Here is a 72,089-nt window from a genome sequence, read left to right on the forward strand (position 1 = left end):
TGAAATGTCATGTTTTGGGAGCTTCATGATGTCTTCCTTTTTCTTATTTCCTTGGTTTTTGTGTTTGTTCTTTGGCATTGTGGATATATTCTTTGGTTTCTTCTTTTTTTTCTTGCTGTGGTGGCTTTTTTCATTATACTATGTCTAGTTTAAGTGGACTATCTGCTTTTCATAAATCTCTAGAGGCTTGTGATAGGTGTGGCCAGAGAGCACTGTTCAGTTCTTCAGGCTTAAGGGTGTGCCAAAGGTGACACACCCAGGTTTGGTGTGGTAAATCTTCTCTCCCTCTTTTTTTTTTCTTTTTATTCAGAAGGGAAGTGATTCTGCTCAGCTGAGCTCTTCTCCTTGGTAGCAATCAGTGCCTGAGCACTAGCCCCTGTTGGTACAATATTCATCTGCTCTTTCCCAAGGACCACACAAAAGATCTGTGCAGTCCTCACTGTAAGCTCAGATTCCCCTGCAATGTCTTTCACCAGGTAGCCAGTGTGGTCCATGCTTGTGGCATCTCCCACTAAGACTACTCAAGTCTCAGCCACACTGTGAGTTATACCACACACACACAGGTTTTTTTCACTGTCCCAGCTCATAAGCTCCACACATTCACTAGGTCTTAGTCTCCTGTTATTAATCCCCACCAGAGTAAGGTTTTTTCTGTTTGGCTGATTGCTGGGTGCAGCCCCAAGCTGGCACAACTGTTACATATGTCCAACATGGTGCCTGCTCTATCGGCTCCTAGGCTTTTGTAAGGTGATTGGAGAGATAGAATCATGTCCATACTGTCCCTTTTATTTTTTCTCTCCTCTAGTTAAGCTGGTGTTTTTTTTCCCCATGTGGCTTCAAGCCTTGTTCCCTTTAGGCTCTTCCTGCCACTTTTCTGCCAGTGTCTCAGGCTACTGGTTTTATCTCACCTCTCTTTCCAGTGCTGGTGCAGAGCCTCTCAACAGCTAGAGTCCCAAGCTTTGGGTACTTGTGCCCTCCACGTAGGTCCACTGTGTCCCTCTAATTACACAAGAGTTTCCTCTGGCCGGCGCCGTGGCTCAACAGGCTAATCCTCCACCTTGCGGCGCCGGCACACCGGGTTCTAGTCCCGGTCGGGGCTCCGGATTCTGTCCCGGTTGCCCCTCTTCCAGGCCAGCTCTCTGCTGTGGCCAGGTAGTGCAGTGGAGGATGGCCCAAGTGCTTGGGCCCTGCACCCCATGGGAGACCAGGAGAAGCACCTGGATCCTGCCATTGGAACAGCGTGGTGCACCGGCCGCAGCGTGCCAACCGCGGCGGCTATTGGAGGGTGAACCAATGGCAAAGGAAGACCTTTCTCTCTGTCTCTCTCTTTCACTGTCCACTCTGCCTGTCAAAAAAATAAAGAAATAAAATTTTTAAAAAAAGAGTTTCCTCTGTTGTTTTTTTCCTAATTCTTCCCTGAGACTACACTATCTTCACTTTTATTAATCTGCCTTCTCCTCGACTGTCAGTAAGCTCCCTTCTTATTATGCCATCTTGGCTCCTACTGATTTTTTAATATTGAACCATCCATGCATACCAGAGATAAATACCACTTGGTTGGGGTAAATGACTTTTCTGATGTGTTGTTGGACTTGTTTGGCTAGAGTTTTGTACAGAATTTTTGCATTTGTGTTCATGGCAAATTGGTCTGTAGTTCTCTTTCTCAGTTGCGTCTTTTTCAGGTTTAGGGATTAAGGTGATGTTGGCTTCATAGAAAGAACTTGGGAGAATTCCCTCCTTTTCAATTATTTTGAATAGCTTGAGAAGAATTGGAATTATTTCTTTAAATGTCTGGTAGAATTCAGCAGTAAAGCCATCCAGGCCTAGGTTTTTCTTTTTTTGGAGAGCCTTTATTAATGATTCAATTTCTGTCTTTGTTATGGGTCTGATTAGGTTTTCTGTGTGTTCATGGCTCAATTTCGGTTGGTTGCATATGTCTAGGAATCTATCCATTTCTTCTAGGCTTCCTAGTTTGTTGGCATACAGCTCTTTGTAGTAATTTCTTAAGATTCCTTTTATTTCTATGGTGTTTGTTACATTCCCTCTTTCATGTCTAATTTTATTAATTTGGGTCTTCTTTTTTTTGCTAGTGCAGCCAATGATGTATCAGTTTTATTTTTTCAAAAAACCATCTCTTCATTTTGCTGATATTTTGTATTTTTGTTTCAATTTTGTTAATTTCTTCTCTAATTTTAATTATTTCTTTCTCCTACTGGTTTTGGGTTTGGTTTGCTGTGGGTTTTTTTTTTTTAATCCTTGAGATGCATTGATAGCTCATTTATTTTTTGTCTTCCCAATTTCTTTATGTAGGCACCATTTGCAATGCCACAATGCTGGCCCCGGAAATGGAATTTTGAAATCCATGTATACAACAAATTTTTGAATTTCGTATGAAATATTTATGCTATTAAAATTATAAATGGATTTCAAAACACATCTTTAATTCCATTCTTCCATGAATTATCCAAAGTACAATCATATATATGTATTCTATTTTTTGCCATAATTTCAATATTGCATGCTGATCAGTGATTATAACATGCACAAAATTTGTTTTGAGGAACAACAGATTTTTTTCTTAGTACTTGAAGGTTAACTAGTAGAATCTTATTTTATAAAACTTTTTACCATGTTTGATCTGTTCATTCACAGTAAGAACATTCCACATTTATCTGTCATAGTATTGTTTTTGTAATATCAACTTGTTTTCATCAGATTAGTTCTTGTGAATATGAGACTGCTGTGAAAGTATATAAAAAATCACAGCTATTTTATCTTATTTGTGGACTGTAACTTTATGAATAAGGTATCACTCTTTTATTAAAGATTTATTTTATTTGTTTGAAAGACAGAGTTACAGAGAGAGGTAGAGACATAGAGAGAGGTCTTCCATCTGCTGGTTCACTCCCTAGATGGCTGCAACTGCTGGAGCTGAGCTGATCCAAAGCTAGGAGCCAGGAACTTCTTCTGGGTCTCCCACATGGGCACAGGGGCCCAAGCACTTGGGCCATCTTCTACTGCTTTCCCAGGCCACAGCAGAGAGCTGGATCAGAAGAGGAGCAGCCGAAACTAGAGTTGGCAACCATATGGGATGCCAGCACTTCAGGCCAGGGCTTTAAACTGCTGCACCACAGTGCCAGCCCCAGGTATCACTCTTTATACCTTTTGTCTCAGTTGAATTGAATTACATTTTATTTGAGATTTATAGCAATATAGTAGCATTTTTCTTTTTGTAGTGATCAGCTGACATAATGAATGACACAGTACTATTTGTACCAGGAAGTTCATGACTAACCAACCACTTCAGAGGGAACAAATGGTCATTGACATGCTCCACTCTGGGAAGGCACCTGTTCCACAGAGATTTGGGAAAAACTAGCCAAAATGTGCTAGACAACTCCTGATGTCATCTTTGTATTTGGTTTTAGAACCCATTTTGGCGGTGGCAAGACAATGGTCTTTGGTATGATTTATGATTCCTTGGATTATGTTAAAAAATGAAATCAAACATTGACTTGCAAGACGTAGCCTGTATGAGAAGAAAAAGACTCAACACAACAGCAACAGGAGTGTAACAACACATTGAAGAAGTTCAGGGGAACTGCCAAATCCAATGTTAGTGCTGGCAAAAAGCTGAAGGAGTAAAGATTTTGTATTGACTTTATGGTGATTTTGTGAATTTTTCATAAGAATTAATAAACTGTACAACTTTAAAAAATAAATGTATGGAGTGAACTGTGGGATACTAGTGCTTTACTCAGTTAAATGATGCAGGAGAAACTACAAAGAAGAAATGATGACAGTCTACAGTGACTACTTTGTGCTGCAAATACTTGAGTGTGGGGCAATTATTAGCTCAATCTCAGGCACAGCCATGTTCTAGCTTTTCCTTTTCCTGCACTGTTTATTCTAGCAAATTGCACTTGGATGATGAAGTCCAACCAGTGGTTGGAATACTTTTTTTCTGTAACCCAATCATCCCCTCACAGCAGCAGTGCTTTAAAGAAAGTTTTCCAGGTTCTCTGCCAAGCATACCTTGAAGGATCTCATCAAATAATAAAACTTTTATACATTTCTTGTCAAAGTTGAGTCACTGATACCATTATTCTCATAAAAATATTACTAATCTTATCTTTGAATTTTATTTTGTATTTCTTTTTTTGGCACCACACTTTTTATTTGAACCTTCAAAGAATATAAAGAGGTGATGACATCTGATGCCAAACCATGCCAGTGATAATAAAGGAACAGCAAAACAATTAACAACAAAAAGAAAATTATTAAAAAACAAATATTTCACATTTTGCAGTAGTGCTCTGACAGCATTGGCAAGTATTTCTGGCCAACTTCTTCAAAAATGAGGGATTTGAACAACTCCCTGATCTGAGCAAAGGTACTACCACATTTGCCCCTGAGAGTTTACATTCTGAGTCACTACATGTCACACTGCTCCACTCAGCAGACTTTGTAAACTTGATCTTCATAAGTAACTGTATTGTGCATGATTACAATGAGAACAGACTAAAAACACAACAGATAATGGCAGAAAAGTAAACAAAGCATCCTGTTAGGCATCAGGAGATCACTGCTGGCCAGGTCCTTCATGTTATCAGCTTCAAGAAAAACTCTGATATTCATTTCTCAGCAAACCCAATATTCAGAAGCTTACCCAGCAGGCTCAAGTCAAAGGTTTTAGAGATAGTCTTTCCCCTTTTTGCCCTATTATTTTTATTTTTATTTTTTGGTAAATATTTCAGACAAACCATGAAATCAAACTCTGCTTTATATAAAAACTGAATTTTTTTAGACTTTTATTTAATGAATATAAATTTCCAAAGTACAGCTTATGGATTACAATGGCTCCCCCATCCATAACTTCCCTCCCACCCGCAACCCTCCCCTTTCCCACTCCCTCTCCCCTTCCATTCACATCAAGATTCATTTTCAATTCTCTTTATATACAGAAGATCAGTTTAGTATATATTAAGTAAAGATTTCAACAACTTGCCCCCACATAGCAACACAAAGTGAAACATACTGTTGGAGTACTAGTTATAGCATTAAATCAAAATGTACAGCACATTAAGGACAGAGATCCTACATGATTTTTTTTAAAAAAATTGATTAATTTTCTATGCAATTTCCAATTTAACACCAAGTTTTTTATTTCATTTTCAATTATCTTTATATAAAGAAGATTGATTCAGTATATACTAAGTAAAGATTTCATCAGTTTGCACGCACACAGAAACACAAGGTGTAATAATACTGTTTCAGTACTAGTTATAGCATTACTTCACATTGGACAACACATTAAGGACAGATCCCATATGAGACGTAAGTACACAGTGACTCCTGTTGTTGATTTAACAATTTGACACTCTTGTTTATGGCGTCAGTAATCTCCCTAGACTCTAGTCATGAGTTGCCAAGGCTATGGAAGCCTTTAGGGTTAGCTGACATCAATCTTATTTCAACAGGGTCATAGTCAAAGTGGAAGTTCTCTCCTCCCTTCAGAGAAAGGTACCTCCTTCTTTGATGGCCCTGTTCTTTCCACAGGGATCTCACTCATAGAGATCTTTCATTTAGGTCTTTTTTTTTTTCAAAGTGTCTTGGCTTTCCATGCCTAAAATACTCTCATGGGCTCTTGAGCCAGATCCAAATGCCTTAAGGGCTGATTCTGAGGCCAGAGTGCTATTTAGGACATCTGCCATTCTATGAGTCTGCTGTGTCTCCCACTAAAACTGAATATTTTTAATAGTTAAATATGTATATTTAAATTTCTGTTTATAAAGACATATAGTAACAGTACTACAGAAGATTGGATTTAGTCCCTCCACCCACACAAAGATATATTAAGGCAAAGGCTCCAGGAAAGGCATGTCCATCCTGAATGTGGGCTGGAGATCGAGGTGAACACATCTGCTCCTCATGGGGTCAACAGAAGGGTTTCTCCCACACATTCACTTAGCCTCCTGCTTCCCAAAGAAGACTTTTTCAGCCATGTTGATGAACAGACCTGTGTCCACCATGCCTGGGATCATTTTGATAGCCATGTTCACTTGTTATGTTTGTGTACACAAACTTCCAGTCCAGGATAAAGTTTCTATTATCTGTCACCATAGGACCTGCCTGTGGACAGCTATTCTTAGTTGAACCCCACCCCAAACTTCTAGGTCACTGCTAGCCTCACATTTATAAATTTTCGAGGTTTAAAGTTATTTTACAGCCATATGCAATTCTAGAAATTACATGTCTGATAAGATTATTACATATAGCAATAAACATGTACTATTACAGAACAGTGATATAAACTTGTAGACAGATACATATGAAGGTGTTAAATCTCCCATCTAAGACTACAAAAGTTATCAGTCATTAATTTACATTAAAAATATAATTTATGCACACAAAATCAGAACATTTACAAGTAAAAATTTCTGTTTTATAATAATTTGAGAAATATAGCGCATCTACAACCACTGTCTAATCAAAATTTTATTTTCATTGACTCAATATTTGTTATTTACAGATTTAAAATAACATTTGATGGCAAAATGTTTATTCTGTGCAAAATAAATTGGTACAATACAGTTCTGGCTCAGAAGCTGACAGAAAAATCAATCAGATTGATGATAGAACAGCCTGGTAAGTGTTGTCAAAAAGATCTGCCCAGGGAATCACTGGTACAATGGAGAGAACAAAGGGGTCAATCCACTGAACTCTGGGCAAGGAATCCCTGGTTACATCCTAGCTCAAGGAAGTCACCAAACCATGTTTTAACTGAGTTCATCTGTACACATTGGAACAATTAAATATCGCTCATCATACAATGTCCTTGGGAAAAGCATTCATATCCGCTTCACACTCACTCTGCACCAGGTACTGTATTAAGGGTTCAGAGAAACAAAGCACATCCCATAGGGTTCCAGTATGGTTTGAGGGTAAAAGGGCTGAGGATTGTTGGATGTATCATCACTTAGCACTGACCTCTCTATCAATACATAATTTCCAAAAAGGATCAAAGATTTTAAAAGTTCCTCAGATGCATTTCAGAAGGTGAAACATCCAAAGTTTTGCTATCTTTTGTCATGGATGTTTGGAATGAGATCAGTGTGCATCAGAATTACCTGTGATGCTAAGAAGTGCACATGCACTGCCTCACCCAATGCTTACTGCTTTAGAAACCTCTAGGAGCCTGGCAGTTCTGAAGTAACTCCCTAGTCAAACTCTTTCATTTCAAAGACTGCTAACAAAAACTTGGATGATTCTTAGCAGGAACACACACATTGCCATACCACTTGTATTTTTTTTTACCATAAAACAATAAGTGTCACAAACCTTTTTAAAGTTCTCATTAAAAAGACTTCTAATCAAAACACAAGAGCAACAACAAATGGCCCACAGCAGTGCTGACTTCAGCTGACACTATGCATAATCTGTGTGCATGCATACATGTGTATCTTCTTCCAGGGAAACAAGAGTTGGGCAAGCAAATAAAGGTTATGAATCCTTGACAATATTTTCAATATTAAACAACTAGTTTTTAAAAGAAAATCCGAACACTGTTACAAATGGGGTAAATTGATACAGCTGGTTGCCTGAACAGACATTTCCAAAGGGTTAGATCACAACCATGTTTTCACTTATTACACCTGTAACATGGGCACATTTCTCATCTGGGTCAGTTGCAGCACCTCAGTAAAATGGAAGTAACAGGACTTCATTCCCAGCTAGTATTGCATGAAAGAAATCAGAAACTTATAAGTAACACAAAAACATTATCTACTTAAAATCTAGTACAAGTGCAGTCTCAAAACCCCTTCATTCATATGTAAGTTTTACATTACATCTGGAAGAATTACTTAATATTAAAAACTTAATTCTTTTGAATAAACAAGCACAATGCAGTGCTGTTTTTAAGGATTCATGATACAAATATTGTGTTACCTTAGGCACCTTGCATATAAATTAGGGAAAACAATCTTACCAGAAAATGATTTGACAGTAACATCTGTTGACTCTCTTCAGTCTCAGGATATATGGTTCACCCTGAAGTTACACAAATCTAGTTTTTTTTCCCTACTCTGCAAGGTTAGAAAAAGCAGGAAGAGAAAACAGGTGTGTTTCAAGCATTTCCTATCAAACAGAAATATTATAAGTTTATGGACAGGTTGGGTGGGGAAAGCTGATAAAAAGCTCCAATGGGAAGTGTTGAAGGAAAAAAAGTTAGTTCATCCGTCTTGGAGTCAGTACTTGTTCCTAATGTGGAAGAAAATACAGAGGGGAAATAATCTATTGGTATAGATTCTGTGACATACAAAGCATGAGGATGAAGGCAGGTGCGGCCTGCATGTCTAAGATCAAAACCTGCTGCACCTTTCCAGACAAGAGACAATCCTAATGAAGAGGGCAGAGATGTATAAGGAATACCTGTAACACAATCTCGGGTCTTCGAAGACGAAATAAAAACCAGCAGCCAGGAAATGGGGCCAGCCCAGCATTGTGGTATAGTGGGTAAAGCCCCTGCAGTGCCAGCATTCCATATGGGCCCCAGTTCAAGACCCAGCTGCTCCACTTCTGATCCAGCTCTCTGCTATGGCCTGGGAAAGCATAGAAGATGGCCCAGGTCCTTGGGCTGCTGCACCCATGTGGGAGACCTGGAAGAAGCTCCTGGCTCCTGGCTTCATGTTGGTGAAGCTCAGGCTGTTGTGCCAAACTGGGGAGTGAATCAGCAGATGGAAGACCTCTCTCTCTCTCTCTCTGCCTCTCCTTCTCTCTGTGTGTAACTCTTTCAAACAATATAAATAAATCTTTAAAAAAAAAAAAAAAAACCTCGGCATTCAGGAACTAACAAAAAGTCCCCATACCTACTTAGGACGGCAACCACTGCCGATCTCAGGCGTTCTGTTCTGTGGCAAGGCTGCACAAATCAGCACGCGGGCGAGGGTCCCCGCTTCTTTTCTCAAGGCTTCCTTAGCGCCTGAGAAATCCATGCGATGGGAGGCCCAGTAGAGGCTCCCGGAGCCCAGCAGTCCCTCCTCGCTGCCCTCGGCTCAGAGCTTGGATCACAGCCACAGTGTCTGCTAGGCTTTATGACGCTCCAAGGCCTCGGTTGGGTCACTTCCAGCCCAGGCGTACCAGGGGCCACACCGTCCGAACCCTGGCCCACACTCAGGGGCCCAGATGGACCAAGTCACTCCCATGAGCCAATGGTGTACTCACCCGCCCTTCTCCGGGGCGACACTGAGCCAGGAAGAGGAACGTTGGCCTCTTCCCTGTTACAGGGGCAGCGATGGCACCAGGGTCAGAGACGCTGACAGTTAACAGGCCTCCGTCCCTGTGACTCCAGTGGCACTCTGGGGCCGCCCTCCTCTCCAGTATCTTCCCTGCACCTGCCTACTACAAGAGTGGGGCCTCGCTGCTTGCTGCTTCCCAGTCATGGAGCCTGTCTGAAGGCTGCTTTGGCACCAAGTCCTGAGGTAAAGTTAGAAGACAGTGGGGCGAGCCTGACGCGGAGCCCAGGCAGAGGCTGAACCCGCGCCTTTTTTTGTGCTATGGGGGCGGCCATGGCAGTGCTGGGTGCTGCACAGTAGGCTGGGCCACTCTCCTCACCACCTGGAGCCTGGGGGAGTGAGGGGCGCCCTCACCGGCAGTGACTGTGTCCTCCTCAGATGCCACCATTCCCTATGCCAGCCCCTCTCGCGTAGCCATTTTTTTTTTCTCCGAGGAGACTGTTCCGCTGGGCCGGGCTTCCCTCCTGCTTCTCCACTTTCTCCTTTTGAGCCTCTCCATATTCGCTCTTTCAGTTGCTCCCCAGCTTCTTGCCCCACCAGTTCTTCCTGGCCCAACAGCCACATTGTCTGAAGGGGAGCTTGAAGATAAAGTGTTTGTAACTTCTAATTAGAAGTCTTACAAAAAAAAGTCACTGTAAGTTAAACCAATGATTATTTGTTGTCCTTGTCATTGGTAGCCTTTTTTAGATCATTAGCAAATGTATAATATTATATTATTGATTGTTTTCTATTAGTGTGCATTTTGAATGAACAATAATCGTTTAAACACATTAGACCCAGTAAGAGGGAATAGTTAAGGATAAATAACTTCTGGCACCTTCAATGATAACAAGAAGTAAGAGACATGAAATAAGCCTTCAGCACTCTCTGCTGGTGGGTCCTGGCCCCGCAGCCTGGGAGGAAGTGGGAATACAGACAAGATTTAGTTGCTCCTGTTTCACTCTCAGCTGTGGAGACAAAAGCATATCTGAGGTGTTTCACTCTCCTCACTTTTCTTCTTGTCACCGGTATATTTGCTCAAACCCTGCAGAAGGGAAAGATTTGTCTCCCAGGGACATGCTGCTGTATGGTTTAACCCTCAGTGACCTGGATCAACACCCAGAGAGGCTGCCTGACTCAGGGAAAGATCGTGGCAGGCTATGCCAGTCACTTCATTGTGATCGCTGATTTCAGGAAAGATTCAGAGTGTCAGGGATTAGTGGCATAAGGGAATCCCCATTGAGGTCATCCCAATAATTCCATGGTCTACTTTCTTACCTTAACAAGATTTGATCCTGATTGGAATTTAAGGTCAAGAATATAGGGCATAGGCACATAATGTGATTTATATGAGAATATGTTATTTTCAAATAAAAATTCTTATGATGTTAGAAACTTAAAAATATTTTTGTGGGGCTGTCGTTGTGACATAGTGGATAAAGCTACTACCTGAAATGCCAGAATCGCATATGGGCACTGGTTCATGTCCCAGCTATTATGCTTCCAATACAGCCCCCTGTTACTGACCTGGGAAAAGCAACAGAAAATGGCTCATTTGGCTATGACCCACCCATGTGGGAGACCTAGATGAAGCTCTTAGCTCTTGACTTCAGCCTGGCCTAGTGCTGGCCATAGTGTCTATCTAGGGAGTTAACCAGCAAATGGAAGAACTACCGCTTTGTCTCTCCCTCACTCTCTAACTTTCAAAACAAATAAATCTTTAAATATATATATATATGTGTGTGTGTGCCTATACATATATATATATATGTATATATATATATAAGCCTCATTTTCATATCTAAAATGCAAATATCAGAACTTGGAATTATGGTTGAATTGTTTAAAACATTAATTTCTTCATCACAAGATCACTGTCTTTGTTTTACAAAGTCAGTAACTCTTCTTACTCTTTGGTCTCTTTTTTAACTACATCTTTGATCCTCACCAAAATGTAGTACACTGACATAATTCCAGATTGTTTGAGATGTTTCTGTGTACTCTTTGCCCATTATGATCATTTTCTTCATCTTTACATCAGATTACCTTGGCATATACTAGCCTTTTGCTCTTTAGAACTAAAATTAAAGTTTCTGTTTAATCCCACACAATGTGCTCATGAGATTTTTTTTCCTAATTACCTCTGGTTATTAGAGTGTAGGTGTCCAGTTAATAGAGGAACGTTAGGAAGAAAGATCATTCCTAAGTGTTAGAATGAGCAGCACAATTACAACTCTAATGGGAAGTTAACAGTCATTGATGAAGTTCCAGCAGAGTAATCTGATTTGGCTTCACATACTTTTTTCTTTTTTCCATTTTAATTAATTAATTTTTAAAGATTTATTTATTTACTTAACAGGTAGAATTACAGACAGTGAGAGGGAGAGACACAGAGAGAGTTCTTCCATCCACTGGTTAATTCAATGGCAGGAGTTGGGCTGATCAGAAGCCAGGAACCAGGAGCTTCTTCCTGGTCTTTCACACAGGTACAGGGGCATAAGCACTTGGACCATCTGTTGCTTTCCCAGGACATAGCAGAGAGCTGGATTAGAAGAGGAGCAACTGGGACTAGAACTGCCGTCCATATGGGATGCCAGCACTGTAAGTGGAGAATTAACCTACTGCACCACAGTGCCAGTCCCTTTTAATTTATTTTTTTAAGGTAAACAGAATTCATATATACAAATTTGGGCATGCAGGGATACTTCCTACCCATGCTGTCACCCTTCCTCCTCCTTCCTTATGCTATAATTTTCATAATCTATTAAACTCATAAGATTAACCCTAAACTAAGTAAATAATTCAACAAAGAGTAAGCAGGAAATAGCACTGTTCCTCAAAAGCAGAGACAAGGCTATAAACAAATATTGAATCTCAAAATGTCATTTTTGCTCATATAAAAACTTTTTGTGTATACTATTAGTTACCATAGATCAAGGAAATAATATGGTATTTGTCTTTCTGAGACTGGCATATATCTCTAAATATAATGGTTTTAAGTTGCATCCATTTTATTGTAAAATACAGGATTTCTTTTTTCCAACTGAATAGTATTCCATAGTGTGTGTGTGTATCACATTTCCTATATCCAGTCATTGGTTGATGGACATCTGGGTTGTCTTCCACAATGGCTGTACTAGTTTACAACCCCAACAATAGTGGTTAGGGTACCCTTTTCCACACATCCTCATCAGCATTAATTTTTTTATTGATTTCTGGGTGGGGTGAGGTGAAACCTCATTTTGGTATTTATTTGCATTTTCCTGATGGCAAGTGATCCTGAGTATTTTTTCATGTGCTGACCATTTGAATTTCCTCATGTGAAAAACATCTGTTCAAGTTCTTTGCCTGTTTCTTAAGCATATAAATCTGATTTGAATTGCAGTTATTTTATTTCCTCTATGAAAACTTATCTTATAAGGAAATCAAATGCTCTGTAGACCTATTTACCTTACTTTTGTTGCAATTACTATTTCTGAGTTGCTGTAGATATATTCCAGGCAATATATGAGTGCAGTAATAATGCAACATATGAAGTAATTTATTTTTTAAAAAACACAGGTTTCATGAAATTTTACAGCCCTGCAACTTTTGCATTTTAATCTGTTGCCAAAAGACCTGTGTGTGTGTGGGGGGGGAGTGTGGATGGGTGGGGATATCTGTTTCTCTCAGAGGTTTTTAAGAGCACAGCAAGTGAATATTAGAAAGTATACACTTGGGGCCAGTGCCATGGCTCACTAGGATAATCCTCTGCCTGCGGCGCCGGCATTCCATATGGGTGCCAGGTTCTAGTACCGGTTGTTCCTCTTCCAGTCCAGCTCTCTGCTGTGGCCTGGGAAGGCAGTGGAGGATGGCCCAAGTGTGTAGGAGACAAGGAGGAAGCACCTGGATCCTGGCTTCAGATCGGTGTAGTTCCGGCTGTGGCAGCCATTTGAGGAGTGAACCAATGGAAGGAAGATCTTTTTCTCTAACTCTATCTGTTAAAAAAAAAGTATACACTTAATACAATCCTCAGTTTTTATTGCTCCTTTATATTTTCAGTATTTAAAGTTAATGAGGTTATCTTGACTCTGGAAATTTTCAAGGTCTATTAAGGATCATTTTTCTATAGTTCACTGTAAAAAGTATTTGGTTTAAGAGTTCCAGCATTGTGGGTGACTCTAATACAGCAGCATTTTCCCAAGGTTTAAAAAAATTAGATTTTATAAAAGGGATTCTTTTTAATGTCTCAGTACATTATTTTTGTTACTAACAGAAACAAGTTATACTTTTTCCTCCCTAAAATTCACTCTGATGAAAGAAATAGTTATTTTAACTCCTAACAAATGCTACATGCTCAAGACTACAGGAATTATCAGTAGGCATTTTTTATTCTCAATCTGATTTTTTGTCTGTAAAACATGTCAATTAAGCTTTTTTTTTTTTGACAGGCAGAGTGGACAGTGAGAGAGAGAGTCAGAGAGAATGGTCTTCCTTCTCCATTGGTTCACCCCCCAATGGCCGCTGCAGTTCAAAGCACTGCGCTGATCCAAAGCCAGGAGCCAGGTGCTTCTCCTGGTCTCCCATGCGGGTGCAGGGCCCAAGCACTTGGGCCATCCTCCACTGCACTCCCAGGCCACAGCAGAGAGCTGGACTGGAAGAGGAGCAACCGGGACAGAGTCCAGTGCCCCAACCAGGACTAGAATCTGGGGTGCCGGTGCCACAGGGTGAAGATTAGCCTTGTGAGCCATGGTGCCGGCCCTTTTTTTTTTTTCTTTTTAAGAAATTTTTAAAAATTTGACAGGTAGAGTTATAGACAGTGAGAGAGAGAGACAGAGAGAAAAGTCTTCCTTCCATTGGTTCACTCCCTAAATGGTTGCCACAGCTGGTGGGCTGCAGCAATCTGAAACCAGGAGCCAGGTGCTTCCTCCTGGTCTCCTAAACACTTGGGCCATCCTCCACTACACTCCTGGGCCACAGCTGGACTGGAAGAGGAGCAACGGGGACAGAATCCAGTGCCCCATCTAGAACCCGGTGTGCTGGCACTGCAGGCAGAGGATTAGCCTACTGAGCCACGGTGCCAGCCAATTAAGCTTTTAAAGACTCAGGGAGGGCAGCTGATGATTTTCTTTCTCCATGAATTCTGAGGCAGCTCTTCTGGCTTCATAGCTTCACTGTGATCTTTCTCCTCTTCTTTGGGATCTTCCATTTTCTCTTCCTCCTCACTAAGAGGCTGAGGCATAAGCTGATTACCTACAAGGATGTGCCTGTTAATTCTGTTTCACTCTCTTTCTTTTCCTTTTGGGTGGAACCTTTTGGGAAAACCTTTGGCCTGCATTTCATTGTTTATGAAATTTCTAAGTGGGATGTGAATATAAATACAAGCCAAGTCCTGCAGGTTCCTGACAGCACAGGGGGGAGTCCCACAGAAGCAGGCTTGCCATAACCATTCTTACTTGGCTGCACAAGTGGAGCAAATGAAACAGCAAGGATATTTTTACTTTCCCAAGTGTTTTGTCCCGGTCACATAATCTGTGTTAACTGATCTTCTATAGGCATGACTAGCATGCCTCCCACATTCAGTAAAATTTTCACATAGTTTTCATGGCCTTTTTGGACCCTAGCACCACAGTAAATTCGATCATACTGATAACTGTAGGACATTTCTAGAGGTGATTACCAACTACAAATGCAGGTTCACAGAACTCAAATTTATCAAAGCTATTATTTTTGACAAAGCTCTCCAGTTTTTCCTTGGCATATTCCACTACATCTGAATGAAGCTCAATCCCATGATTTATTCTAAAAGGACCTGTGGCACAGCAGTTCAGCCCAGCTCACTGTAGCAATGTGCAGGGCCAGGCTCTTAATAATTGGTGAGCTTCCTGGAAGCCAGCTGCTGCCACAATACCGCCAACTTTTAAAAATGTATTATTTTAAAATTGTGTTCACTGGGGCTGGCATTTGGCATAGCAGATAAAGCTGCTGCCTGCAGTGCTGGCTTTCCATATGGGCTCCAGTTCATGTCCTGGCTGGTCCACTTCTGATCCAGCTGTCGGCTGTGGCCTGGGAAAGCAGTCAAAGATTGCTCAAGTGCTTGGGCCCCTGCACTAGTGCAGGAGACATGGAAGAAGCTCCTGACTCCTGGCTTTGGATTGGTGCAGCTGCAGCAGCTGCAGCCATTTGGGGAATGAACCAGCAGATGGAAGACCTCTCTTTCTTGCCTCTGCCTTTCAAATAAAATAAATCTTTTCAAAAAAGTATTCATGCCAGTGCCATGGCTCACTAGGCTAATACTCTGCCTGCGGTGCCAGAACCCTGGGTTCTAGTCCTGGTTGGGGGCTGGATTCTGTCCTGGTTGCTCCTCTTCCAGTCCAGCTCTCTGCTGTGGCCCAGGAAGGCAGTGGAGTATGACCCAAGTGCTTGGGCCCTGCACCCGCATGGGAGACCAGGAGGAAGCACCTGACTCCTGGCTTTGGATCGCTGCAGCATGCCGGCCATAGCAGCCATTTGGGGGTGAACCAACAGAAGGAAGACCTTTCTCTCTGTCTCTCTCTCTCACTGTCTAACTCTGCCTGTCAAAAAAAAAAGTATTCATTTATTTTTTTTTGAAAGGGCAGAATTGTAGAGATAGAGGTAGGGAGAGAGGGAGAGGGAGAGAGGGAGAGAGGGAGAGGGAGAGAGGGAGAGAGAGGGAGAGAGAGGGAGAGAGAGGGAGAGAGAGGGAGAGAGAGGGAGAGAGAGGGAGAGAGAGGGAGAGGGGGAGAGAGAAGAGAATGAATCTTCTTTTTAGTTCCATTCCCAAGTGCCCTAAATAGCTTCAGCTGGGCCAGGCCAAAGCCAGGAGGCAGAAACTCAATCCAGGTCTCCTGTGTCTGTGGGGGGAACCCATCTAGTTGAGCCACTATCTGCTTCCTCACAAGTGAATTATCAGGAAGGCGGATTGCTATGTACACTCTAAGTGTCAGATTAACCTGATGTGCTATGATTACAATTATTTTGTGGATAAAAATAAGTGATAACAAAATGAGCCAGGCATTACTAGCAAGAATTGAATGTGTATAATTAACAGGCAAGTATTAGTATGTCCCCAATAGGTATTTATTTAAATTATAATACCTTTTCTTAATTTCTCTAGCTTTCTGACTGCCATCTATTTATTAATTTAAAGGGAAAATTTTAAGAAATGTCTTGAAAATTGCTTTCTCTACATGTTTGCTTATTGTAGGAAAAAAACTACAATAGTGAAGTCATATTGAAGTAAAAATAATACTGTTGTTTTGATTAAATTAATTATAATCAGCTGTCTCTCTTTTTTTAATTTTTTATTTCATAAATGTGGATTTACAAAGTGCAACTTTTGTATTGTTGTGGCTTCCCCCCCAACCTCCCTCCCTCCCGTGGCCCTCCCCTCTCCCACTCCCATCCCACCCTTTATTGAGTTTCATTTTCAATTACCTTCATATACTGAAGATCAACTTAGTATATACTAAGCAAGGATTTCAACAGGCTGCATTCACACAACCGCACAAGGTATAGGGTATTGTTCGATTAGTAGTGTTTTAAAGTTTCATAGTAAAACACATTAAGGACAGAGATCCTGTGTGGGGAGCATGTACCCAGTGACTCCCGTTGTTGATTTAACAATTGGCACTCTTATTTGTGATGTCAGAAATCACCCAAGACTCTTGCTATGAGCTGTCTAGGCTATGGAAGTCCCTTGAGTTCACTGACTCTGAACTTTTTTAGTCAAGGCCGTGTCACAGTGGAGGTTCCTTCCTCCCTTCAGAGAAAGGCGCCTCTCTCCTTGATGGCTGTTTCTTCTGCTGGGGTCTTGTTCACCAGGGTCTTTCATTTAGCCATCGTGTCATGGCTTTCCATGCCTGTGAGACTCTCATGGACCTTTTAGCCAGATCCGAATGTCCCAAGGGTTGATTCTGAGACAGGAGTGCTGTTTTGGGCATTTGCCATTCTATGAGTCTGCTGTGTGTCCTGCTTCCCCAGCTGTCTCTTTTAATAGAAAAGAGGAAAAACAAGCATCGTTTTAGACTCTAAAAATAGTATCGTCTACAATATATCTATATGATTTGGTAAATCTTTCACAGTTATGCTCCTGAAGTAATGCTAGGATTGTGTTGAAGCTGAGGGGGACAGACACTGGGAAGTCTTTTCCCTAATACCAGAGGGGCTTCATGCATCATTTGTGGGAGACTAAATTACCATAATGGACAACCTGGGTAAGAGATAAGGAGGGCGATTGATAATGATTATAAATAAATAACTAAATAAAATATTGTTTCCATTCAGTTAAGAATAAACCTGATTGAGTATAATAGATAATTGAACTCATGGGCTTTTCTAAATAATTTGTATTTTTCTAACAAGCTCCCCAAATTATATGATCTGGGGATAATACAGTAGTCTGAGAGTGTAACATTAACATGATCATGATCATGTGGCTTATAGTCTCCATACTCTTATCTCATGGCTACATATATGACCAACACACTGTGTTCTAGGAAGGAATAAAGAAAATGATTTTGCAGGTAAAACTTCCTCCTTTATAATCAACATTCCAACAAAAGTATCTCAATGACTTCCACTTTCATCTTAGTTATCAAGAAAATACATCACAACAGATATTTTTGCTCATGTATTGTGAATTACAGTAGCAGCTATTAAGCAAGATAAGCTAACAGATTTTATGCAAGTCTTGTTGATACACATGAAAAAATATAAGAAAATGTTCAAAGTTAGCTCTTTGTTCTTTATTCAAAAATAAAATTAAGAAAGCAAAAATGAATTGAAAAATAACAATACATTTGAAGGTATTACATGGAAAATTAACATTAAAAGCATAGGGCCTAAAAATCTGATTATGGATGGAAAATAAATTATTCAGAAACAGACAAACTGAAACAAAGCAGAAGATCAAAATAAACATTGAAAATAAAAATGATTATCCTATAGTGTGCATATTTTTAGGTAAAAATCATTTTCCTGGCTGGCGCCATGGCTCAACAGGCTAATCCTCCACCTAGTGGCGCCGGCACACTGGATTCTAGTCCCATTTGGGGTGCCGGATTCTGTCCAGGTTTCCCCTCTTCCAGGCCAGCTCTCTGCTATGGCCCGGGAGTGCAGTGGACGATGGCCCAAGTCCTTGGGCCCTGTACCCCATGGGAGACCAGGAGAAGCACCTGGCTCCTGGCTTCAGATCAGCATGGTGCACTGGCTGCTGCGTGCTGGCTGCGGTGGCCATTGGAGGGTGAACCAACAGCAAAGGAAGACCTTTCTCTTTGTCTCTCTCTCACTGTCCACTCTGCCTGTCAAAAAAAAATCATTTTCCTAATATACAGAGATGGTGAATTTGGGAGGTTGACAAGGAGTGTGGTGTGATGGGGTTGATAAGATGCTCTAAGTTTAATGAGTTAGACATTTTAATTAGAGACATCAACCTAGTGAAATACAATCTTCCTTGTTGTTCAGTTATGTGTGTATTCACCCTTAAAGGCAGTGTATGGTATCATTTCAATTTCCACTCTTTCAGAGACATTCCTCCCATCAAATAAATGAGTCTATTTTCATTGTCTGTTTCAGAATCAATAACAGTAATAAAGTTACTGGTTTCCATTGTGTTACTGTATCCAACTGATATATATTGATTATAATTCTATAAAAGCGCTTTTGTAACATTTTTAAATGTCATGCAGTGTTACATTCTAGATACCATATTTATTGTTCAAAACATATATTTCCTCTATTTATTTTTCCTGTACTTGGAGTATGAGGTCTCTGCCTGGCCCCTCCCATCGGTGGGAGGGAGCAAAATGCTGTCATGGCAGTAGGGACTGTAGCAGCCCTGTATATGGAGGGAAATGGGCTTAACATTAGCTGTGAATGAAGAGGATGGGACACCTTCTATGGCAGATATTGACGTTTCTGTGTCTACCCCAAGTGGCCCATGGTGTCTGTCCTTCCCTCCAGGCCACCTGTTCCAGCTCTTAGTGTGCGGTGGGAGAGGGACCTGCAGGCCTGAGAGACAGCATAACAGCAGAAAGCAAGGCCTAAGGGTGGAGGCCTTCTGACAGTTGGAATGGGTTGTACATTCAAATGTGAAGGAAAGTCTGGTTGAGAGGGCCCCCCAGGGCTTGCCTTCAATCTCCCCTGGCTACTCATCAGGGCTACCCCTCACCACTGAGCCTCTGAGTCTAAGGAGAGAAGGGGTTGCTGGCTGAGCCCACCTGGCTGGTTTTTTTCAGGAAGTCTGTCAACTGACACTGGTTCATTTCCAAAAATATATAATTTACTAAAAAACAGCTTGCCAAACCCATGGTAACCAAGGTGTGGTAGTTGAAATGGAGTTTCCAGCCAGCTGGGCTCATTAGCAGCTGCTCCTCTCCTCCCATCCCACCCAGGTGCAGTTGTCAGGCCAACAGGGCTGTGACTGCAGATGTCAAATCAAGGTCAGGATGATGGTTCCCCTGATGTGATCTTATGTAAAATATGACAATGACATGTGCTGAGGTCCAGGACATGGGCAGCAACTGCTATCCATATGGTATAGAAAGTTCCAAGTGCACAAAGCTGATATGTTCCTGAAAGCATTCCTCTAGCCTTGGCAAATGGTGGTGATTGGAGCAGGTACCAGATCTGGTAACAGTGTGACAGGGGATCTGTCATGCCCAGGCATAGCCACATAGTCTTTATGGAGCCAATAAGAGCAACACCAAACCAGAAGGCCAAACCATGGGCCCTCCCTGATTACAGCATGTGGAGTTTGAATGAGAGTTATATTCCATGCAAATCTTCCTCTTTGGTATCTACGATGTCCCTGCTGCCACCTGAAATCCTGTCATAGCCTTCCTCACCACCTGTCCTTGCCACATTGGACATCCTGGCACTGACCCTGCCATCCCTGCCACAATGTTACTTCCCACCACTACTTGGGTTGACCACATTCTATATCAGAGTAGCTGGGTTTGAGTCCAGGCTCTATTTCCAACTCTACTTTTGACCAGTGCATACCCTGGGAGGCAGCAGGTATGTGGTCCACATTTAGGGAAACCTAAATTCAATTCTAGATTCCTGGCTTCAGTCTACCTCGCCCCAAGTGTTGTGAGCACTTCAGAAGTGGATCAGCAGATGGAAGACTTATTCTCTCTCTCTCTCTCTCTCTCTCATATTTGGAAATGACAGGGACATAAAGGTCATTGAAATTTGAAATTTGACATATAAAAAAGCTATAGAATTTTGGCATAGAAAAACCAAAATAATGTTTTATCTGGTTTTGTCCCTATACATATTCTCTCCTTCATGTGACTATAATTTTATTTATATATATATATATATATATATATATATATATATATATATATCACATTAACACATGATATGCAGTTTTGCTACATTCCTTTTCCATTTTCTTTTTAAAATTTTATTGGTTTATTTATTTACTTGAAAGACAGTGTGACATAGAGGGAGAGATAGAGAGAGAAATCATCCTTATTTTTGTCAATTTAAATAATTATGGGATAGATTTTCTGTATGTGGGATCATTGCATCAAAACATAATGAACAGATAGTTTCCTAAAAATCTTCATGTTCACTTCCACAGAAGCTGTGACAATTTGAATTCCACACAGAAATCTGTGAGGGAGCTAATTCCTCATGAAAACATTTTCAATTTGGGGGACTTTTGCTCATGCGTTAGGTGACAAGTGTATATCTCTATAGTTTTCCAAAAATACCAAATTTATGCACCATTTAGTTTATGCCTTATTTTTAGCACTTGTGTAAATATAATTTATGATAATGAAATGTATCCCTTCAAAGTACAATGTTGGGTGAGTTTTAATAAATATAAACATTAGTGTAACCACCACACTTGAGATTTCTAATAATTCCATCATTCCAGAAAGCTCCCTTTGGATTCACTCCCTCAAATAGCCCTTATCTAAGACAACCATCTTACCACATTTTCTCCAGGATGGTGTTTTTAACATTTTTCAATGATGAGAATATCTGTGGTTCTATAAATTTACTCTAGGTGATACAAAATTTTAATCCCTAATTAATGACCCTTATGAATAGATCTTCGGTGAAATTCTTGTAAAAATATTTGTGTGTATTTTTTTTCTTTTCTCTTGGGAAAATACATAGAAGTGCAGTTGGTAACTCATGGAATACGTGTTTTAATTGTGTAAATTTGTCAAGCCACCAAATGTTGTTCCATTTATATTCTGAACAGCAATATATGAAAGTTTCAGTGATTCCACATCCTAACCAATGTTTGGTATCCTCAGTCTTCTTAAATTTAGTCAGTCTGCTGGTATTTAGTGATATGTGAAAGTGTTTTAATTTGAACTTCCATTAATAGGACTTATGTTGAGTTTCTTTTCTTGACACTAGTAGGCATACACAAAGCTCCTTTAAAACATCTTTTGAAGTATTTTTCATGTATCATAGGACTTACTGTTTTATTATTATTGAATTATTAGAGTTCTTCATATGTCTGATTTATAAAAGTTTGGCTTGGCTGTGGGCATTTCATGTAGCAAGTAAGATGCTGCTTGGGATACTTACATTCATATCCAAATGCCTGCTTGCAACTTTTGGCTGCACTTTGGATCCTACTATCCGTACAGGAGCTTGGAATGAGACCAGGGCTATGATTTTTAATTAGGCACTGTGAGGCTGTTACAATCATTTGGGGAATGAAGCAGCATAGGGAAGATCTTCTTCTGTCACTGTATCTCCCTCTCCACTCCTCTCTTTTTAAAAAGATTTATTTATTTTTTTGGAAGGCAGAATTACAGAGAAGCAGAGACAGAGGCAGAGACAGAGAAATCTCCCATCTGTTGGTTCATTCCCCAAATGGCCACAAAGGCTGGAGCTGGGCCAATCTGAAGCCCAGAGCCAGGAGATTTTTCTGGCTCACTCACATGGGTGCAGGGGCCCAAGGCCCTTCCACTGCTTTCCCAGGTCATAGCAGAGAGCTGGATCAGAACTGAAGCAGCCAGGACTTGAACTGGAGCCCATATGGGATGCCAGCACTGCAGGGGTTGGCTTTACCCTCTACATCACACTGCTGGCCCCTCCATTTCTCTTTCTATATCTTTCTCTCTGTGTGTATCTCTCTCTGCTTTTCAAATCAAATGAATATAAATACATAATTCAAATCTTGGTGAATTTATTCCCCAAGTAAGTGGCTTCCATGTAATAGTCATGTATTACAATGAGAATACATTTTGGGAAGTTCATCATTAGGCAATTTTGTTACTGATGAACATCACAAAACATATCTACACAAGTCAAGATCTATGCCATTACTTGTCAATATAATCTTATGGGATAACTTGGGGTTCTGTGTGGTATGTCATTCACTGAAGCTTTAACTAACCTTTAACACTTTGATTACATGAGTGCATTAGTTGAATATCATCAAATGAAATCAGGTCAGTTTTTGGACTCTAGTAGTCACATATTTGAAAAACAGAGTTCCAGAGAGAGAAGGAGACACCCTCCACAAACACACAGGAGAGAGAGAGAAAGAGAGAGAGAGAGAGAGAGAGAGAGAGAGAGAGACATCTTCCACATGCTGATTTACTCCCCAAGTGGCCACAACAGCCAGGGCTGGACCAGGCTGAAGCCAGGGGTCAGGAGGTTCTTCTGGGTCTCTCATGTGGATGCAGAGGCCCAAGCACTTGGGCCATATTCCACAGCTATCCTAAGTGCATTAGCAGAGAGCTGGATTGGAAGTGGAGCAGCCAGAACATGAACTGGCACCCTTATGGGATGTCAGCACCACAGGCAGCAGCTTTATGCACTATGCCAAAATGTCATTCTCCCATTTTAACTCTTGGTATGAGGTAGTTGAAAATCACAATATTTGATCTTTCTTAAAATTAGCTTTACTGTTTTATGTCCTTTTCATTTTAAAGTATGTTTTTCATTTAGAAGGTGGTTTTTCATGAGGATACACACACACACACAGAGTTGTTGGAATTGTGATGGCATTTCTTCATATTTTAAAATAAATTTGGGGAAATTCATGTCTCAAATTACTGAATTTTCTTAGCTTTATTTGTCTGAAAGTCAGGGTGACAGAGGGAAAAATAGAAATGAATCTTCTATCTGTAGTTTTAATCTCCAAATACTTGTAATAGACAGAGCTATGTGAAGCCAAAAACAAAACAAAGATAAAAACAAAACAAAACTCAAAAACACAATAATCTATCTAGGTCTGCCACATGAGTAGCAGGGGCCCAAGCACTCAGTATATCATTTCTGTCCCCCAGACACAGTAGTCAGATGTGGAGGTGGGATTTGATCAGAAGTAGACTAATATGGGACATTAGCACCCCAAATGGCAACTTAACCCACTGCATGACAATGACCACACCGACATTGAGTTTTATAGTCAATGCAGGTATTATGACTTTCCACTTCATTTGGATCTTCTTTATATACTATCATGAATATTTTGTTTTTCATAGCATGGGGTATTACATAATATTTGTTATTTGTTCCCAAGTAGAGAAAGTTTTCCACTGCTGGTTCATTCCCCAAATGGCCACAATGGCCAGAGCTGGGCCAATCCAAAGCCAAAAGCCTGGAACTTCTTCTGGATCTTCCATGTGGATACAGTGGCCCATGGACTTAGGGCATCATCTACTGCTTTCCCAAGGAATAGCAGAGAGCTGGATCAGAAATGGGACAGCTGGGACTTAAACTGGCACCCATATGGGATACTAGTACTGCAGGCAGTGGCTTTACCTGCTATGCCACAGTGTCGTCCCCAAATATATCTTATGGTGAAAATACCCTAAGTTCTTTCTATTAATTTTCATTTGTTTTAAAATTTCTTATGGTAAACAAATTTCATTTATTTCATAAATGCAGATTTAGGAGCATAGTATCTAAATAAACATTTAACATTTACTTAAAATAAAATAAGCATTATCATTATGTATTGTCACTCTACTGTGCAATGCAACAACAGAACTTTCATCCCCAATGTGTAGTGTAGGATTTTACTATCACTTGTACCATTTACATTTTCCTATCCTCTCTCACCATAGTCGCTTCAGACTCTGGTAACTATCCAAATACCCCAACTTCTGAGATCAGCTTTATTATATTTCACATATGAGTAGAATTTTGTGACTTATTTTTCTGTTCCTACCATACTACCTAGATCCCCCTAGTAACAGGTGTGTTTCCTAATAGGGCTTCAGACTCTGCCAACTCCCACATACTTTCCCATGATGGCCCCTGGAGTATGCTGGGAAAACTGGGAGGCACCTGCTGCAACTCTGATGGAAGTCTCATTCAAGAGGTGACAGTGACAATGAGTTTTGTACATTGAGCATGAATCAGCAAGGCCCTGCTAGAGTGGTAGAACATACACACCCACAGGATACTCATGGACTTATTCACATGCACAGTGGCACAACCATGAACTACACAGGGGAATGAAGTCCAGGGTGGGGAGAGCAAGAAACAGCTGGAGTACAGCAGGAGCTAGTTTTTCAACCTACAGAAAACTGACCAGTCTCTTGCTGCCTCTGCAGGGCCAGAAGAGAACAGGAGGAGAGTAGGACTTGGAGAGATGGGGCTGCTCTTTGTGACAGGGATGTCTGCCACTCTGAGTCAGGGTCCTCCTAGTGTGCAGATATCCTAGGTACTCTCAACATCAGCCTTAGTGTTGGGCACATGAGTGTCAGGAAAAGTAAGAGTGATCCACCCCTTAACCCCTCACCTGCATCAAGAAAAGTGTCCCTGTTCTTCATACAGATTGTACAGCTCAAGATCCCAGGCAGGCTGTGCTCAGTTACACTCTCCCCTTTCCACCATTCCAGGAGGACTCCCTGGAGCCCAATGTTGACAGCACGAGAGATGGGGCAGTACTAGAGCAGAAGGCATCAGATTGGATCAGCAGGGCTTGTGTGAAGACTCTTATGTGGAGGAGGTTTTACCATTGTATTACTCAGTTCTTATTGAAGGAATGGAAACAGAGTATGGGAACCTTAGGAAGATGTAGTAGGTTTGTGTGGGGACTCATTGCAAAAATTTTGATTCAAAATTAAAAGGGCTTAAAAAACTGTTACAAAATATAATTGCATTGGGGGAAGGAGGATGGGTTTGAGGTAGAGGCTTGCAGGAACCTGGGACTTTGTATAGCAAGTGTAGAAAGGAACTGGTATAGCTGGTCACATGGAATACCTACCGCAGATCTTACTTTTTGCCCGTTTCCTAGAGAGACCCCAAGATCTATCCCTGGAGATTTTGGTTATTTAGTGTGTTGAGGAGGCTGACTTTGGCCCTAGTATCTGTGGAGTGTACCATTGTGACAGGGCTGGTTCCATGATGTCACTGTTGCCTAGCACCCCTCTATGTTCTACTGCAGTTAGAGGCTTACTGACTTGGAGTTTTTTTTTTAATTTAGGAAGCTCATTCATCACAGGAGAACACAGGTGGCTGGGACCTGCTTTCTTCATTTCCTGCTGAGTTGGGGACAGTCCCTACAAGGTATGTGGCCCTGACTTCTCCTGGCTAATGAGGAAGGTGATATTTGCTGTACCCCCAGTGGTGTCCACTGTATACTGCATATGAATATAGTTGTTTCTGACCCTGTGGGATGGGTGCAAATTTCCCTTTGATATGGATCTGTGGAGGGACATGAATCCCTAGGGAGCCATTATAGTCAACAGTGATCTCAGAGCTGTGGGTGCACCAGACTCAGAGACTTCATGACCTATAATGTGATGGGAATGGCCCTTTATGATGGAAAATGTGGCTGCTGGAGGATACTCATAACCCAATCTGTGTGAGGAGCAGTCTTCCTGTGTGTCAAAGAAGTTGGACAAATACTCTAAGTCTGATGCTCCCTCTGTCCCTGTACTTCAAAGAAGTCACCTTTCTGGAAACTAGACTCCAGGTGTCATACACCTGTCTGTGGACCTGAATCTTGCTTTGATGAAATGGACAAGAGCTCTGTGAAGGGTAGTTCCCTGCAGTTATCCAGTATTGTTTTATGAAAATGTTTTTGTCTTGTAGCTTCTTGCAGATATGGGCCCTGAAGGTGTAGTAGGCAAATGGGTGAGCAGACACCATGGCCAAGGATGAGCAGTTACAGACCTGGATACTCCACAAAGGAGGAAGAATCCAACCTTGTTCTGTGCCTGTGGTCACAGGGCCCTGGGATCCCTCAGGACAGACAGGCTGCCCTGCTGCCCCTAGACTCCAAGTGCCTCTGGTCATTCACCTGAGTCTCCTTGTTGGTTGCAGCATTACAAAGGAGGGAAGCAGGTGGGGCTTAGGGAGGAGAAGGATGTGAGCTGCTGCCTAGTCATAGATGGGTTGGGGTTCCTGCAGTGAGTCATTGGTCTGCATCTCATCCTTGTTGTGAGACCATTTTTAGAAAAACCTGCCTTGAGATAAGACAGGTCTCCATAGGGTTGGGACCCTGTTTCTGGCTGCCATCACAGTGCTCATCCTGGTGAACATTAGATTAGAGCTGACTGACCCGGTGAGTGATCCAGGGTAACTGGCAGGGATGGAGCTGGATGTGAGGTAGTTGTGGTTTATGCAGTGCTGAGGCCTCTTCTGCACAAGGGGAGGGCCATTCTGAGGTCTCACTCTGTGCCTGATTGAGCTTGCCTTTTTCTGCACCATTATATAGGTTGTGTCCCAGGGTTAAAGACATCTATTCCTTAATTGTGGCCAATGGTCAGAAAGGAGCCAGTGGGTCCCTGAGTCTCAGGGGGTCAGGCTAAAATCTCTTAAAGAAGGCCCAAGGGGAGCCACCATCTTAGAAAAAATACGATCCAGAAAATAAGAATTTCAGGGTAGGCCTTGTAAGTGTGCTTAAGACGCAAACAAACATGAAACTGTTCTTCCTATCTGAGACTACAGTCAAATTATGCAGATTTCCAAAGTCTGGTGTAGTCGATGGAATCATTACAATGTAAGATGGAGGTGTCTTCTAACTTGATGTAGGCTTATGGGCAGCTTTGGTTTTTTTTCCTTGATGGATATGCAGAGATGTGCCTGTGTTATGTTCCTACTTATCTCAAAATCTTCAGTAAGTTCTTGGTAATTGTAAAACTTGCTCTGAGGTGTTTTGTGGGAAGTTAGAAAGTCAACTATAACAGTTTAGTTGGCTGGGAGAGCAATGCAACTTCCTATCTGAGACAGACTGTGGTCATCCTGAAAACCATCCAGCACAGTTTGAAGGCCAACTCTATACTCATGAGGGAAACTGTGGGCACTGAGGTGGCAATGTCTTAGGGTTCTGTGTCTCAACTCAATGTTGTAAAGGAGAAAAAGCAAGAATCAGAAAGATTCCTGGGAAACTCAGATCTAGCTGAGGTAACCAGCAAGAGGGGCTAAATTCCAGCAATTGTAGTGGACGATATTGACAAGTAATGGTTCAAAGATCATAATAAATAAGAAAAGCTATATTTTAGCAGATATGGGGTGCACAATAACCTATGAGTCTTTCTAGTTTAATGACTAGATGTGTTGACATGTCTTCGGATATGTAAGTTTTTATCACTTGAACTAATGGTTCCATAAAACATAGACACTGTTAAGAATTCAATAAAAATGCTAATATACATGTGCATATTTCCAACCTGAAGTAATTTTTCCCATTTGTTCTCAAGCCTCATAGTGAGCATCAAGATAAAATTGCCTCAAATACACAAATATCAAACAAACTTGAATTTATTTGTTTTAAATCTTAAGTTGTTATCTAATTTTTATTTTCTTGAAAGGCACATACAGATACAGAGAAATAGTCGTTCATTTCTCCAAATGTCCACAATAACAAGTGCTAAGTCAGATAAATCATGAGAGAGGAATTCAATGAGTCCTCTCATGAAAGTGAAGGACCCTTATGGGGGAGAGGGACAAGAAACTAGGCCTGGGCAAATATCAGGGGCTTCTTAAGAGGTTAGATGTTCCCCAGAGTCTAGCGGGCAGGACATTCTCTGGGAAGGAAAAGTCAATCCCCTTCAGAGAACCTCTAGGCATGCCCAGAGCAGAACTGCCCCTCCCCTCCGGGAAACCTCTGGGCGCACCCAGAGCAGAGCTGCCCCTCCCCTTCGGAGAGTCTCTAGGCGCGCACTTATGATGTCACTGCGACCGGCCAATCCTGTAACACCTCAGCACTCTCCCTCAGCATTCTCCGGTATGCTAATTGTCCCTCCGAACCAGCCAATCCCGTGCCACCTCTGCATTTTCCACCAGCACTCTCCACCAGCATTCTTCGCCAGCATTCTCCCATATGCTAATGGTCCCTCTGAACTGACCAATCCTACGCATGCGCATTAGGAATATGCTAATTCGTTGCCTATATAACCTGTGTGAAACTGCTGCTCAGGGCTCCTCACTACCTGAGGTGGGGGCCCGTTTGCGCAAACGTTCAATAAAAACCTCGTGCTTTTTGCATCAACTGGTCTGGAGTCTGGATCTTTGGGCGTCCTCCCGAGCAAGTGGGCATCTCTGCAACTGAGAGGTCCAACAAAAGGAGCAAGGAGCCATTCACTTGAGTTATCATTTGCTGCATCCCAGAGTGTACAGCAGCACAAACCAGAAGTAGTTGGGATATAAACCCAGGCATTCATGTATCAGATGAAGGAACACCAAATAGTGATTTAACATCTGTGCCAAACATCCACTCAATGGTGAGCAAATTGACATAAAAATATAAGGCCATCCTATAATAGCATACTGGGATGTTATAGAAGATCAGGCAAGATTAGCCAGAGCTGGCCCAGATCAGCAACACTGTCCACCAGACCTCCAGTACAAAATTCACACCTAAAATAATTATTTTTAAATTTCATGGCACCAGGTAATGTCATTTCAAGCAATTAAGATTGCCAGCTTTATCAAATAAAAAGTGCAGAATGTTTGGTCTAATTGGATACATACAGTACATTGAAATACCATACATTTTGAATACCATAGTGGGCAAATTCCCAACATTATCATTTTAGTCTGATATAATGAATATACACTGGAGTAACATTAATAACTTTGAGAATTAATTTTCTTTCCTTTTTTTGAAAGGCAGAGTGGACAGTGAGAGAGAGAGAGAGAGGGAGAAAGGTCTTCCTTTACCATTGGTTCACCCTCCAATGGCCGCTGTGGCCAGTGCACTGTGGCCAGTGCACTGTGGCTGGCGCACCGTGCTGATCCGAAGCCAGAAGCCAGGTGCTTCTCCTGGTCTCTCATGCGGGTGCAGGGCCCAAGCACTTGGGCCATCCTCCACTGCACACTTGGGCCACAGCAGGGAGCTGGACTGGAAGAGGGGCAACCGGGATAGAATCTGGCACCCCAACTGGAACTAGAACCTGGTGTGTGGGCACCACAGGTGGAGGATTAGCCTACTGAGCCGTGGTGCCAGCCAATTTTCTTTTTTAAAGATTTATTTATATATTTGAAAGTCAGTGTTATACAGAGAAAAAAGGAGAAGCAGAGAGAGAGAGAGAGAGAGAGAGAGAGAGAGAGAGAGAGGAAATTCACTCCTTACTGAAGCTGTTTATTGAGCCAATAGGGCTGGTGAGCACTTTACTCAGAAAGCAGCCCAGTACAGGCAAGACTCCCACAATATTAGCAGGAAGCCCTTGCAGACAGATACTGCCCAAACCACACTGAAGCCCCTGTCCCCATCTCACGTGCAGAGCACCCCAATTTCATCTGGGATACCCTCTTCCTTTCTATACTGCAATTGTCAAGCATGACTCAAGGTATCCTGCTGCTAACTGGCTTAACTAATCTTCAAGTTGATCAGAAAAACTCTGGTTAAAAACCAAGGAAAAATGTGGCCAAGTTACCTCATCCAGGCTGCTCATTCAAGCAGCTCCCAGAACAGGCATTGGTTCACTCCCCAATTGGCTGCAATGGCCAGAGCTGGGATGATTTGATGCCAGGAGCCAGGAGCTTCATCCAGGTATTCCCACACAGGTGCAGTGGCCCAAGGACTTGGGCCATTTTTTTGCTTTCCTAGGCCATAGCAGAGAGCTGCATTGGAAGTAGAGCAGCTGTGACTTGAACTAGCACCAATGTGGGATGCTGGCACTGCAGGCACTGGCTTTATCTGCTACACCACAACACCAACCTTGAGAATTAATTTTTAAATTTGATTTTGTGGAAGCATATAATATCATTTTCATGTCATAATTGACTTTTTCAATCTTTAACATTATGCTACATATCTTGATCAACATCTTTTTTTCTTACAAAAAGAGCTTTATTATATGTTTTTATTCTTTGCTTCAATACTGCATATCATGATTTCACTTATTCTCACACTGGAAGAATGTTTACCAACATTTATTTACCAAAATTTATATATTTATTTGAAAGACAGAGTTACACAGAGAGAGGGGAGGAGAGAGAGAGAGAAAGAGTGAGAGAGAGAGAGAGAGCGAGAGAGATCTTCCATCCACTGGTTCACTCCCCAGTTGGCTGCAACAGCTGGTGCTGTGCTGATCCGAAGCCAGGATCCAGGAGCTTCTTTTGGGTCTCCCACTTGGGTGCAGGGGTCCAAGGACTTGGGCCATCTTCTACTGCTTTCCCACTCCATAGCAGAGAGCTGGATTGGAAGTGGAGCAGCCAGGTCTCAAACTGGCACCCATATGGGGTGCTGGCACTGCAGGCAAGGGCATTAACCCACTGTGCCACAGCGCTGGCCCCCAAAATTTATTTTTTTTTCAAGTTTTAAACTTCATTTCAAAGACAGTCATGACAAACATCTAAATAATTATACACTTCAAATCAAAATTTATTTTGCCAGGGATTCCAAGGTAGCAGAATAGAGAAAGATCAGACTACACTAGGCTAGAAGAAAATAATAAAAAAGGTAAAGAAAGTGCATTTTCAGGAGTGAGTTGGAGGGAAAACTGCAGTGAAGATTCTGTGGAAGGAGGAGAGACATTGTGGATCTGTATGGAAGGTGCAGATGTGCAGCAATGTGCACAGACACACCACATAACCCCAGAAGCCAAGAGCTGGAGAAAGTACCAGCTTTGGAGGGTGAGGTGTGATAAGACTGCAGCATCCTGTAACACTGGTGATATAGTCAGAATGAGAGCCTAGTAGACTACACTTTGAATCTGGCCAGGAGACCTGAGGGGAACAGGGTGCATGCTCACCCAGGAAAAAAAGGGGCATAATTCTTTCTACCTATCTATCTCCCTCACACACACAACAGTGCCTGGAAACCAACTGAAAGAGGGTGGGTGCCATTTTGCATATAAGTACTTAGCAGCTATAGCAGCTCTTGTGCACTTGCCCAGAAACTAGCAAGGACAGATGCCATCTTGGCAGCTCCATGCAATGGGGGCAGATAAGGTGCCATGCTGACATTAGCAACAGTTGAAGAGACTCTTGTATGTGCCCAGTAACTGGTGGGAAGAAGGGGTGATTTTGAAATGAGTAAGGCTGCAGCCAGTGTGTATTGTGCACATGTGGGATCCAAGGATTTTACCAGAGGGAAAAAAATCCATGTTTCCCACTGTCTTTAAGTCTGCTGGTTTGATGGGGGCTGGGCACCCATGTACAACTGTGAGGTGCCCCCAGCTTCTCAATGTATTGCTGCCATGAGGTTCAAACCGTCTATGCAGTATACTCACATGCAGCTGGCTCTGGGAACATCTCTGCCTCTCTGTGAATGGGGCCAGGCTAGTGGGGCAGAGTGGATCCTATATACAACATGACTGTGATTGTGCCTTGTGGGATAACACTATGGGAACTCTGTGACTGAGAGAGTACAGGGTGTTGCTGGTTTTCTGGGTAATTACTGTTTATATCTCCAGACACTCTGAGCTCCCTAATTAAGGTGGGACATTTCAGCAGGATCTGTGCTCATCCTTTGTGCAATTCATATACCAGCATAGGTGAAAGTTACACCCACTGGGGCCTAACACTCAGGCATTGGACACCTTAGAAGAGCAGAGGGAAAGGTGTGATGATGCCAACATAGGTGGTCATTCCCTCCTTTCTGTTGACAATTAAGAAGACATACCATGTCCAAAATGGGTGTGACCCTGTATACTCACTATATCCTGGAGCACAGACTAGAGCCCCCAGGACACACTCAGCTCAAGCATCTGGGTAGTCACTGAAAGAGCAGATGCTCCACTAAGCCACAGAGGCATAGTTCAAAAATAATCCATCAAAGGAAAAATCCAATAAATGTTTCCACAAATGCCTAAAAATAAATGCAGAAATTCAAGATAAAGAAAAAAGAAAACAACATAATTCCACCAAAGGAATGCAAACACTTCAATATTAGACTTTGAAGATGAAGAGGTTGATGAAATACCTGAAATGTAATTCAAAAAATTAATCAAAGTGGCCGGCTCCGTGGCTTAACAGGCTAATCCTCCGCCTTGTGGGGCCGGCACACCGGGTTCTAGTCCCGGTTGGGGCGCCGGATTCTATCCTGGTTGCCCCTCTTCCAGGCCAGCTCTCTGCTATGGCCCGGGAAGGCAGTGGAGGATGGCCCAAGTGCTTGGGCCCTGCACCCGCATAGGAGACCAGGAGAAGCACCTGGCTCCTGGCTTCGGATCAGCATGATGTGCCGGCCACAGTGGCCATTGGAGGGTGAACCAACGGCAAAAAGGAAGACCTTCCTCTCTGTCTCTCTCTCTCTCACTATCCACTCTGCCTGTCAAAAAAAAATTAAAGGATTAAGAAGCAATGAGAAGGCCAGTACCATGGCTTAACAGGCTTATCCTTTGCCTTGCGGCACCAGCACACCGGGTTCTAGTCATGGTCGGGGTGCTGGATTCTATCCCAGTTGCTCCTCTTCCAGGCCAGCTCTCTGCTATGGCCCGGGAAGGCAGTGGAGGATGGCCCAAGTCCTTTGGCCCTGCACCCGCATGGGAGACCAGGAGAAGCACCTGGCTCCTGGCTTCAGATCAGCGAGATGTGCCGGCCACAGTGGCCATTGGAGGGTGAACCAACGGCAAAAAGGAAGACCTTTCTCTCTGTCTCTCTCTCTCACTGTCCACTCTGCCTGTTTAAAAAAAAAAAGAAGCAATGAGAAAAAATTCAAAAATGAAAGAAATTCATAAATGACATGAAAGAAAACTTGTTCCATACAGTTGAAATTTTTAGAGAATCCAAAATAAATTATTAGAAATGAAAAGTTAAATGTGTCAAATAAAAAGGCATTGGAAAGTCCTAACAACAGACTGGTTGAGGCGGAAGAAAGAATATCTGAGCTAGAACACAATCACTGGGAATTTTTCAGTAAGAACAACAAAAAAAAAAGAAGAAGAAATGAGAAAAATTTAAAACAGTGTTGGAAACTGTTGGTATACTATCAAAGGACCCAGCATATGGGTCTTAGGAGTTCCTGAAGGTGTGGAAAGAGAAAATGGATTAGAAAACATATTCAGTGAAATAATTACAAAAAACTTCCCTAATTTGGAAAAAAAAAAAGAGAAGTCAAAGTACACGAGGCACACAGAACTCCTTATAGCCAAGACAAGAAAAGTCTTCATCACAACACATTACAATCAAATTTTCAACAATAAAACACAAAGAAAAGATTCTAAAATGAGCATAAAATACCAAATTGCTCTCACAGGGTCTACAACTGCACTCACATCTGAATTCTCATCAGAAACTCTGCAGGCTAGGAGAGAATGGAGAGACATAATACAAGTCTTTGAAAAAACAGTCAACCCCACATACTGTACCATGTAAAGCTATCATTTATGAATTAAGGTGAAATAAAGAGCTTCCATAACAAACAGAAATTGAGTGTCACCACTCGCTTACCCTTACAAAAGTTCCTTAAGAATGTGCTACACACAGAAACACAGAAAGTTAGACTTCATTATGAAAGAATGTGAAGGCAGTAAAAGTACAAAAGAATTATAAAGCAAACAATATGAATATATATAGAAAAAAATGACAGGGCCAAGCCATTACTTGTTGATCATAACCTTGATGTAAATGGCCTGAACTCTCCAGTTAAAAGATACAGACTTGTTGAATGGATTGAAAATCGAGACCTGTCTATTTGCTGCCTACAAGAAACACACCTCAACAGCAAGGAGAAATGCAAATTGAAAGTGAAAGAATGGGAAAAGTTATTCCACACCAATGGAAAGCAAAAAAGGGGCTGGCACCATGGCTCACTTGGTTAATCCTCTGCCTGTGGTGCTAGCATCCCATATGGGCACTGGGTTCTAGTCCTGGTTGCTCCTCTTCCAGTCTAGCTCTCTGCTGTGGCCCAAGGGGGCACTAGAGGATGGCCCAAGTGCTTGGGCCCCTGCACTCACTTGGGAGACCAAGAGAAGGCACCTGGCTCCTGGTTTCTTATTGGTGCAGCACCAGTGGCCATTTGGAGAGTGAACCAATGGAAGGAAAACCTTTCTCTCTGTCTCTCTCTCTCACTGTCTATAACTCTACCTGTCAAATAAATTAACAACAACAACAACAACAACAAAAAAAAACAAGTGTAGTCATCCTAATATCAGACAACATAGACTTTAACCAAAATATTGTTAAAAGATTCAAAGAAGGGCACTATGTGGAGATTAAGTGATCAATTCAACATAAGATGAGACAATAATAAATGTTTAAAATCCAATGCCAGGGCATTTGGTTATTTACAAGAAATATTAACAGATCTAATGGGAGACATAGATTCCAATACAATAGTAATGAGAGACATCAACACTGATTTTCCTCAATGGACAGATCAACTAGACAGAAAATCAACAAAGAAACAACAGAGCTAATTGATATTATGGATTAAGTAAACCTACATGATATTGACAGAGCTTTTCATTCCACAGTTGTAAGACACATTATTTTCATCATTGTATGGAACATTCTATATTATAGACCATATGCTAGGCCATAAAGCAAGTCTTAGAAATCTTAAAAAATCTGAATCATGCCATGCATCTTCTCTGACCATAATGGAATTAAACAGGAAATTAACAACTCAAGAATTTATAAAACATATGCAAACACATGGAGACTGAAGAACATGTGTCTGAATGAATAGTGGGTCATAGAAGAAATAGAAATAAAAAAAAGTTCTGGAAATGAATGAAGATAACACACAACACATCAAAACTTATAGAATACAGCCAAAGTAGTGTAGGAGGGAAGTTTATAACAATTGAATGCCTACATCAAAAAATTGGAAAGGCACCAAATAAACAAACTTTCAATACATCTAAGGTGTGGGGTTTCAAAAATGAATGAGACAGAACACAGACATTTTCACATACAGAGTGCTCCCCAGATCGCTCTGGCCAGCACTTTTTATTAGAGGATACCAGCAAGCCTACAAGCTAGCAAGCACATAGGCACAGTGGTGTACAACTTTAGGTGGGAAAGGAATCCAGTCTGGTGATCCATGACAGAGAACAGAGCAGTGGTGTAAATCTTCAAAGACAGGTCCATTCAAATACTTGGAAGTCTACAAATTCTGGAAAACATGCCAGGTACCAATTAATGTCCATTAGCCCCCTGCTGTCTCTGCTGCCACATTCCTTTGAGGGTAAGTGTGCCCATTCTGCAGCCTCTTTTGGTGGATATCAGAAACTGTGGCTATGCCTCTAACTTCAGGGGAGTGTGCTCACTTAGGCAGCATCCTCTACTTCCCCCTTTTCTTTATTTTAAGCATAGATCTAGATTAGGTATGCATGAGATGATGCATGTATCAAACACAGGATGAGGACCATAATAACTGGTACCACAAAGTGCAGCAGCCAATGCAGCCAGAATCCCAATTGCCACCATTCAGGCTTAATATTTAGATGAGAAATTTCATTTCTGATGTTATCAATTTCCTTTTGAATTAAATTAGAATTATCTGTGATGTTGAAACAACACAATCCTGGAAATTATTGTCATCCAATTTGATGTTTAAGTGGTAAATAATCAATAGCAGCACAATTTTTTAATTTAATGAATTCATTTTTACATAGATACAACTTTAGCAGAACAGTGGTTCTTTCCCCCTAACCCTCCATCCCCCTCCCATCCCACCTCCCATTCCCTCTCCCATCTCCTTCCTCATTATGGATCATTTTTAGTAGGACTTTATATACAGAGGACCAACTCTATGCTAATCATAGATTTCAACAACTTGCCCCCATGCCAACACACAACATGTAGGGTACAGTTTAGGGAGAGAATTTGCAGTTGATTCTCAAATTACAATTCAATAGGGACAGAGGTCCTACCTGGGGAGCAAGTGCACAGTGACTACTGTTGTTCCTTTAACAATTAACACTCTTTTTATGATGTCAGTGATCATCTGATGCCCTTGTCATGGGCTGCCAGGGCTATGGAAGCCTTTTGTGACCATAGACGCCATTGGTATTTGGACACGGCCATAAGCAAAGAGGATGTTCTCTTCTTCCTTCAGAGAACAGTGTCTCCTTTGATGACCTTTTCTTTCCTCTGAGGTCTCACAGAGATCCTCCGTGTAGGATTTTTTTTGTCAGAGTTTTGTCTTTCCATGCCTGAAATGCTCTTGCAGGCCTTTCAGCTTGACCAGGAAGCCTTAAGGGTTGATTCTGAGGTCAGAATGTTATTTACTGCAAAAGTCATTCTAGGAGTCTGCTGTATGAACTGCTTCCCATGTTGGTCCTTCCTTCCTTTTTAATTCTATTTTTTACCAGGTACTTGATGTTATTTATATTATCACTTTTAAACTTAGACTGGTCTATCTGTTGCAGCATAATTTTGTAAAACACCTTCATGAATTTGAATTAACTCTAAATGCAGCGATGGCCTTAGCAGTTTTTTTTTTTTTAAATAGGCAAGCTCTTCTAGGAAGATGGGTGATAACAATTCCAAAAACAGGATAACAACACAGGGTTTCCTACAGGTATCTTTACTTCAGGAGTAACAGTTGTTAAACAATAAGAGCCAACAGGGAGAGAAAAGCATAACATAATGATTAACAAGATCAAAGTAGAACTGTATGTAAGTTGAGCAAAAATAGTGGTAAATAAAGTCTCAGGAGTTTCTATGTGTTTCTGTTGTGCAGAAGCAATCAGCAATCAATGACTTCATATCTCCCCAGGTGGTCGATTTGTCTTGGGGGACTTGCAATGAAGTGGCTTTGTTTTTGATTCTTTGAAAGAGGGTGAAACAGTGGCACTGAGTTTTTGTCTTCTTTTGCTGTAAAGGAGGAATTGTATCCTGTAACTGCTGGTGCCAACTCATGGTGTCTGTAGGTCAGACACAGTGGGCTGGAATCCACACAGGACCTGTAAAGGCATAAAACAGAAACAAACCCTCTTCCCCATGTTTTGAGTGGTTTAGAGCCCTTTGAGTTAGGATGGGGGGGGCTACTTATAAACTAACATTCATGGTTCTTCATGAGCTGGATGGGAATGCTTTTGTGATAGGGTTTCAGAATCAAGAGAGGTAGAATTGAATTTTGAAAAATAAGTTAAATTATTAAGTGTAAATAAAAGAATGGTCATTTTATGATTAATCTCCCCAGGGGTGTTTCCCCCTTTTCTTTTGTTTTTAAAGAAGGGTTTTAAGCATATGATGGGCGTGCTCAACAATGACTTGACCTGCAGGATTATGGGAATGCCATGAGTAAGTTTAATATCTTATAATTGACAAAAATGATTGAATGCAGAAGAGGTATAGGTGGGCCCACTATCAGTCTTTAATTGAATAAGTTTGTCCATGACAACCATGATTTTTCATTTGGAGAAATAGTTTCTTTATAGCAGAGATAAAAGGAAATTTTTATATATATTTTATATAATTCATATATTCTTTTTGCCACATTACAAACTTATACACTTTAAAAAAACAGAAGTAGGGGGCACAAGTAACAAATCTTAGATTATGGATAATGCTTTACTTGTCAAGATAAAACTAATGTAAATGGTTTATACCATCATCCTTCCTCCAAATAGATTTTTATAAACAAATGTCTGGGCTTGATTTATTAAAAAAAATTGAACACAATGACATAGCAAGTAGATTCTCCTTTAAGTGGAGTTGTCCAAATGTAACCTGAATGGGTATTAATAATAACATTGAAGGACTTCTGAAAATTTACCTGCTAAAAAACTAGGATCTTAGGGAACTCTAGTAAAACAGTTCCTGGAAATTGGGCCGAAACCATAAGTCACGGGCAGGCAGCTGCGGTGGTTTGAGATAAGGGCGCCAGATAAAGGCATGGGAAGCACCCTTATCTGTGGGTCCCGGCAGAGGCAAAAGTATGCAAGGTATTTTCTGCACGCCCCCGCCCTACTTGCTTGGGAAACTGCCCGAACTGCCCCCTTCCTTAGCCCCTTACCCAGTAACCATTAACATATCCAATGAAATTGTAACACGACTAAATATGCTAATGTTGTGGTTTTAAGCTTTAAATACCCTGGAAAACTGATGTTCGGGGCCGCTCTCTCTGCACTACACTAGAGAGTGCTGCTGAGTCGGCCCATTTGCAAATGAAATAAACTTCCTCTTGTTATTACATCGGTTGGAGTGGAGATCGTGTTTCTGGGGTCCGGTCAATTTGTGGGACGCCTGCTTAAGGGGTCTTACATTTCTTGGGGGCTCGTCTGGGATTTGGAACCCCAGATCCACCCTCCATCTCCCAACCGGAGGTAAGTCTTTTCTGTTCCGTGTATTTTTGTGTGTTTTGTTGTTTGTACGGGCGATAGAGCGTCCGGGCGATAGAGCGCCGAAAGAGTGGGAAGCCAGTAGTAGGCAAGGACAGACGTGTCCGGACCCCTGGCTTCAGCCGTGGGGGGACGCCCCCAACGGTGTATTGGGGGGAAGGGAAGGACTTTGTCTCCCTCCTCCCCCGGGGAAAGGCTGATAGAGTGGCCGACCCCATCTGAAGTTTTGTTTCAGTTTTGTTTCGTCCGGGAAAGGCTGATAGAGCGGCCGACCCCATCTGAAGTTTTTGTTTCAGTTTTGTTCCGTTCGTTTGTCGTGCGCAGTGTCTCTGTTTTGTGATTGTGTTCTGTGTTACGGTTTACTTGCCTTTTGTCGTTAACATGGGACAAGGACTAACTTTGAGCCTCGGCTGGACTGCGCGCTCAGCTCTCTGCGTCTTTGCTGGGCCGCCCGCCTGGCCTGGTCGGGTGTGGCCTCTCCGCTCGAGCCTCCCTCCTTCCTCCTCCCCCGAGTCTCTCAGGCTCTGTCTGGAGAGGTGCCCATCCATCCTTACAGATGTCCCTTCCTAGTAAACCTTGCTGTTTTGCCTCCCGCTGCTCTCTGTCTCACGCCTGAATTCTTTCTTGCGCGAAGACAAGAACCCTGCAATTTTGAGAAGACATCGGAGGTCAGTATTCCTTCCCTCAAGCGGGACCGGATCTGTGGAAGTGACCGTTGAGTGTCCGGCACCCCACAGCTCTCCGAGAACGCGGAGTCCCCCCGGCCACGGCTTAGCTACGGCCGAAACTCCAGAGGGATTGTAAGGAACGGGAGGGCGATTAGGAAGGGCAGTTGCCTGAGAGCGTGGAGACCCCCTGAGCTCGCTTTGGCTACCCGGCGGCCGGACCGCGACCCCAGGATCAGGTCTCTCTCTTGGAGGGACGCCTGGTCATGCTGCCTACTGCTACGCGAGCAGGGCTTAGCTTCGGTCGAGGCTAATATTGGCCCTCCAGGTAAACTCAGACAACTAGGTAGTGGGAACACTTGAGCGATAGGAGATTTCGAACCCCGCTCAGCCCCCAGACACCAGGGCCTTTCCCTGTGCTCTCCTCCAGCTGAGATTCCTAGGGGAAGGTGAGGGCAGTCGCTCACATCTGGTCCACCTAGGGAAAGGCTGTTACCAGTTAACCCTTTCCAACCTGGTAGAAGGCTGTCCGTCTTTACAGCTTATGGTAGCTTTGGTGCATTTTAAAGTTTTTGTGAGCTATTACTGTTGCTAGGCTTTGATTGTCTGAGGACTAAATCTGGAAAGGAGCTAAAGTTAACTATCTGTTTTAATTGACTGAGTGTTTGCAGTAGTCCTGATTGATCTGGCTTTGGCTAAATTATAGGAGGTTCCCAGCACTCTTGGTGAAATGGCGCACCTACCCAACCCCACGGCCAGTCCTGCCAGGCCCCGGTGTGCGCAGTTTTCCCTGTAAATGGGGGACCACAGCCTTTCTCTGCACTCTATTCCAGTCCACGTGGCCTGCTGCACCCAGGCAGGCTTAGCCAGATATCTCTATGGAAAGCGCCCCTCCAGGGCTGCTTTTCTTTTTTTTCCTCTTCTGGAGGAATTTCCAATTCAATACTACTGCTGGCCTTACCTAAGGGAGCCAGAACCTTAAGCCATTAACCCTTTCCAACCTGATGGGTTTTTCTCTTTGTAGTTAATGGAAGCCTAAGCAATGGTTCATATGCTAATGTCTAGTTCTTTTCTGTACTGCTGTCCCTGACTTATCTGATGAGAGTGTTCCTTCACGTGCCTTGAAGGTTTCGCATTTTTCTATTGCCATTATGAGTCTTGATTGGGAAAACTGCAACGCAAAGTTGTTTATGTTGTTTATCTGTTTTCAGTGTTTGAGTGATTACCCAACTGATCAGAAATATACTAATTGTTGGCTAAACCGCTTGACTCTGACAGCTTAAATTCTAAACCGAGTCTTCCAACTTTGGGCTTCCAGTCGGATCCCTGGAACTCTCAAAGGATGAGACTCTAAAATTTGTTAAAGTAACAACTGCTTGAGTCAATTCAAATTATGTAAAATGTATTAAAATGTTGTAAATGGTGTCAGACCTATGCTGTATTCATGTTTTTGCTTTCCAGCTAAAGTGGTCTTATAAAAATAAGAGTAAATTTGTGTGTATACAAGCCTTTATGTTGTTAACATTGGTTCAAAAAATTAAGTTAATGCCAAAGCCCTTTGGTTTGCTTGGTAGCTCACTTACTCGGTTTTACACATGTCTTTGATATGCTTTAAACATGTTTCTCTTAACGATGAAGATCTTTTCAAAGTTGTGTCCATGTTTGCTGTCCAGGAGGAGTTATTCTTATGTTACTTAAAAGCATGAAAATGTAATTTTGACTTTTAATTTAAATAATGGTGTGGTATTCAGTAATAACTCAGTGTCTTAAGCCATCTAGGCATCAATGCTAAGCAAAATGTGGAAAAATGTATTGTACTTTTCACATCTTAAATTCAATAAGAGAGACTGTTTAAGTTTGTTAGCATGTATTCTCATAGGTTGTCTATACATAACAATTCAAGACTATGTAAAAGTAACTACAGGTGTAAAGTTTCAGAAGGTGTGAGCAAGTCATAAAAGGTTTTAAAAGGTTTACAACTTTAAAATTGTTTAAGTTGAGTGCTAATGCCAAAATTACATTGACCTAAAGTTAAAGTCTAATCTTCTGTTACAACAATAAGGTTTTTAAAAAAATTGTGCACTAATGTTAGTAAATATCTGGAAATGGTCTAAGTCGTAAATCTTAAAATTTGTTTTTGCAAAAACTGTAATGTCTATTTTAACAGTGTCTGCTTAATCGGTTGCTCTGTCATTTCTAGAGTTAGGTCCTGTAAGCTCTTTTTGACTCTGTTAAATAGTTCTAAATTATGTAAACCCTTATGTTTAAGGTTTTTATTTCTGGTTTATTCGACAAACAAGAGAAAAAATTCATGTTCTGCCAAAGTAATCTATTGTGTACTCTACTGTCTCTGTTAAGTTCAGATTGATAAAAAGCATTGTTAAGTATTATGATCAGATCTGGTTTAAAAGTGTAAAAATCACCCTGACTAATAAATGGCTATCATTTCAGGATGTTAAGGAATTCTATTTTGACCAGATAAACGTGTTTCTTTCTAGCTGCTCCAGTCTCTGGCTCAGAAGCCAGATCCTTTAAAGAGGGACTGATGAAGTCTCCGTCCAGCTAATGCTGAACAACCAGGCATTGATAGTTCAAGTATTACTAGTTCAAATGTGGATCAAATGGGAGGTCTAGCCAAAAGGGAGAGAGTGTTCCAAAAGAGACTTGGAGACGATGGGAGATGGTTATGCGGCAGGTGTTAGAGAACCAGGTTCCAGGAGTCCAAGAAAACTCTAGTGTCCACAGGCTACACGGTGAAAGCCCGGAAGCCCAGGAAGTCAGTCTGGAGACCCGACTCAGCTGCCTCACTTCTCCTCTTTTCTCTTCCAGAAGGGAAGTTACTACAGTTCTGCAGGACTCTCCACTGTGATGTACGGTTTGATCCCCAGAACTTATGTAAAAAATGGTTGACCTTTTCTGTAATGACGCCTGGCCACAGTATGGAGGACCAAACAGCATAGCCAGAATAAGAGGTTAAACTATAAAATAATGTGACAGCTAGATTAATTTTTTGGTGTATGCGGTAAATGGGCAGAACTCCCCTTTTAAACCAAACTGAGGGATAGATAGGAAATTGCACTGATGACCTCAAAGTATGCAAGCAGGTCACCACAGTTGATCTTACCTAAAAGGTCATAGTTCTCCTCATGGGCACGGTCTTAACTCGCAGAAAAATACTAAGTGTCAAAATTTGCCCATGACCGTAGTTTTTTTAGTTCACCCTAATATTAAAGAAATCAGGGTTGGGTTGAGCACCCCCTTGACTGACATAGAGGCTGCCTCCTTGGTCTACTTTATTAGAGACCAGGAGAACGAGGAGCAAGCTAGCAGCAGGAGCGATATAAGGATAGACAACAGGCCAATCAATGGCTTTCTGCACGGTGACCAGCCATCAAGGAGACCCAGCAAGGCCAGTGCACCCCAAACAGCACCTGTTGCTGATATAAGGAGCCAGGGCATTGGGCAAGCAGCTGTCAAGACAGAAACTGCCTTCTGTCAGCTCTGCCAAGAGCATGGCCACTGGACACGGAACTGCCCTGGGTGTCGAAGGACTCCTGGTTCAGAACTGCAGACCTTGTGGCCCCGAGCTAAAAAGCCTTTGGCTCTGCCCAGCCTCTGCCCAGCTTCCAGCTCCAGCCACTGCTATTGAGGGGATGGCCTAGAGTCAGTGAAACGCAAGTTGCCTATTTCTATCAGCCTCCTATTAAAGCTCTCCTCCTAGTCCAGCCAGGTAATGCAAGTCAACAGGGTGCCTCCCTTAAAGGAGATTCACATCTCTTGCAATTCTCTTCCAGCACCCCCTGGATAGGTCTGGGCCTCACACACCCAGCCAGGCCTTAAACGTCTATCCAATAGTATTAAGCTTAGAGAAAGTCCTCCCTGCCAGTTCCTAAAAACAGGACTTTCAGTAACAGCTAACTCAGTCCTGCACCTATTCGGACAGGTCCTCACTGAGGACTTAAAGGGACTGTCTCTTGAGGGGGGTGCACAATAATCCATAATGTAAATAATTAAATGTAAATAATTTGTAGTCTGTCTCCTTTCCCAGTCTGAGACTCTAGTCTAGAGTCTTAACTTCCTAGCAAAACTAGCTACTAGGTATCTGGAGGAAAACAAAGCATTGCTAGTCCATTATAGTGTTAATTATTTAACCCTATCCTCTCCCCTGGGGAGAGAAAACCAGCCCCAGAGAGGATATGGGCCATGCAGCAAATTCATGCCAGTTCCAGGGGAAAGTGGTCCCCTCCACTCCTGTACTGAGGCTATAGACTTGATCTGTGCCAACAGAAGGGACCTAAAAGACAGCCCCCTGACTAATGCAAATAAAGTTTGGTTCATAGATGGAAGCAGCTTTGTCAGACAGGACCTGCTTCTCAGGGTATGCAACAGTTACAGCATGGCACGTTATTGGAACATGCTCTGCCCCCAGGAACTTTTGCTCAGCTAGCAGAACTGATTGCCTTAACCAGAGCTCTAGATCACACAAGGGATTTGTAAGGCATCTTCACTCTGCATGAAAACCTTAGTCTTCTGGTAAGGTAAAAAGAGCCAACCAGGCTCTATAAAAAACATCAAGTATAAAAATGTGTGCTTGGTAAGAAAGGTTTAGAAGGAAAAAGTGTTGTTGGTAAGAAGGGCTAAAAAAAAAGAGAGCTTTTTAAATAAAAAAAGGACATGATTTGTAAAAATGACTTTATCCTGATGGCTAGTTTACTCTAGACTAAAATAAAAATAATAAAATGTTTAAAGTAAGTTAAAGAGGGTGTGTGGAAGTCACAAAAGGTTATAAAAAGAAAAAGTGTTAAACATACTAACTACTGCTCCAGGGGGTATCTGTGCCATGCTCCAGGAAGAATGTTGTTTCTGGGTCAGACTGGACAGGTACAAACCCAAATTTGTACTTTTCCTGGACAATTCCAAACAGCTCCAGGACCAGGCCAAGCAGGGCTGGGATTTCTGGCCTGACATCTGGTCATGGAAATCTTGGCTATTTCCTCTCCTTGCCCCAATAACTTCTGTAATCTTGCTGCTTCTCTTTGGACTGTGTGTTTTTAATGCCCTTGTTCGTTTTGTCTCTAGCAGACTAAGAGCTGTTAAACTCCAAATTGTCGTCAGATAAGGCTTCCAGCCCATCCCACTGGACGACCTGAGCAGCCCCATGGACCGAGCAGCACAGTCTTTCTAAGGCTACTGTCACACACCATAAGACAAATAGCAAGAGGAAATACCCAAATCTCCCTCGACGCCCACATGCCAGCTTTGAAGAAGTTACAGAAGACAGAACTCCATCCATAATCCCAAAAATTTTGGGTATTCCTCTTGAGGGGAAATGTTAGGTAGGAAGTCAGTCATGAGCTTATGTGTGTGTGACAGGCCTAAAGAGAAGACAACTATATGCATCTGCATCTCAAACACCCTGCTCCCTTCCTTTGTTTCAGACCTTCAACAGAGGATATAACAGAGACAGGGGTTAGGGGTGATCCCTAAAATTTTAAGATTAAAATTGGTCAAAAACAAAAAGGGGGGAATGAAGGACTTCTGAAAATTTACCTGCTAAAAAACTAGGATCTTAGGGAACTCTAGTAAAACAGTTCCTGGAAATTGGGCCGAAACCATAAGTCACGGGCAGGCAGCTGCGGTGGTTTGAGATAAGGGCGCCAGATAAAGGCATGGGAAGCACCCTTATCTGTGGGTCCCGGCAGAGGCAAAAGTATGCAAGGTATTTTCTGCACGCCCCCGCCCTACTTGCTTGGGAAACTGCCTGAACTGCCCCCTTCCTTAGCCCCTTACCCAGTAACCATTAACATATCCAATGAAATTGTAACACGACTAAATATGCTAATGTTGTGGTTTTAAGCTTTAAATACCCTGGAAAACTGATGTTCGGGGCCGCTCTCTCTGCACTACACTAGAGAGTGCTGCTGAGTCGGCCCATTTGCAAATGAAATAAACTTCCTCTTGTTATTACATCGGTTGGAGTGGAGATCGTGTTTCTGGGGTCCGGTCAATTTGTGGGACGCCTGCTTAAGGGGTCTTACAACATGTCAATAAGAGAAGGATTTTGATAAAGGACAATGAGTTATGTCCATTTGTCAAAGCTCATTGGCATGATGGCCTTGAGGGTTGAAAGCAGCAAAAGGAAAATAATGAGGAGTTTGATCACATTGGGAACAATTACAGATTGTTTCAGGAACATCAGGAAGAGGAATTTTAAACTGTTTATGGAGAGATTTAGCTGATTAATGAAAAATTCATGACTGAAGAGGATCAATAAATAGGACACTGACATGTGAAGCTTCATCCACATGTCTGTTGCCTTCTGAAAGAAAACCTGGTAAAGAGGAGTGACTGTGAATATAGCAGCATGCAAAGGGATTGGCATAGCAGAGTGTAAGGTTAATAAAAAATGACTAAGTAAATTAAGATCATTGGTAGTGTTATGGGAAAACAGCAGCAAAGAAATTATTACCCTAGATTTTTGTCTCACATGGAAGAAGAATTTCCAAGCTGATAAGGTAAAGGGAAAAGCAATATTTAAAGGTTTAAAAGCAAGATTTACTAGAGTCAAAGACCTCCAGCCAGAATGGCATGAAAGGGAACTGTAAGAAAAGCAAAACCCAAGAGATTCCATGGCACCCGCACCTGAGGTTTTTTAAGTACAATTTCTTAAGTACAATTTTAAAGGAAAAAAACTTGACAGATTGGCATTCAGCTAAGAGGCAGGGACAAAACCCATCAAAAGACCCAATTTGCAATCCTTTTCTTATCTGGCTTGCTTATGTTAAAAAAAAATCACAAGGGTAGGATGACTAATTTGTTTTCACAATAAACTGGGAGCTCAGGAGCTCACTACTTGCCTGCTATTCTCATGGTAAATTTGTGAGATTCTAAAGACTGGGCAGGCAGGCACTTCTGACCTTGCTAAGGACAACTTTTTGGAGAAAGGAAGCATTTTACACCCCCAATTCCATTCCGACTACCCTGATTGCCTATTAACCCATCTGACTTCTCACAGCCTGACTAATTTGAGCATGTGGTAAATGAAACAATAAATTATAATATATCAAGAATCAGCAATAAGATTAAAGGGTTGATCTTTAAAGAACCCTAAGGCCAAAATAACTGCTTTTATTTAGATCTCCTGGGTTTTAATTTGGGAGGTCATCCATTCTACCTTGCTGAGGGAACAGGGGGATATTACTTCCTTTTGCAACAGGACAACAAGGTTAATGAAAGGCATCCCAGGATTTCTTTGGACCTGGAGAACAGTCATGTGGGTCCTTTCTTGAACAATGAGCACTTCTTTGCCAGGACCTTTACATATGTTTGGAAATATCTCTTAAATATATAACACAGTGTAGCTTGCTTAGCCAGCAAACTTGAGCACACACATATGAAGCATTTTTAGTTTCTTTCTACCAATAGATTTAAAACATCTTACAAAGAGATTTAGGTCACATGAATCAAATGTGTCTTTGATTTAATTTTAGCAGTTTAAATTTATGAGCAATCTTTCATTTATAGGCTAATTAAGACAGAGCTCTAACTAAATTTTCCTATGTAGGTGTACAATATATACACACATATAACACAACATACAAGACAGAACAATGAAGCAGTTTTGTTAATAGTTTCCTAAAATCTTTAGCTGTTTTTTATTATCATCAACCATTTTTAATTTTTTTTAATTTTTTTAAAAAATTTTTGACAGGCAGAGTGGACAGTGAGAGAGAGAGAGACAGAGAGAAAAGTCTTCAATTGCTGTTGGTTCACTCTCCAATGGCTGCCACAGCCAGCGTGCTGCAGCTGGCACACTGCACTGATCCGAAGGCAGGAGCCAGGTGCTTATTGTAGTCTCCCATGGGGTGCAGGGCCCAAGCACTTGGGCCATCCTCCACTGCATTCCTGGGCCATAGCAGAGAGCTGGCCTGGAAGAGGGGTAACCAGGACAGAATCCAGCGCCCCAACCAGGACTAGAACCCTGTGTGCCGGCACCGCAGGCGGAGGATTAGCCTATTGAGTAGTGGCGCCGGCCTATCAACAACCATTTAGAATTACATGCTGCTCTTAATAACCTAAATTAACCAAACTTTGGTGAAGTTGGAACCTGTAGTACGTGATTGGCTTTATCTGTTTACAGAACTGTTCCAGAGTATTGAACACAATAGAGGTCAGGGAAAAAGACATCCTTTTAAACCTAAAATGACACATTTAAACATAGAACCAACAAGGTTTTAGTTTCATGACCAGCAGATATGGTATATAAAACTGTGGATGACAAAAATTTTAAATAGCCATGTTTAAAATTACAAACCTATTAACCAACAAGAGGTGCTTGCTTACTCCATACAATATCTTTTAAAAAAATCACTTGTAGGATTTTGTAAGAGAAATAACCCTTTTAGGCCTCTGGGCCTTCCTCATTAAAATAACCATCATATCTAGTAACACAAGATCATTAGACTTTAATCTTTAGACATTTGTATTGGTAGCATTTTATATTATAAAGACTTAAAATTTAGCACCACTTCATATCTTGATAGTACTTCTAATACAACCCAAATAGCCTGATGATTTGGTGTCTCTACAAGATGAGAGACATGTCCTTTGATATTTCCAGGGGCCTATCTGGAAATACCAAAGTCCAAAATTTTTGGAACTGAATTTTTGAATGCCTGCCAAGGATGCCAAAAAGGCTCAAAATCCAAAACATCGGGTCAAAATAGGATCCCTTTACATCATGACATCATATAGATAAAATTTGATCATTGTTATAAGGTGATTATATGCATTTGAGAATAAGCATATATTTTAAACAAAGCATAACCCAAATAAAAACTCAGCTGTTTTAAACAATTACAACCTAGCAGAGACATTAAGATAACATAATAGGTTAAGTTAACACAACATCTGCATCTCTTTGGTTGTTCCAAAAGTGATAAATAAAACCTTAAATTTAAGAGCTGGTATATTGAATCAAATCCCATAATTTGGATGTCTTAACAGGGTCAGAACTAGGGAAGAGAGAATAGCTTACTGGAGCTGGCTAGAAAACTGAGCAGAGTCACTGATTAAACAAAGCTATCAAAAGGAGATGCTGCAGGTTTTTAAATAGATTTTTAGCAATATTTTGGAATATTTACTAACACATGCATTGTAAAGTCTTCATTGCTGTAACAGAGGATCAGATTTTAGTTCTATGTCAAATAGATGAATAGATTTACATTTTGAAATAACCCTCTAGGATTCTCCACATTAAGACAACACTTTTTTTTTTTTTAAAGAACTTTAAAATGTGCCTGTTGGGTCACATTCATTGAATAAAGTTATTAAAAAGTTGGAAATGTGTTCCCTTTGAATACTAATGAAGATAATTATGACATTTAACATAAGTGAGTCAAATTCAGTATTTTACAAAATTAAAAAATATTTTAAAAAGTCTGAAACTTAAAAGAAAGATGACAATTATTTCTAACCATGTTTGAAGGGTGCAGCATGCTGTGGTAGGAAGGCTGTGGTCTTGTTGAAGTCCCTGCATTTTCTTGTGAGATAAAAGGTCTACGGCCCAGTAAATTATTACTAAAAGTTCCAACATGAGATGGCTCCAGAGGAGGCCACGTGGTAAAAGTGCTTGGTAAAGACAGTCTCTGTTGTTTCTCTAGGTATCGTTCAGCTAACTTCTCATAGTGCACATTGAATTAAGACAACACTTTTTAAAATATGGTAATACATCAAATTTCAAGCCTAGTTATTTCCAAGTGGTGTTGAACTATTTTCATATGGACAATTTAGGAAAACATGTTAGCAAGCCCAAGTGGTTTTTCTATATAGACACATTCATCTCATTAGCGTTACCCAATTTTACATTTAGCACTTAATACCTAAATGACTTATGATGCTGATATTATATTATATTATATTGTATTATGTCTCTATCTGAACTTAATCAAAATCAAAACTGCATTTATCTATAACTAGTACTGATTACCCATTGCTGTTTTCATCTAGTACTGATTGATTACCCATTTCTTTAGCACTGGAAACCTGTTAAAATATATATTGCAAAATAAGTTTGACATGTTACAAAGCAATAATTTTGAAGGCAGCAATTCTGCTGGATTCAAAGAGAGAGATTTTCTCAGTATTCAGTTACAAGGTGGGGACAACCTGTGACAGTAACTATAGGGTTAAATTGAAAAATCTTTCTCATCTGTGTCTGTATTTGGGAGCAGCAAGTTGACATATGAGCCTGAAGAGCCATGGGAGCCCAGGGTGGGCCTGCTGGAGCGGGCACTGCCATCATGCCTCATGGTGGCCTGGGGCTGCAGTGCATGTCTGAACCACCAGAATGCAGGTGGCCGTGGTGTGGGTGAACACCACCACCGCCGTGAACGAGGTGCCTTCCCCGCTGTGGAGTTCTTGCATTGGCAGAAGCCAATACAGGTCTCAGGCAGGTCTGTGCGAACATGCTCTACAGTGCAAGCACACCCAAGCCCCACCTTCCCCATCCCTGCCCACAGCCTGGGCAGAGGGCAGAGACGAATTAGTGTAGGAGGAGGAGCAGAGCAAAAAGGCTTGGGCAGCCATTTCTCACCATGTTGCTGGGTCCCCTTTCCACATGGGGAGCTTGTGGCTATGGCAGATGGAAATCTTTGGGGCCAGTCACGGGCGTAATCTGTGCAACGAGACATGATTTCCTCTCTCCTGGCAGAGACGCCCAGAAGCCTGTGCGGTGGGGGGAGGGGGAATCTCTATAATGAGATGTATAGGAGTTTCACCTAGCAGGAGGGAGGGTTTCGGGGGCCCGACCAGTGAGCAAAAGAGGACCCTGCTCTTCACCTACCTTACATATTCGGGTCCCTGTTCAGGTCACCAACTGTAGCTTGTCCTGCAAAGCCATACCATTGTGGAAGAGTAGGGCAGCAGTGTCTTTTCCCACAAAGAACACCAGAGACAAGTTTTGGGGAACACGTCCATTTATTAACAGCCACATATGCTTTTTAAAGAGCAGGGAGAAGGAACATAACTAACTCAGGGGAACACTGACTATAGGGCAGAACTGATACTGATACCAGTATGCCTTTCCACTCAGCTTTTCTGGGAGGCCTAAAGGGCCAGGGCCACACCTGGGATCAGTTTACCTGATTGGCAGAAAGTGAGGGTGGGGAGAAATGTGCCTGGGCTCAGGCTAACTGCTGGGATAACCCAGAGAGATCTATTTTCAACTGACTTTATACACATGTGATTAACTCTATGTTAAGTAAAGAGTTTGACAAATGGTATGAAGAAGAGAAAAAAAAACTGTTCCTCAGCAGTCAAGACAAGGGATGTTCAAGTCGTTGCTTCTCAAAGTGTCAATTTCACTTCTACATATTTCCTTTTAGGTGTTCTATTATTTATCACAGATCAGGGAGAACATATGGTATTTGACCCTTTCAGATTGGCTTATTTCATGAAGATGTTTTCCAGATTGATTCATTTTGTTGCAAATGACTGGATTTCATTTTTTTTACCACTGTGTAGTATTTCATAGAGTACCTATGAATATATAACCTATATATTATATAGGTTTATATGCATATAATATATATAGGTTTGTATATATAATATTATTATATATTATTATGTATGATATAATATATAATAATAATTATATAAGCTATAATTTCTTTATCCAGTCTTTAGTTGACCAGCATTTAGGTTGATTTAATGTCTTAGCTATTGTGAATTAAACTGCAATAAACATGGAGGTGCAGATAACTATTTTTTTGCTGATTTCATTTCCCTTTGATAAATTCCCAGGAGTGGGATGGAAGGGTTATATGGTAGGTCTATATTCAGATTTCTGAGGTATCTCCAAATTGTCTTCCATTTTGGTTGTATCAGTTTACATTCCCATCATCAGTGGATTAGGGTATCTTTTTACCCACATCCTCACCAGCATTTGTTCTTTGTTGATTTCTGTATGAAAGCCACCCTAACTGGGGTGAGGTCAAACTGATTGTGGTTTTAATTTGCATTTCCCTGATGCCAGTAATCTTGAACACATTTTCATGTGTATGTTGGCTATTTGGATTTCCTCTTTTGAAAAATGTCTGTTTAAGTTTTTTGCCCATTTCTTTTTTTAAAGATTTCTTTATTTATCAGGTTTGGCACTGTGATGTAGCAGGTAAAGCTGCTGCCTACAGTGCTGGCATCCCATATGGGCACCGGTTCAAGTCCTAGCTGCTCTACTTCTGATTCAGCTCTCTTCTATAGACTGGGAAAGCAGTAGATGATCCAAGTCCTTGGGCCCCTGCACTCACATGGGAGACCCAGAAGAAGCTCCTGACTCCTGGTTTCAGTTCAGAACAACTCCAGCCATTGCAGCCAACTGGGGAGTGAACCAATGGATGGAGAGCTTCTCTCTCTCTGCCTCTCCTTCTTTCTCTATGTAACTCTCTCAAATAACATAAATAATTCTTTAAAAAATTTCTTTACTTGAAAGAGTTACATAGAGAAGGAGAGGCAGAGAGAGAAGGAGAGGTCTTCCATCTGGTGGTTCACTACCCAATTGGCATCAACAGCCGGGACTATGTTGATCTGAAGCCAGGAACTATGGGCTTCCTCCAGGTCTTCTCACGTGAGTGCAGAGGCTCAAGGAATTTGGCCAACTTCTACTGCTTTCCTAGGTCAATCCAGAGAGCTGGGTTGTATTTCCTAGGTCCAATCCAGAGAGCTGGATTGGAATCAAGCAGCCAGGACTTGAACTGGAGTTCAAATGGGATGCTGACACTGCAGGCGGTATCTTTACCCACTACACCACAGTGCTGGCCCCATTTGCCCATTTCTTAACTGGGTTGTTTATTTTGTTGTTATGGGGTTTCTTGATCTCTACGTATTCTGGTTATTAATTCTTTATCAATTGTATTGTTTGCAAATAATTTCTCCCAATCTGTTGATTTTCTCTTCACTTTCCTGAGTGTTTCTTTTGCTGTATGGAAGCTTCTCAATTTGATGTAATCCTATTTGTTAATTTTGGCTTTGATTGCCTGTTCCTCTGGGGTCTTTTCCAAGAACTCTTTGCCTGTGCCAATATATTGCAGTTTTTCCCCAATGTTTTCTAATAATTTGGTGGTATCAGGTCATAGATTTAGGTCTTTAATCCATTTTGAATGGAATTTTGTCTAAGGTAGGGGTCCTGCTTCATACTCTGGCATGTGGAAATCCAATTTTCACAGCACCGTTTGTTAAAGAGGCTGTCCTACTCCAGGGATTGGTTTTAGCTTTTTGGTCAAATATAAGTTGGTTGTAGATGCTTGGATTGATTTCTAGCATTTCTATTCTGTTCCATTGTTCTATCCATCTGTTTTTCTACCAGTACCAGGCTTTTTTGAATATAACTGCCTTGCAGTATGTCTTGAAATCTGGTATTGTGATGCTTTTGGCTTTGTTTATATTGTCTAATATTGCTTTAGCTATTTGAGATCTCCTGTATTTCCATATAAATTTCAGCTTCATTTTTTTCCTAGATCTGAGGAGAATGTCTCTGTTATGTTGATTGATATCACATTGAATGTAAATTGCTTTTAGAAGAATGGATATTTTGATGATACTAATTCTTTCAATTCATGAACATGGAAGATTTTTCCATTTTTATTGTACCTTCTATTTCTTTCTTTAATGTTTTGTAATTCTCATCATAGTGATCTTTGACATTCTTGGTTAAATTTATTCCAAGGTATTTGATTATTTTTGTAGCTATTGTGAAAGGGATTGATCTTAGAAATTCTTTCTCAACTGTAACATTGTCTGTGTATACCCAGGATGTTTATTTTTGTTTTGCTGTTGTTTTCTCTTTAAATTTCCCCTGAGACTGCACTCCTTCCACTTTTTTTTTACAGGCAGAGTGGACAGTGAGAGAGAGAAACAGAGAGAAAGGTCTTCCTTTGCTGTTGGTTCACCCTCCAATGGTTGCTGCAGCCAGCGCACTGCGGCCGGTGCACTGCGCTGATCTGATGGCAAGAGCCAGGTGCTTATCCTGGTCTCCCATTGGGTGCAGGGCCCAAGTACTTGGGCCATCCTCCACTGCACTCCCAGGCCACAGCAGAGAGCTGGCCTGGAAGAGGGGCAACTGGGACAGAATCTGGTGCCCTGACCAGGACTAAAACCCAGTGTGCCGGCACCGCAAGGCAGAGGATTAGCCTATTGAGCTGCAGCACTGGCCCACTTTTTTAAAACTATCTTCTACTAGAGTAAAGCAGCAAGCTCCCTCCCTACTCTGTCACCCAGAGTAATCACATTGCTTTTATGATCCTCAAATTAACCTGTATTTATTGTATTTTTTAATTTAATAAGTCAGGCAGAAATGAGAGTTTCATTGTGATCAAATAAGAGTGCATCAAACAATTAGACAAAAAGCTTGTCATTGTGGTCTGGTATCGTGACATAACACATAATATTGTTACCTGCAACACTGGTATAACACATGGGTGCTGGTTTGTGTCCTTCCTGTTCCACTTCAGATAGATCCCTGCTGATAGACTGAGAAAAGCACAATCTTCTGAATAGTACAGATGAAATCAGAAGAAAAATGATCCCACTACAAGACAGGCCTGAACAATGCCTCCTCTGCAGTTATGTGCTCCAGTAGATGCTATGAGAAGGCATTGTGGCCTGCATGCCCTGTGGGCCATACATTTTCTGTAGGCTGAAGAGAGCTAACTTATACTTGGTACCTCCTATGTGCAAAGAAGTTCAGACATCTCTGACTTGCCACTCTACTTAATTAGCTTCACCTGCAGCTCTGGGCTCTCCTGTTTTAATTGGGTGCCTGGATACCCAACACATTCTGTGTCTACCTCCATCTTTGGAGACATATTTGTACATGGGAGGGTGAATACCTTCTGTGTAGCATGAAAATAGCCATGGATGCATATGGGCATGTGTGAGCACCTTTGTGTACCAGGCACACATTTGTGCATGTAATTTCTATGTGTAAAAACATTTTGTACCAGGCACATGTCTGTGCATTCACATGTACACAGCAGTACCTTCTGTATACCAGGCACACATCCATGAATGCACATGTGCTTGTGTGAACACCTTTGTATATGAGGCATACATCTGTGTGCTCATGTGCAGGTGTGAGCACATTTGTGTACCAGGCTCACATCAGTGCATGTGCATGTCTGTGTGCCAATACATTTGTGTACCAGGCACATGTATGCATGCATGCACATGTATGTGTGTGTATGTTAGCACCTTTGTGTACTTGGCACATATCCATGCATGCACATGTGCTTTTGTGAACATTTCCATGTACCAGGCACACATCTATGCATATAAGTTTGCCTATAAGAACCCCTATGTGTGCCAAGTGTCTTTACATGCAGCAGCCTCCCAACCTCCCTCTGAGGGTGATACTACTATTTTTTCCATTTTTAGATGAGCAAAAAGAAGAGAGTAAGCCACCTTGACTAAGATCCCTCAGCTGCAGTGAGGAACCCAACACTTCATTGTCCAAGCACTTAAGCCCAAGTACTTGAGCCCCAGTGTAGACCACTCTACTCACATAGTAAGTGACATATCAAATAGCCCTTGCCCCCAACTCATCTGTATCCCCAACACTGATATCTAAACTCTCAGGAAAGAATTCCCTCTTGTTAACTATGTCACTTTCATCAGTGACAAATATTTGTCAAAATGAGAAATAAATTGACAAGTTTTCTCATCAGCCATTTTGTTCAGTTCACAAAAGTTTGATTACTGCCTCACTTCACTCAGGAAACCTCTGGCCCAACAATCTCTCATGACTCCTGCCTGCCCAAATGAGAGCTTCACCCAAGTGCTGATTCCACAAGTTGCCTGCAGCATCAGACCTCACCCTCCTGCCTATTCAGGCCCTTTTCACTCTTGACTTTTACTGTTGCCAGTCTGTTCTCACCACATAAGGTCAAGAGGCTGTCTCCTAACACAAGACCATAGAGCACAGATTCTGAACTTTCTCCCACTGTCCATGGGCCACACCACACTTCTTAAAACCTAAACTTCTTTCATGATATCCCTCTCTTCTCATTATAAACAAGATGAAGTCCAAATTCTTGGCTCTGAATCCTAGCCACCTTCACTCAGTCCCACTCACTTTCCTTCCAAACATCCTTCCCTCAGCTTAGCTCCACACTTGGCTGTGCCCTGGACAATGCTACTGCCTCTCTGACTTCTGCTAGCATCCAACACAGGCCTCCACTCCCTTAAACCATTCCCTGCAAGGGATTTCTCAGGCATCTCAGATCTTGTACTCACTCTTTTGCACATGAATTTAATTCTTATAAAGTATGTGTTGAATTATTTAATAACTTCAATTGCTTTCTAAAGTAATTGAGATCATTCTAGGTTTTATTATCTTTGTGTAAACTTGCATATAATTGTTATTGCCATTTTGTAGCATTTAATGTAGTTTTAAGATAATAACTTCACAATACATATTTGCAATTCAAAATTCAGGAGGAAGGCATTGTCATATTCACTTTTTATATAAGACACATGAGCTCATGAGGTCTGCACCATGATGCAATAGGTTAATCCTCTGCCTGCAGTGCTGGTGTCGCATATGGCACTGGTTCTAGTCCTGGCTGCTCTTTTTCCAATCCAGCTCTCTGCTGTGGCCTGGAAAATCAGTAGAAGTTGGTCCAAGTCCTTGGGCCCCTGCACCCATGTGGGAGACTGGGAAGAAGCACCTGGCTCCTGGCTTGGATTGGCAGAGTTCTGGCCATTGCGGCCATTTGGGGAGTGAACCAATGGAAGGAAGACCTTTCTCTCTGTCTCTTCATCTCACTGTCTATAACTCTACCTCTCAAAGTAAATAAATAAAATCTTTAAAACTAGACACATGAGCTTTCAAAGAGGTTAAGTTACTATCCAAGATCACACAGCTAGTAGATTGTAAACCCAGGAATTGAACATCAAAGACAGTGTTAAGATGGAAATTTATAGCAACCAGTGGCTACATCAAGAAACTTGAAAGACATCAAATAAATGATCTAAAGATGTATCTCAAGGACCCAGAAAAACAAGAACACACCAAATCCATACTTGGAGGAAAGAAATAATTAAAATTAGAGAAGAAATAAACAAAATTGAGGCCAAAAATATAGAAAAGATCAGTGAAATGAAGAGCTGCTTTTTGGAAAAAATAAAAAATATTTACCATTGGCCCAACTAACCCAAGAAAAGGAAGAAAACCCATATTGAAAATTGGGGATGAAAAAAGAGATGTTATAATGAATATCACATATAAAAAAAGAATCATCAGGGCCAGCACTGTGGCATAGAAGGTAAAGCTGCAGTGCCGGCATCTGATATGGGTGCTGGTAAGAGAGTGATAAAATAATATCACTTATGAACATAGATGAAAAATTCTCAACAAAATACTAGGTAATTGACACATCAGAAAGATCACTCATCCAGACCAACTGGGATTTATCTCTGGTATGTAGGGATGGTTCAATATACACAAATCAATAACTGTAATACATCACATTAACAAATTGAAGAATCAAAGCTATATGATTATCTCAGTAGATGCAGAGAAAGCATTTGATAAAATACAACATCCCCCAAATAACTGGAAGTTATATGAGGGCAGAAGCCATTTTCTCCCTATCATGTCTTACATCACCCCTCATTCCATCCCAACATCAATGGTGGTTGTTCAGTATATATGCTCTCTAATATGTACCATAGCAAGTAAATTAAATGTGTTCCTAAAATTTATTGAAATTTTCCTGCATACTTGCTTCCATTTTAAGCACTTTAGAAAGATTAACTCCTCTATTTCTCACATAAATCTTAAGAATTATAGAATTTTATTATCCACATTTTACACATGAGAAAACAGATTAAGTAAGCTGGTTAAGGAAGAGGAAACTAACAGAGCCAGAATAAAATCCCAGGTGGCTGAGTCCATGTTCCATGCTACTACTCAACATTGGCTCTGAAGGGGCCTATTTACTGAGCTTTGTAACTGTGTGGCCACTGCATTTACCCAGAACTAGCTCTCTAAAGAGAAGTGAAATGTAAGCAGTGATTTCTGGCCTTCAGTCTCTCCACATTGCAACTGTTTCTGCAATGTCCTCACCACATTTTCTCCAAAGACATCCAGAAATTATCAAGTTTCTTTGCCCATCACACATATATGTAATCATATAAAATTATATGAATATTTATTTAGAATAAAGTATAAAAGTCTTAGAATGGAAAGAGAGAGAAGCAACATGGCGGAATAGGAAGGGAGCACACTGATAGTCCGGGAAGAGACAGTTTAATAAAAGTGGAGATACTGCAGGTTCAAGGAACAGTAGGGGAAGAAACAGCAGAGGAAACTATACTGGAACTAGTGATTCACAGTGAACCTGCGTGGAGAGCATGGGAGCCCAAGTTCAGGACACCAGTGGCAGACTCAACACACCAGCACTGGAACGTGAGGTGAGCCGAACCTCAATAGCCCGAGACACTGGTGGGCAAGTGGAAAAAGGAGACTAGAGGGAATGAGGCTTGAAACTCCTTGGGGAAAAGCTCACCAGGCTAACTAGAAGAGAGACAGAGAGACAAAAAAAGTGACCGATATGGACATGAGTTTCTCTCTCTCTGCTCACCTCTCAAAGGCATGCAAGACAAAGAGCAGGCGCCATTTTGGACATATGTCATAAGCAAGGCAACCTCAGGTCTGCACCGGCCCTGAGCCTAGCAGGAACACCTGACTCTGGGGGGGTGAAATAACAGGAGATTAGGATCTAAGTTGGCAACCCAGTGGGAGACTGCAGGAGAATTGGAGCCCACACTGAGGGCAGCACAGATTCCCTGTGTGGTCCTTGGGAAAGAGCTTCTGATCTCTGGCTCCTGTGGGTATATCATTCACCTGCTAACTACCTCCAATTCCACTCAGCTGTGTGGAATTACTTCCCTATTGAATCAAAAAAAGAAAGAAAGAAAGAAAGAAAGAAAGAAAGAAAGAAAGAAAGAAAGAAAGAAAGAAAGAAAGAAAGAAAGAAAGAGATTTACCACGCCTAACCTGGGAGTGTCACCTTTGGCACACCCTCAACCCTGAGGAACCAAACAGAGCTCTCAGGCCACACTCATCTCAAGCCTCTAAGGCTCCACCAAAAGCAGACAGTCTACCTAATCTAGAGCCATAGTATAACAAGAAAAAACACCACAGTGAAGAAATCAAATATCCCCAACATGCCAAACAACAAACACAAAAACTGAGGTAACAAGAACAAGGAAGACACTATGATGCCCCCAAATGAAAAAGACACCCCAATTCAAGATTATGAAGATGATGAGAAAGAACAAATGCAAGAAGCAGATCTCAAAAAATTGATAAGAACATTAAGAAATTCTCAAAAACAAATTCTTGAGCTACAGAAATCCTTAATGGACGAGATAGAACATCTCTCTCGTGAAAATGAAATATTAAGGAGGAATCAAAATGAAATGAAACAACTAGTAGAATGAGAAACTGTGATAGTGATGAGAAATCATAATGAAATGAAGAATTCAATAGGTCAAATGACAAACACATTGGAGAGCCTTAAAAACAGAATGGGCGAAGCAGAAGAGAGAATATCGGAATTAGAAGACAGAGAACAGGAAAAGAAACAGGCAAACCAAAGAAAAGAAGAGGAAATTAGAAACCTAAAAAATATTGTCAGGAATCTACGGGATACTATTAAAAAACCCAACATTTGGGTTCTAGGAGTTCCTGAAGGCATGGAGAGAGAGAAAGGATTAGAAGGCCTTCTCAGTGAGATACTAGCAGAAAATTTCCCAGGTTTGGAGGACAGAGGCATGTTAGTACATGAAGCGTATAGAACTACTAATAAACATGACCAAAACAGATCCTCACCACGATATGTTGTAATCAAACTCACCACAGTGAAACATAAAGAAATGATTCTAAAATGTGCAGAGAGAAATGTCAGATTACTCTCAGAGGATCTCCAATTAAACTCACAGCAGACTTCTCATCAGAAACCCTACAAGCTAGAAGGGAATGGTGAGACATAGCCCAGGTACTAAGAGAGAAAAACTGCCAGCCCAGAATATTATATCCTGCAAAGCTCTCATTTATGAATGAAGATGAAATAAAGACTTTTCATAGCAAACAGAAATTGAAAGAATTTGTTGCCACTCGTCCTGCCCTGCAAAAGATGCTTAAAGATGTGTTACACACAGAAACACAGAAACATGGTCACCAATATGAAAGAAGGTAAAGGAAGGAAACCTCACAGCAAAAGATCACAGGAAGCTCAATTTCTCTTTGACATAGAATTAAAATCTGATGCTCTGTTAAAGCAATGTGTTAAAGTAATCTATTATGTTCTCGTGATGTCTGTTAAATTCTAATTGTTCAAAAACAGCTGAATTTTTATTAAGAGCTAAGGGTTATTTAAATATGTGCTTATTTTCAAAGATTTGAATAATCACCTTGTAACAATGATCAAATTTGGTCTATGTTATGTCATGATTTTAAGGAATCTTATTTCAACCAGATATTTCGGATTTGGAGCCTTCTTGGCATTCTTGAGAGGCATTCAAAAAATCAAAGTTTCAAACAATCTGGTCTCTAAAATTTCCAGTAAATCCTGGACTTTGGTTTTTCCAGTTTGGGCCCAACTGAAAAAATCAAAGGACCTATGTCTCTCATCTTATAGAGACACCAACTAATCAGGCTATTTGGATTATATTAGAAGTACTTTCAAGATGTGACATGGTACTAAATTTTAAGTTTCTATAATGGAAAATGCTATTAATACAAATGTTTGAGAATTAAAAAGTCTAATGATCTTATGTTACTAGACATGATAGTTATCTTAATGAGAAAGCCCCAGAGGCCTAAAAGGTTAAATACTTGTAAAATCCTACAGGTGCTTTCAAAAATACTGTGAAGTAAGCAAGTGCCTCTTGTTGGTTGATGAGTTTATAATTTTAAACATGGCGACTTAAAGTCTTTTGTCATCCACAGTTATATATGATTTGCTGCTCATGAAACTAAAGTGTCGTTGGTTCTGTGTTTAGCTGTCCTCCTATAGGTTCCTATGGACTTTTTCTAGCCAATTCTATTGTATTCAGTACTTTGGGATGGCTCTGTAAACAGATGAAGCCAATAATGTATTAACAGTACCAACTGAGAGAAAGTATGGTTAACTGAGGGTACTAAAAACAAAAAGCAATTCAAATCAATTGGCAATTTACAAAAAGAGATAAAGACTTTAAAAGCTAGTATTAAAATTGCTATATTAGTCTATTATGTTATGTTATATGTGTGTACATATTGTATGTCCACATCGGGAAATTTTATTAAGAGTTTTATTTTAAATGGCTTATAGATAAGATTGTCCATAAATTTAAGCTGCTAAAATTAATCAAAGATACATTTTAATTCATGTGACCTGAATCTCTGTATCATATGTTTTAAACTTGTTGGTAGAAAGAAACTAAAAACATTTTATATGTTTGTGCTTAAGTTTACTGGTTAAACAAACTACACCATGTTAGATATTTAAGAGTTGTTTCCAAATACATGATTCTTAAAATTTATAGAAGGCATTGGACCTTCTGGTAAATGTTTTCTTAAGTTGTTATCTAATGGTTGAAATGGTTTGCTAAGTATTCTGTGATATTGCTATTGTCAGCAAGCAATCTAGGACTTGCTCCCTCATTTCTCTATTCTAAGCCCAACTTGTTCTTTCATTTCTCTATTCTCTTCAAGGTAGGAAACTAATTCTATTATGAAGGAATCTGTAGGATGCACAATTTAATCTTTAGACCTTATGAAAAAGATGGCTAACATTTTTCTGTAATAGAATATCCAAAATAAGAGCTTAAATTATAATTTCATAGCTAGATTTACTTCGCCATCAGCAAAGTAAACAGTAAGCAGAAAAAAACCTCCCTTTCAGACCAAAGGGAAAGAAAGTTTTAAAGTGAGAATATAATTTTCCTCATGGGCATTGTCTACCTTAGAAAAACTACTTCAGAACATGCCTGTGACTATAGGCTTGTAGTTTAGGCCACCAAAGATTAGAGATTGGACTTGGGCACTCCCTTGACTTGTATCCTCTGGTCTGCTTGAACAAAAACCAGGAGGAAAAGAAAGCTAGGCTTCAGAAGCAATGGGTGGCAGGCCTATTAATGGCTGATCTGTACAGTGATCTGCCCTCAAGGAGACCCAACAGACCAGTCTACTGCAGTGGCTTTCAATGTGGTAAGCCTGAGCTTCAGCAGAAGTCAGCTTGTGAAGAGCCCTGGCAGCTCTGCCAAGAGTTGGATCACTGGAAATGGACCTGCCCTGGAGTTGAAGGATGCCCAGGTCAGAGCCACAGATCTTATTGGCTCTAAGCTGAAAAGCCCTTCACTCAGCCCAACTTCCAAAGTGACCACTGCAGCTGAGGGGACGGCCAAGTAGGGTCAGCAACATTGCAGGCAGAACTGTAAATTTCTTGTTAGAGATGCCACCTGCCTTTACCTGGCCAGCTCTCCTCCCAGGCCAGCCAAGTAATGAAAGTCAACAGAGTGCCTTCCCCTAGGAGGTTCACACCTCCCTTAGGATGTACCCCATGTGAAGAGATAGATAGGTCTGGGCCTCTTAACTTACAAGGCCTAAAGCCCAACACATTATTATCAAGCCCCTTCTGTCAGGTTCTATTTGCCTCTCAATCAGAAAACTTGATTGTAGCTTAGACAGCACCTTTCTTAGCTCCTCTACTAATGACTCTGTCCTTTGTTCTAGACCCTGTCTAGCGCACTTGGGCCTCATTCCTTTGTAATAATAACCTCTACTCTACCTCCAATGGCTCTACTCCCAACCTGTGTGTACTGATGGTCCTCTTCCCCACTTAATGCTGTATAATTGTTCAGACCTGGTTAATGCCACTCTTAGGATCATTGGTTACTATCCTCATCCTGTTTTTTATGACCTTGTCTAAATGTGATAAGAGTTGGCAAACTTAGAAGGCTTCCATAGCCTTGGCAACCCATGACAAGAGCCTAGGGTGGTTACTGGCGCCATAAACCTGAGTGTCAATTTGTTGGGTCAACAACAGGAGCCACTGTGAACTTGCTCCTCATGTGGGATCTCTGTCCTTAATGTGCTGTACATTTTTATTTAATGCTATAACTAGTACTCAAATAGTATTTTTCGCTTTGTGTTGCTATGTGCATGCAAACTGTTGAAATCTTTACTTAATATATACTAAATTGATCTTCTGTATATAAAGAGAATTGAAAATGAGTCTTGATGTGAATGGAAGAGGAGAAGGAGCAGGAGAGGGGAGGGTTGTGGGTGGGAGGGAAGTTATGGGAGGGGGAAGCCATTGTAATCCATAAGGTGTACATTGGAAATTTATATTCATTAAATAAAAGTTTAAAAAAAGTCTTAGAATGACTCAAAATGTGACATTATCAGGAAATGTGCATTTTGACAAGGCTTACACATTTAAATAAAATTATTGAGTCTCACAAGGAAATATGAGACATCAATCAATGTATAGGGTGAATTTGGGAAGAGGCTCTAAGGCTTTCCCAGCATCCATGGAACTGCCTAAGTGGGAAATTGTCATCTCTGCCAAGTGTGTAAGACAGCTCTATTTATTGTCCAACATGAGTCACGCCACTTTGCCTTCCTTCTGTGAGTCAGAGTGTTTCTCTACAACCCATTCTGTCAGCTACCTTGAACTTCACTATTCTTGTGTCATCACAAAAAACTATTGAGGACATAGACCAAAATGGGAAGAGCTGAAGTTCAAACACTCCAGTTCTAATGAAAGTTGGTACTGTGGATTCTATTGGTCATGATATCTGGCTGGCATCAGTGTTACTACTTCATAGAAATTCACCATGGTCCTTCAATCCATGGAACTGAACGTATCGGGATTCCTCCCACTTCATTCCCCCAGGATAACAGTAGCAACTACCGGCAGTCAATTATGAACCAAGCACTGTTCTATCTCCTTTACATATATCTTATTTAATTTACCCCCAAATTCTAATTATTCCCATCTCACATAGGTAGAAAATAAGGCATAGGTTAATTAAGTAATGAACTCAATTACAAGCTGAAAACTACAGAGGAAATTTTGGTTTTTGAATATGGTTGTCTGACTCCAGAGCCCATTCTTTCAGCTATCCAATGACACATACTCATATATTGATATTTAATTATAATGCTTGTAGTCTGTTGTTTTAGGTATCATACACTACTTGGCACAGAGTGACATATCTGAAGACTTTGTCATCTTCCTTTTTTAATATTTGTTTTATTTATTTGAAAGGTGAAGAGAGATGGAGAGATAGAACTCTTTCATCCACAGATTCACTCCCCAAAGGCCAGAGCTGGGCAAGACTGAAGCCAAGATTCATGAGTTTCTTCCAGGACTCCCACATGGGTGTAGGAGACCAAAGTCTTCCACATGGGTGCTGCTTTTTTAGGTGCATTAGCAGAAAGTTAGATTGGAACTGGAGCAGCTGGGATTTGAATCATTGGTCATATGGGATGTTGACATTGCAGGTGGCAGCTTAACCCAATAGGCCACAATGCTGACCCCTCCTCATCTTCTGACATGCTGTCAACATCTCTGCAGGGCAACTTCCTTTCCTGGTGATGGATGGGATAAGAGAGCTCAAATTTTTCGTTTTGTTGATGCATGGAATCTTTGTGCACACTTTTATTTAAGATTTTTATTTATTTCTTTGAAAGTCAGAGTTATGTAGGGAGAGAGAGACAGAGGTCTTCCATCTGCTTATTCTCTCCCCAGATGGTCACAATGTCCAGGGTGGGGCTAGGCTGAAGACAGGAGCCAAGAGCTTCATCCAGGTCTCTCACATGGGTTCCAAGGGCACAAACACTTGGGCCATCTTCCACTGCTTTCCCAGACCATTTTCAGGGAGTTATATTGGAAGTGAAGCAGCAAGGACATGAACAGGCACCAATATGGGATGTCAAGATTTTAGGCGGCAACTTACCTGCTGTACCACAATGTCACCCCACACATTGTATTTTTTAAGTGTTTTATAGATGTTTCCAAACATGTACAAAGATAGACTAAAACCTCTATGAGAACACCACCCAGCTGCAGCAATGCTAAATACACACACATAAAACACACACACACAATTATTCTACAACACTGATCCTATCAAATGTGGCCTCTTTCCACTGGTTGGCCACAGAGTCCTCCCAACAGGAACATACTGATCTATAAAGGATGAAAAATGTGCAAGTTTACAACATTTATTTTGATATATGTTTAACCAAACCTAGTCATTGAGTCTCTATAGGTAACTAAAATTTTATATTAACTAAAGATCATTTTATTGGGCATTTACTATGAATTAAATGCACATGTAGATCCTAGAAACAGAGCAATGCCAAGATGCCAGCCCTAGAAAAACTCCCATCCTCTGGTACTTTCTTTAGTCTACCAAGACAATTCAGAATACCATGCATAATTCTGGCTGCTTTGCTACCTATGGCGGGTAGCAAATAGGCGGGTTTTTAAAGTATATTTGTTAATTTGAAAGGCAGAGTTAAGGGGGGGACACTCTCATACACTGATTTACTCCCTCAAATGACTACAACAGCTGGGGCTGGGCCAGGACAGTGCCAGGAGCCTGGAGCTCCATCTGGGTCTCCCACATGGGAGGCACATGGGCCATCCTCTGTTGCCTTCTCAGGCACATTAGTAGGAGTAGGATTGGAAGTGGAGCAGTTGAGAAATGAACTGGGAACTCTGATATGGGATGCCAGTGCCTTAGACTGTGGCTTAATACATTGGACCACAGCATTGGCCCCATGTGTCATGGTTTTAAATCTCTTTCTCTGAATTACACAAGATAGAGTGCAGTGGAGGATGGCCCAAGTACTTGGTCTCTGCACCCCATGGGAGACCAGGAGAAACACTTGGCTCCTGCCTTCAGATCAGCGCAGTGCACCGGCCGCAGCACAACAGCTGCAGTGGCCATTGCGGGGTGAACCAATGGCAAAAGGAAGACCTTTCTGTCTGTCTCTCTCTCTCTCACTGTCCACTCTGCCTGTCAAAAACAAACAAACAAACAAAAAAAACCCCAAAAAAACCACAATTCTTTACAGAGAATATAGCATTGTCAAGATGCTAGAAAAAATTTGTAAAACTTTATGAGTACAAATTTTACTAGAGATCAAAATCCACAACACTTCGAAAATCAAATTCCAAAAACACAAATATAAATTTCCAAAATCCAATATAACAAATGTAAAATAGGAAAACTCCAAGTTAAACCAAGAAAGTTGAATCCTAATCTGAAGACTACTAACCAATAAAAGTTACAGGAGTAAAACTTCAATTATAGAAACAAAATATTCCAAACAATTTAAGGAATAAAAAACCATGCCTATATTTCCCATATGTACTGAAACATAAATAAGCAGAGAACATTTTCAGATTTTTTTTTTTTTTTGACAGGCAGAGTGGACAGTGAGAGAGAGAGACAGAGAGAAAGGTCTTCCTTTTGCCGTTGGTTCACCCTCCAATGGCCGCCGCGGTAGCGCGCTGCGGCCGGCGCACCGCGCTGTTCCGATGGCAGGAGCCAGGTGCTTCTCCTGGTCTCCCATGGGGTGCAGGACCCAAGGACTTGGGCCATCCTCCACTGCACTCCCTAGCCACAGCAGAGAGCTGGCCTGGAAGAGGGGCAACCGGGACAGGATCGGTGCCCCAACCGGGACTAGAACCCGGTGTGCCGGCGCCGCAAGGCGGAGGATTAGCCTGTTGAGCCACGGCGCCGGCCCATTTTCAGATTTTTTTAGAAAGTCAGCATTACATTGATCATGATGCAAGTTGACCAGAACCTGAAATATGAATTAAGCATAAGCCTCTCTTTCTTAAACAGATGCAAATATCCTTAGTATTTTTATAATAAATAAAACCACATATGAAAATATAATGAATAAAACGTACTACATAAGGCCGGTGCTGTGGCTCACTAGGCTAATCCTCTGCCTTGTGGCGCTGGCATACCAGGTTCTAGTCCCGGTCGGGGCACCGATCCTGTCCCGGTTGCCCCTTTTCCAGGCCAGCTCTCTGCTGTGGCCAGGGAGTGCAGTGGAGGATGGCCCAAGTGCTTGGGCCCTGCACCCCATGGGAGACCAGGATAAGCACCTGGCTCCTGCCATCGGATCAGCGTGGTGCGCCTGTCGCAGCACGCCAACCGCGGCGGCCATTGGAGGGTGAACCAATGGCAAAGGAAGACCTTTCTCTCTGTCTCTCTCTCACTGCCCACTCTGGCTGTCAAAAATAAAAAAAAAAATTTTAAAAAAGTACCACATAAGAAAAAACGCAAAAGGTGGTTAACATTTCTAAATGAGCCATATATATTTTCTAGGTAGGTGAAAAAACTCGAGAGAAACACATGGCCATTTAGATTAAATGTTGAGAAGCATTTAGAAATTAGCATGTAATTAAAAATCTGCTAGTGGCATAGTAAAAAATCAGTGGCTTTCTTATTTGGATTAATATTGTTTAAAAAGATTCTATAACAAACAACACAATTAATACAGGATCATTGATAGCTTCTTCCCTGTAAGTAAACCTAGACCAGGATGCTTCCACTGTCTCCAACTTCTTACTGGGGAGTAGTCAAGGGAAGGGGAAAGAGAAAAAATAAAAATAAGGAGTAAAGATCAATTTCTAAACAATAAATTGCCAATAAATTGGAGATATTTATTTAGAGAGAATCCATAAAATCTAAAAACAGATACAATTGAAAATGATTTTAATGAGACTGTGGGAAAGATTAATATTTTTAAAATCTACTAGATTACCATGTACCAGCAAGAAACAAATAAAAAATATTAAAGGTCAATAGGCAGAGTGGAAAACAAATATTGACAGAAGAAAAGGAAAAAAAGATTAAATCATGTGATGTCTTTAAGCATTCTTCAAATCAACATCAAAAAGTATTACAAAAGACCCATCAGAAAAATGAGCAGAAATATGAGGAAAAAGAAAGGCCCAGAAGCTGATAAACAGACCTGAAGCATGTTACTTACCACAAGCTCTAGGCAGGACCCGCCAAGGAGAAGGCCTGGGTGACACTGGGTGTCCCTGTGAGCAGCAGGAGTGCAGAGGTGAGAGGCCCTCCAGCTGATCCCATCCAGCACCACCTGAGGTTGCAGGTCCATGCTCTGGGGGAATGCTGATCGGCTCTTCTTCTGTGAAGCTGCTTCGCTCAAGGCCATGCAAGCTGTCCATTCAGGCATGGTGACGTCCATGAAAAGTCATCCCGCGGGGTCTTGACATCACAATCTGAGGTGGAGCGTGGAGAGGGAGAGGTCTCTGCTGCCGCGAGGCTCCCGAGGCTCGCAAGGGAAGTCGGACTCTGCGGCTCTCCACCTTTGCTCAACCGAGATGCTGGACATCTAGGGAGCCGAGAGCCGACATGGTGAGTGTGTGGACCGCAGTGTACAGAGTGGGAAGGCAGAGCCGAAGGCCAGGAGGATAAGCGCCTCCAGAATCTGTGGGCGCTGGTACACGGCCTCACTCAGTCCTCTCAGATCCATGGGTTGGGGGCTGCACCAGCACCCGCTACCCCCGACGCCCTGCTCCTTCCCTGCTAACGAGACTTCTCGGACCCAGGAGCCATAGATGAGTAGCTGTGTGGCAGCAGCTCTGCGTCACCCCAGATTTTGCTGTGAGGACGGGGGTGCTCACTAGGGAGAATGTGGGCTCTGGGTATGGGGTTCATGTGGAGCAGGAGCTGTCATTTATGCAGCCCTTGGTTCCTCCTTCTTTCCCCATGGGGACCTGGTTCTCCCAAGTTTTCTAAACACGTTGGTTTCAGGGTCTCTTCCAGGATGCTGACCTCTTCGCACAGCTTTTTCTAGGAGGTATCACTTTAGTTCTCTTAACAACAACACAGCAACATGGATTGGGTAAGGAAACAACAAACGTTTTTATTTATCCAGGTTTTAGAAGGGCAGAAGGACCCTGTAATTTGGGAATTATCATCTTAACCCTTACAGGCTCCCCTGACAGGCTGCCATCTGTATTGTCACTTTCAAAATAGAAATTTTGGCTACTCAAATTTATGTGTGTTTAAAAAAAAATATTTCCGTTCCATGAAAGTCTTCCAAATCCCAAAGATATGTCTAGTTTATTAAGTTATTTTGGATTTATATTTTAATAAAGGAGTCAGTTTCTTTTTGCTTGTTTTAATTTTTACAAGATTGACAAAATTTGTGTATATTCAAGATATGAAACCTAATGTTTTGATATGTGAGGGGACTTTTAAAAGTTATGGACAATTTACATTATCTTTATCAACATTTTTTCATAAACTTTTTGGAGTCCTCTTGTACCTATACATCATGAAATGATTAGCAATTAACAATTTAATACATCCATCACCTTACATTGTTGTGTTTTTAAAAGAATACCTAAGACATTTGTAAGTAGTGAGTATATAACAGTGTAATCATCTAGTTATTGTGCTGAATATGAAGATCTTGAGTTAATTTTATCTCATACCTGCAAATGTGTGTTCAGCTAGCATTTTCCCATTTCCTTCACTCTTAGCCCCGACAACCACCATTCTGTTCTGTGATTAAGTGTGACTTTCTTAGATAACACATATGAGTGAGATTGTGTGGCATTTATCTTTCTGTGCATTATTTAATAGCCTAATGTCCACATTTTTGTTTAATAGCCTAATGTTCACATTTTTGGATCCATATTTTGACAAAATGACAGGATTTCCATTTTAAGATTGACTATGATTCTTATGTGTGTGTGTATCACATTTTCTTTATTCATCTGTTGACAATGTTGTTTCTATATCTTGTTTTTGTAGATAGTGCTGACATGAAAGTGTAGATAAAGATGTCTATTTGAGATACTAATTTGATTTCCTTTGGATACATATGTAGTAGTGAGATTGCTTTGTCATATGTTCTATATTTAACTGTGACTGAAGATCTACATAATGTTTTCTGTATTGATGTATCAATTTACATTCTCACCAACAATTTATTCCCTTTTTTCCACATCCAACAACCCTTTTTTCCACATCTAGTCCAATGTTATCTTTACTTTTGGATAATAGTCATTTTTAACATATATGAGGTGATAACCATTATGGTCTTGATTAGCAATGTAGTCTAGCAGTTGTTGAGCCCCTTTTCAGTTATCTGTTGGCTACTTGTGTATCTTCAGCAGAAAAACTGAACAATCCTTTGTGTGTTTTTATTGTAATATTTGCTTTTGAGTTGCCTGTGTTCATTATATTACTCCCTTAATCAGACTGAGGTTTTGCAATATTTTTTTCCATTTCTTGTTTTATCTGTTCAGTTTTTCCTTTAGTATGCAGAATGTTTTTTAGATTTTTTTGTAGTCTAATCTTTGCTTTTGTCACCTGTGCTTTTAGTGTCACATCTGAACAGTCATTGTTGAGAATAATGTCAATGAATTTGCTTCCATTTGTAAGGAGTTTTAAATTCTCAGGTCTTCTTTGTAAGCCTTCAACTCATTTTAAGTTGAAATTCATGGCTGGTGTAATATATTATATATCAATTTTTGTCATGTGGATGTTCAATTTGCCTCTACTTCAGATGTGGTCATTGAGCACTGAGTGGCCACTTGGTAACTGTGGTGTCACTTGCTGGACCCAACACCCACCATGATATGCCTCTAGCTGGGCAGGAAGCAGGCAGAAACTGTCAGATCCCAGTTTTTCCCTAATCTACCCATCCCCCAGATGCATTCTGCTGTGTTTTACTGCTCTTCCCTGTCTGCATGAAGAGACCTCAGAAGTGAGCATACACAGAGAGACACATGTGAAGCAGTGTGGAATGTTGGGGAGAAGCAGGGACTATCTAGTAAAGGGGCTGGATCCAGGAGGCTCTGTCTCATTTCTCTGAAAGCCTTGGATATATGGAAGCACTTCAGAAATTCATGGAGGGATTTACATTTGGCATTGTGTTACAACCCTGCTTAGTATGCCCACATCCCATATTGGAATACTTCCAATTACAACTTTCTGCTAATATGCACTTTTAGAGGGAGTGATAGCTGAAGTATGTGGATTCCTGTAACCCACATGAGAGACTCATATCATCTGGGAAGCACAGTTGACGGGGTCCTCAGTGCAGAGTGGTTGGACATAAGGTATTATTTTGCTGCAGTGTGTATTCGTGAACATAGCAAATTCCATCATGAATTTCTTTATGTCAAACAGTGATGCCTAAGTAGAGGCATTTGGCAACTGCCATCTCCACGGGAAAGGGGCTCAACTGGAATAGTCCCAGTCTTACCACATGGATGTAGGAGGTTTTCTTAAACTTTGAAAATTCATTTTATTCACATTAAAGGCACAGCGATCTCTCATCCACTCTTCTTTCTCCAACTGTTCACAGTATTTGAGATTGAGTGAGGCTGTGATGTGAAAACGTCAGGTTTTGTGATGTGGAGATCCCAGAACTCAGTATGGACGATAGGAACCTAAGGTACCTCCTAAGGTACACTTTAGTAGGAAGCTGGATTGGAAGTGTAGTGGAACTCAAACCCACACACTCTAATATAGGATGTGGGTCTCCAAAGAGCCATCTTACATGCTGTTCCCCAATGCTCACCCCTCTATTATTTTAAGAGGACTCCTACCACAGGCCAAAGCAACTCTCTTGGCCCTGATGGCCATAGTCCCTGAAGTTAAGCTATGCAGACCCTCAACACCCCAGAAAATACCCAAACACAACCACCCAATGAAGTGTTCACAGCAGCAGCTTCATACTGTGCTTTCTTGCCACCCAAAACTATGCAACTAGCATTGTACCACCAGGAGCTTTCTCCCTGAAATCTCTTCATCCATTTTTCCATATGATGGTACCCAATCTGGCCATTCACATCAAAGTGATCACTACTGGATGCTGTTCTGAAGGGGTACCCCAAGTTGGCTCATTTCAGGTAAACCTCATGTGTTGCTCCAGACACCCCTTGGCACTGATGTGGCTCCCCTGGCACAGTCATTCATACACCCCACAGGCTCCCCTGTAGGTGACAATCACCCATTTACTAGACTCATAGCATAGATAATTGTGACCTTATTGGGAACTGAATCAGGCATCACTTCATCAGTGTGGTGATGCAACCCTGCTGGGTCATTGGCAAAGAGGATGACAAGCCCTTAGGAAACTTGCATGGTCAACATATTAAGGCATGACTCTTCCTTTTACTATGGACCCCCATGTTGCTCCTCCCCACCTCTCATTTACCATTTCTGATTCTTGCTTGGCATGAACAGTCTGGAACATCTCTTCTCCACCAAGCCTAATGCTTTGTACTGATGGGGTATGCCCATTAGGAGCCTGCACAGTTCAAGCCCCTCTACAGCATCACCACTCAATCAGGCCATGATAGGAATTGCCTCAGTTAATCACCATACATTGAAAGCATGTGTTTTGAAATTTGTCTCTGTAACTCATCAGTCTTGCCCCTTGTCAAAGCTGGAGAAAA

At 41.3% G+C, this 72,089-nt stretch overlaps 2 pseudogenes; one reads left to right on the forward strand and one right to left on the reverse strand.

The window, feature by feature from the left end:
* Positions 1-3,271: 3,271 nt before the first annotated feature.
* On the forward strand, positions 3,272-3,645 carry LOC133754836 (small ribosomal subunit protein eS24-like; annotated as a pseudogene).
* A 10,713-nt stretch (positions 3,646-14,358) lies between these two features.
* Positions 14,359-49,593, reverse strand: LOC133754743 (protein-L-isoaspartate O-methyltransferase domain-containing protein 1-like; annotated as a pseudogene).
* Positions 49,594-72,089: the final 22,496 nt, after the last annotated feature.

This window comes from Lepus europaeus, unplaced genomic scaffold, assembly GCF_033115175.1.
Source record: "Lepus europaeus isolate LE1 unplaced genomic scaffold, mLepTim1.pri SCAFFOLD_29, whole genome shotgun sequence".
In the NCBI taxonomy this organism is placed as follows: domain Eukaryota; kingdom Metazoa; phylum Chordata; class Mammalia; order Lagomorpha; family Leporidae; genus Lepus; species Lepus europaeus.